Source organism: Mus caroli, unplaced genomic scaffold (assembly GCF_978045245.1).
Source record: "Mus caroli unplaced genomic scaffold, Mus_caroli_1 scaffold_15, whole genome shotgun sequence".
In the NCBI taxonomy this organism is placed as follows: Eukaryota; Metazoa; Chordata; class Mammalia; order Rodentia; family Muridae; genus Mus; species Mus caroli.
This window is the reverse complement of record NW_028227270.1, coordinates 54004215-54056391: the sequence shown is the minus strand read 5'-3', so window position 1 is coordinate 54056391 and position 52177 is coordinate 54004215. Positions and strand designations below refer to the sequence as shown.

General features: G+C 41.4%; 2 protein-coding genes and 2 pseudogenes across 3 annotated transcripts in view; all 4 read left to right on the top strand.

The window, feature by feature from the left end:
• Window positions 1-22882: 22882 nt before the first annotated feature.
• LOC110288895 (uncharacterized) lies at window positions 22883-33513 on the top strand. 2 transcript variants are annotated; one of them, XM_085830985.1, is made up of 6 exons: window positions 22883-23201; window positions 23755-23861; window positions 25690-26219; window positions 26397-26523; window positions 27003-27098; window positions 31713-33513. In XM_085830985.1, the coding sequence occupies exons 4-6, from the start codon at window positions 26400-26402 to the stop codon at window positions 33329-33331; spliced, it is 1839 nt and encodes a 612-aa protein (XP_085687111.1). In that variant the 5' UTR covers window positions 22883-23201; window positions 23755-23861; window positions 25690-26219; window positions 26397-26399; the 3' UTR covers window positions 33332-33513. The 2 variants fall into 2 exon arrangements, with proteins under 2 accessions (XP_085687111.1, XP_085687112.1); XM_085830986.1 differs by lacking the exons at window positions 23755-23861; window positions 25690-26219 and having other exon boundaries at window positions 23130-23201.
• A 5967-nt stretch (window positions 33514-39480) lies between these two features.
• Window positions 39481-39688, top strand: LOC147000905 (small integral membrane protein 10-like protein 3 pseudogene; annotated as a pseudogene).
• Window positions 39689-39744: 56 nt separating this feature from the next.
• LOC110288897 (protein FAM220A-like) lies at window positions 39745-40550 on the top strand (annotated as a pseudogene).
• Window positions 40551-46784: 6234 nt separating this feature from the next.
• The window catches only part of LOC110288896 (uncharacterized), a 10931-nt gene continuing 5538 nt past the window's right edge, over window positions 46785-52177 (top strand). Inside the window, exons 1-3 of the mRNA XM_021155135.3 lie at window positions 46785-46893; window positions 50461-50587; window positions 51077-51172. Coding sequence (XP_021010794.1) covers window positions 46888-46893; window positions 50461-50587; window positions 51077-51172 — 229 coding nt within the window. The 5' untranslated portion in view covers window positions 46785-46887. The remainder of the gene's footprint in view (window positions 46894-50460; window positions 50588-51076; window positions 51173-52177) is intronic.

Sequence of the window (52177 nt, the reverse complement as noted above, 5' to 3'; positions counted from 1 at the left end):
GAGCCATAGATGCAAGCATCACCAAGAGAATACAAGAGATAGAAGAGAGAATCTCAAGTGGAGGAAAATTCCTTAGAAAACATTGACACAACAATCAAAAAAGAATGCAAAATTCAAAAAGACCCAAACTCAAAACATCCAGGTAATCCAGGACACTATGAGAAGACCAAACCTAAGGATAATAGGTATAGATGGGAAGGAAGTCTTCCAACTTTAAGGGCCAGTAAATATCTTCAACAAAATTATAGAAGAAAACTTCCCTAACATAAAGAGAGAGATGCCTATGAACATACAAGAAGCCTACAGAACTCCAAATAGTTTGGACCAGAAGAGAAATTCCCCCATCACATAATAATCAAAACACCAAGTGCACAAAACAAAGAAAGAATATTAAAAGCAGCAAGGGAAAAAGGTCAAGTAATATATAAAGGCCACCTATTAGAATTACATCACACTTCTTACCAGAGACTATGAAAGCAAGAAGATCCTGGACAGACCCTAAGAGAACACAAATGCCAGCCCAGGCTACTATACTCAGCAAAACTCTCAATTACCATAGATGGAGAAACCAAGGTATAACATGACAAAACCAAATTTACACATTATTTTTCCAGGAATCCAGCCCTTCAAATGATAATAAAGGGAAAACACAAACAGCAGGAGGGAAACTACACCCTAAAAAAAGCAAGAAAGTAATCTAATCAACAAACTTAAAATAAGATAGCCACATGGACAATATCCCAACTCTAACAACAAAAATAACAGGAAGCAATAATTACTTTTCCTTAGTATCTCTTAATATTAATGGGCTCAATTCCCCAATAAAAAGACATAGACTAACAGACTGGCTACACAAACAGGACCCAACATTTAGCTTCATACAGGAAACCCACCTCAGTAACAAAGACGGACACTACCTCAGAGTAAAAGGCTGGAAAACTATTTTCCAAGCAAGTGGTCCCAAGAAACAAGCTGGAGTAGCCATTCTAATATCGAATAAAATCGACAGTCATCCTAAAGTTATCAAAAAGGATAAGGAGGGACATTTCATACACATCAGAGGTAAAATTTACCAAGATGAACTCTCAATTCTGAACATCTATGCTCCAAATGCAAGGGCATCCACATTCATTGAAGAAACCTTAGTAAAGCTCAAAACACACATTGCACCACACACAATAATAGTGAGAGACTTCAATACACCACTCTCATCAATGGACAGATCCTGGAAACAGAAACTAGACAGAGACACAGTGAAACTAACAGAAGTTATGAAACAAATGGATTTAACTGATATCGATAGAGCATCTTATCCTAAAACAAAAGGATATATCTTTTTCTCAGCATCTCATTGTACCTTCTCCAAAATCGACCATATAATCAGTCACAAAACAGGCCTCAACAGATACAAAAATACTGAAATAATCCCATTCATTCTAACAGATAATCAGGGAATAAAGCTGATCTTCAATAACAACATAATAATAAAAAGCCCACATACACAAGGAAGCTGAACAACACTCTACTCAAAGATAACTTGGTCAAGGAATAAAGAATGAAATTAAAGACTTTTTAGAGTTTAATGAAAATGAAGCCACAACATGTCCAAACTTATGGGACACAATGAAAGCAGTCCTAAGAGGATAACTCATAGCTCTGAGTGCCTCCAAAAAGAAACTAGAGAGAGCATACACTAGCAGCTTTACAGCACACCTGAAAGCTCTAGAACAAAAGGAAGCAAATTCACACAAAAGGAATAGACAGCAGGAAATAATCAAACTCAGGGCTGAAATCAACCAAGTGGAAACAAAAGGAACTATACAAAGAATCAACCAAACCAGGAGCTGGTTCTTTGAGAAAATCAACAAGATAGATAAACTCTTAGCCAGACTAACTAGAGGGCACAGAGAGAGTATCCTAATTAACAAACTCAGAAATGAAAAGAGAGGTATAATAACAGAATCTGAGGAAATCCAAAAAATTGTCAGATCCTACTACAAAAACCTATACTCAACAAAACTGGAAAACCTGGATGAAATGGACAATTTTCTAGATAAATACCAAGTACCAAAGTTAAATAAGGATCACATTAACAATCAAAACAATCCCATATCCCCTAAAGAAATAGAAGCAGTCATTAATATTATCCCAACCAAAAAAAGCTCAGAACCATATGGGTTCAGTGCAGAGATCTATCGGACCTTCAAAGAGGACCTAATTCCAATACTCCTCAAACTATTACACAAAATAGAAACAGAAGGTACTCTACCCAACTCATTCTATGAAGCCACAAATACTCTAATACCTAAACCACTCAAAGACCCAACAAAGACAGAGAACTTCAGACCAATTTCTCTTATGAATATTGACATTGAAACATTCAATATAATTCTCTCAAACTGAGTCCAAGAACACATCAAAATGTACATCCATCATGATTAAGTATGCTTCATCCCAGGGATGCAAGGATGGTTCAAATAAGGAAATTCATTAACGTGATCCAGTATATAAACAAACCCAAACGCAAAAACCACAACGATCATCTCAATAGATGCTGAGAAAGCATCTGACAAAATCCAACATACATTCTTGATAAAACTCTTGGAAAGATCAGGAATTCAAGGCCCATACCTAAACATAATAAAAGCAATATATAACAAACCAGTAGCCAACATCAAAGTAAATGGAGAGAAACTTGATTCAATTCCACTAAAATCAGGGGATAGACAGGGCGGCCCACTTTCTCCTTACCTATTCAATATAGTAAGTGAAGTCCTAGCCAGAGCAATTAGACAACAAAAGGAGATCAAAGGGATACAATTGAAAGGGAGAAGTCAAAATATCACTCTTTGCAGATGATATGAGTGTATACATAAGTGACCCCAAAAGTTCCACCAGACAACTCCTAAACCTGGTAAACAACTTCAGTGAAATAGCTGGATATAAAATTAACTCAAACAAATCAGTGGCCTTTCTCTACACAACGGATAAACAGGCTGAGAAAGAAATTAGGGAAATAACACCCTTCACAATAATCACAAATAATATAAAATACCTGGGTATGACTCTAACAAAGGAAGTGAAATATCTATATGATAAGAACTTCAAGTCTCTGAAGAAAGAAATCAAAGAAGATCTCAGAAAATGGAAAGATATCCCATGCTCATGGATTGGGAGGTTTAATATAGTCAAATGGCTATCTTGCTGAAAGCAATCTACAGATTCAATGCAGTCCCCATCAAAATTCCAACTCAATTCTTCACCAAGTTTGAAAGGGCAATTTGCAAATTCATCTGGAATAAAAAAAACCTAGGATAGCAAAAACTATTCTCAATAATAAAAGAACCTCTAGTGGAATCACCATGCCTGACCTCAAGCTGTAGTACAGAGCAATTTTGATAAAAACTTCATGGTACTGGTACAGTGACAGACAGGTAGATCAATGGAATAGAATTGAAGACCCAGAAATGAACCCACACACTTATGGTCACTTCATCTTTGACAAAGGAGCTAAAACCATCCACTGGGAAAGAAGATAGCATCCTCCACAAATGATGCTGGGTCCATTGGCAGTTAGCATGTAGAAGAATGCAAATTGATCCATTCTTACCTCCTTGTACAAAGCTCAAGTCAAAGTGGATCAAGGAACTCCAAATAAAACCAGAGACACTGAAACTTATAGAGGAGAAAGTGGGGAAAAGCCTCAAAGATATGGGCACAGGGATATGCCTGAAGAGAACAGCAATGGCTTGTGCTGTAAGATCAAGAATCGACAAATGGGACCTCATAAAATTGCAAAGCTTCTGTAAGGCAAAGGACACTATCAATAAGACAAAAGGGCCACCAACAGATTGGGAAAGGATCTTTACCAATCCTAAATCAGATAGGGGACTAATATGCAATGTATATATGTATATATATAAAGAACTCAAGAAGATGACTCTAGAAAATCAAATAACCCTATTAAAAGTGGGGTACAGAGCTAAACAAAGAATTCTCAACTGAGGAATACCAAACGGCTGAGAAGCACCTGAAAAAATGTTCAACATCCTTAATCATCTGGGAAATGCAAATCAAAACAGCCCTAAGAGTCCACCTCACACCAGTCGGAATGGCTAGGACCAAAAATTTAGGTGACAGCAGATGCTGGCAAGGATGTGGAGAAAGAGGAACACTCCTCCATTTTTGGTGGGATTGCAAGCTGGTACAACCACTCTGGAAATCAGTCTGGCGGTTCCTCAGAAAATTGGACATAGTACTACCAGAAGATTCAACAATACCTCTCCTGGGCTTATACCCAGAAGATGTTCCAACTTGTAATAAGAACACATGCTCCTCCATGTTCATAAGAGCCTTATTTATAATAGCCAGAAGCTGGAAAGAACCCAGATGTCCCTCAACAGAGGAATGGATACAGAAATAGTGGTACATTTACACAATGGAGTACTACTCAGCAATTAAAAACAATGAATTTATGAAATTCTTAGGCAAATGGATGCATCTAGAAGATATCATCCTGGGTGAGGTAACCCAATTACAAAAGAACACACATGATATGCACTCACTGATAAGTGGATATTAACCCAGAAACTTAGACTACCCAAGATACAATTTGCAAAACACATGAAACTCTAGAAGAAGGAAGACCTAAATGTGAATCCTTCATTCCTTCTTAGAATGAGGAACAAAATATCCATGGAAGGAGTTGCAGAGACAAAGTTCAGAGCTGAGATGAGAAAGGACCATCTAGAGACTGCCCCACCCGGGGATCCATCCCATATACAACCACCAAACCCAGACACTATTGCATATGCCAGCAAGATTTTGCTGACAGGACCCTGATATAGCTAGCTATCTCTTGTGTGGCTATGCCAGCACCTGGCAAATACAGAAGTGGTTGCTCACAGTCATCTATTGGATGAAACACAGGACCCCTAAAAAAGGATTTAGAGAAAGCACCAAAGGAGCTAAAGGGGTCGGCAACCCTCTAGGAGGATCAACAATATGAACTAACCAGTACCCCACAGAACTGTGTCTCTAGTTGCATATGTAGCATAGGATGGCCTATTGCCAGGGAACTGTGGAGTGGAGCTTAGACAATGCTAAAATTCACCCCTACACAAAGTGGGAGCACTGAGTGTAACAAGAAATTAAGAAAGTTAAAGCAAAGACATTGGAACATAAATTGTTATAAAGGGTAAGCAGTAATTTGAGGTGAAGGAACATGGAGGATGTTTGAATAAAACACATTATACACGTGTTAAATTCTCTCCCATAAGTATCATTTTAAACCCTGTTGGTTTTGGACACATGTAAACTTGACCTATTTCAACAGTGATTATAACTCATGACTCTGGCTGTAATAAAGTTTACAGAGTCATGAGAAGTCTCCCAGAAGGGCTCAGATGCTGACAACTAAGGAGCCCTTCATCCATGTAACATTGGGGAAGAGAGTGGGATGGTTCCCCATAGATGAGATGCAGCTACACTCATCTTGTATCTTCCACATGACTTTGCCATGAGTAGAAGAGCAAAAGGTTGAACAGTGGCCTCACTGCCCTCCCTCCCCTCCTTCTATGTAATGGTGATCACTGTACTTAGCTTACTGGTTATGCCTCATTCTAAAGTTAGCAAAGGAGTACACCAGTCAAACGAAATTGGTGGGTAAAAAGGTAAAGGGACAACACATCACATACCTTCTATAGTTGACTTCTGTAGAAACAAAGAGGTTACAAATATGTAAACATGGTTACATTAGAGATACAAAGATGAGTAAATGTAAGTTCCAGCTAATTCTCATTCATTTTAATAGCAAAGGAAGGCTGGTGTGTAGAAAGGCTGGCTTCATTTAAAAAAAAATATGAACTAAGATTTGGTCAGCAAGTCCTCTTGAACAAATATTAGGTTTATTGTGTGTCTTAGGGTTTTATTGCTAGGAATAGGCACCATGACCATAGCAACTCTTTTTTTTAAAAAAGATTTATTTATTTTTATTATATATAAGTACACTGTAGCTGTCTTCAGACACTCCAGAAGAGGGAGTCAGATCTCATTACGGATATTTGTGAGCCACCATGTGGTTGCTGGGATTTGAACTTCGGAAGAACAGTCGGGTGCTCTTACCCACTGAGCCATCTCACCAGCCCGACCATAGCAACTCTTATAAAGGAAAACATTTAATTGGGGCTGGCTTGTAGTTTCAGAGGGTTAGCCCATTATCATCATGGCAGGTCACATGGCAGTGTGTAGGCAGATGTGCTGGAAGAACATAGAGTTCTACATCTTGATCAGAAGGCAACCAGGGGACTAGATTCCACACCAGGAGAGCTTCAGCATCTGTATGTCCTCAAAGCGTGGCCTCCACAGTGATACATTTCCTCTAACACGGCCACACCTCTTAATATACATATGTGGGTCATTGTATTATTCATACTTGCAGTTTGTGTACGCCTAATTATGTAACTTTCCTTGGGAATACAGAGGGAGATGTCATTACAAATGGAAATATCCTGAATGAATATACATTTGTTCTACAAGAGAGTCATTTTCAGAGCTACTGTCTGTGTGGGAAATCTCTTCCTTGAGGTGACATGGGTGCAGGGGTGATATCCCTCACTACCTGTGGCAGTCAGGAGAGCTGGCACTGGTGTCATAGCAGTAGGTGAACTGTCCCTACATCTCACAGGCTACAGCACTCAGGAGAGTGGGCTCTGCACCTTACCTGAACTGCACAATAGAGCTGGCCCTGGTGGAAGAGATGTGTGTGAGCTGACCCAAGGGCATGAGAGTAGGGATATGGCATAGCATTATCTTAATAAAAGAAGGATGAATCAAAGTTACACATGGAGTGTAGTGTAATAAGTTAGCACTACTTGCATACATAGTGTTAGTCATCTTAACCTGAAAGATTCCTGGTAAATGTATAGAAAACACAAGACAGGTTTTATGATTTATACTCAATATAGAGTCATTTGTCATGATCCTTATTAAATATATGTTCACAGCATATCATTATGATTATGTCAACGTGCATTGATCAGGCCTTGAACCTGAGTACGTTTATGAGCAGGGTATTAGGAGCTGGTGAAAACTCACGTGGCCTTGTTTTAGGGGGCCAGGCTTTTGTGTCATGTCAGCAGGGTGAGGAAGAACTCACAGACCTGTGTGTATTCTTGTGACTTAAAGTAAACAGAACTGTGATAGAAAGAAGCTTCAGCCTACTGTGAGGCACATCCCTGTCATCTCTGCATTTGTGAGGGGGAGGGGGCAGGACCCTCTGGTCATCCCCTGCTTGATAGCAAAGTCAAGGCCAATGTATTTAATCTCAGCACTTGGGAGGTAGAGGCAGGTGGATTTCTGAGTTTGAGCCCAGCCTGGTCTATGAAGTGAGTTCCAGGACAGCCAGGGCTACACAGAGAAACCATGTCTTGAAAAAAAAAATTCAAGGCCAAGGTAGGCTACCCCAGTCTGTGTCAGAAAACATTTAAACATGCTTGATGGATGTGAGAAATACTCTCTATGGTTCATTTCATGTCTTTCAGTGAGAGCCATGGCAAACCCCTGCACTCAACATAAACTACACATGCTTTCCTTCTGCTGCCCCATTCCAGGTGGGATTCAAATTTTGTTTTCACTAACATGCTCTTGTTAAAGATGTTACATTTTGGTGATTAATTCTTTGGATTTACTATGTGAGGAAGAACTCTCCTCTTTCACTTGCTTAATTATTCTTCCTATTGGTAGCGAATATTCACTCTTTTTGGATAGTTAGTTTGTGTTAGTTCATGCCATGACCTGAGAATGCTTCCTTCTGGTCTTCCCTGAATTCTTCCAGTTGGCTCCTTCCATATCTAGGCAGAGACTCCTTCATTTCCTCATCTCCTTTCTGCAGTTCTTGAATGATGCAGGCTACTGTGGTTTACGTCCATGTGTCTTTTTCTGCATCTTCATCTGGGACACCTTCCTGTGTCCCTGTCCCACAGGTTTAGCTGCTTGCAAATACTTCTTACAGTTAGCTGGAACAAACCCACATCATCCACTGTTCCTCACACGGGTACTGCTGTCTGCAACCAGAAAAGCAAACTGCTAGTGTGGGATGCCGTCCTCTTGCACAGGTATAAGTCCAGGTCCCCTTGGTGTGCAGTTGTCCCTCTGACCTCCCAGGCCTCCTAATGTTAGTATGAGGTAAGGAGTTACTTGTCTTTACAACTCATGCATGAACCTTGCTGTGTTAGACAAGTCCTATCTGGAAACTTCTGAAGGGAGCTGTGGTGGGTGATGGCAGTCAGATCCTGCTGATGTGTGTGATTATATCAGAGGCCATGAAGAGAAAGTACAAAGGATTGGAACAGGAGCCAAACACATATGCAAAGAATCAGCCTGAGGACTGCAGATTCTTATTACATTGCTATTTTGTGTTATTAAAGTATTTTTCATAGTGTCCTCCATAGTCATTATCCTATGTAGTATCCTATGTAGTAACTATGTGAAAGGAGTCTGGTCCCATGCTAATTCTCTCCCAATGATTATAAGAATAAGTAGTAGTTTTGATGAATAACAATTTGCCTCTCTCTAGATCAGACATTATTTGCATTTCCTCCTGTTTGAAAATGAACTTTACAAGTTAAAATTTTCTCTTTAATGATTTTCATTAATTGTATTGGCTAAAATCCCTTCTAAGTTCAAGGACCTACCACCCATCACCCACAGAATCCCCAGCACACTGGCCTAAGGACAACAGACACTTCCCCATGTCCCGCATGCAGAATAGTGGTGGCCTGTGCGAGGTGACATAGGGAGGGATCCTTGCAGTTAATTCTCAATACTGTTTCCCTCCTTCCTGGGGACTTGCCCTTCTCCATGCTGATCATTTTTCCATCTTCTTTGTGATTCCTTAGTTCAGCAGACTCACCTTTCTTAATGCTGTGACCCTTTAGTACAGTTCCTCATCTCGTGGCAAGCCCCATCAAAATGTCTTTCGTTGCAACTTCATAATTGTAATTTTGCTACTGTTATCGTAGTGTAAATAAATATTTTTGGAGACAGGTTTGCCAAAGGGGTTGTCACAGGTTGGGTACCACCGACCTAAGATGAAACAAAGTAGGGTCTGTCCCCCACCCACCCTTCTACCCTTCTGCTTGCTTATAAAGTCAGGAAGCTGCTGTGTTTGACTAGCTACGAAGAAGCTTTCAAGACAGTTGAATTTCTTTTCCCTTGAGAACTTGCTGGGTTTCCTTTCACCAGAATGCTTCATTCTGCCTGTGTCTTTTAGATCTGCTGGCCTCCTCACAGCCACTTAACTATGCACTGTATACAAAAGACTGTTTTCTGGGCAGTCACTCTTTAAAGAACATGCATTTCAGTTGTCCTAAAGCCTTATGACTGATAGCTCTACCCTCCTTCCTGCGCTGAAATCACCTAACACTTCAGACACAAGACTCAGAGGATTGCAGCTGTACCTGACATGAAGGTCTCCCAGCTAAGGACCAGTTATCATAGTGATAGAAGCTGCCTTGGAAGCTTCCAAATGAGAGAAGCAGTAAATGATCCTAGTTAGCTGTTACCTAGTTCTGGGGCAGTAGACCACAGAAACGTCCCATATGGTGTGATATCCCTAAGGTGCCACAGTGCCAATCACATCTTGACATTAGCAGCAGTATAATTGGACTTAAAGGTCGATCAAGTAGACGTACATCATGGATAGAAGCATGGGCTACCACCCATGGCTTGTTAGGTCTTGAATTCTGGAGGACAGCCTAATGCCACCTTACTAAGCCATCATAAGTCTAACTGCATTCTGAAGACTTTTCCTAAGGTATACACATATGTGAAACTCTTAATGCTCCTCAAAGTACTTCTTGCTGCAGCACAGAGAACGTTAAAAAAAACCCGAAACTTACCCAAATGCAGAGAACTATAATCTGTGTCCAGATCCAATAGATGCATGTATACCACACTTTCTACATATAGTCATCAAGGACTGTTTCTGGATAGGGGCAGGTCGATTATGAGAGCCAGAAAATGCATCTATACCACACTTTCTGCATATAGTCATCAAGGACGGTTTCTGGATAGGGGCAGATAAATTATGAGAGCCAGAAGTCCAGGAGGTCTGCTGTGAGATTGTGCAGCTTAGAAAGTAAAGGGAAGCTGCACCCTTCAACATGACTGACTGAGCAATGACAATGGCTCATGGTTCCCTGCAGGGGGAGTCTCCTGGGTAGACAAAGATGTATGGGCACCTAAGAATGGCTGAGAGAGGGGGGAATTAGTCTTTCCGAGGGCTGAGTCCACTAACTATTCAAAGCTAACTCACACACATATAACAAAATACTGCATTAATACATAATTTCCTGATGTTGTCATGAAGTAGTGAAAAAGGAAAAGTAACATATGACTCAATTTATAGGTAATTCTGGGACTTTACTCAAGGAATTATGAAAAGTGGGTCCTGAAATACCAAATTCTTGAAATAATAAACTAGCATCAGCAAATCTATTTCTCTGCTACAGCGCTGATACACGGTGCAAAAATACATGCTTTAGGGAACATTGTTCACAAACATGGCTCTGTACCCACACGAGAATGGGAAGAACGGGAACATGGCTAAGGAAAGAGCAGAGTGATGTCGGGAACATGGGTAAAGAAAGAGCAGAGTGATTGTTCTATTTTAAAATCTCATACAGTATGGTTAGTCCTTTGCATGCTGATGTTCCCTTATGTTCAGAACCTTGAATGTTATTAGTCTGTGAGTTCTTCCTTTACTGTTCTACCCCTTGCCTCCTCCATCTCCTTTCCCTTGTCACTGTGCTTTGTGTCGCTGCTGAATTCTGGACAAATGCAGAAACCTAGACAACAGCCAGAGCCACCTCATTAAAGTCTGTATTTTCATTTCATTTCACATTCACGGCTGTGTATATTTAGTGTTGACAAGAACCTCCTCCCTCACCAGGACTTTCTGCGGATAGAACTGTTTATGTGTGTGGTTTATAATATAAGCATATGGCATTAAATGGATGCTTCTGTGGATGTATTTATTTTACATTTCATCTGTCTTCAATGTATAGAGCCCACATGGGTCCATTGTGAGGTCATATGAGCACCTTTGATGTGTCTGAAGAATATTACTCAGTGATGTGAGAAACATGTCTAGCTCTCTTTCATCCTTACACAGAATCTAGATTTGTGTCCACAGGCACATGATGCCCGTGTAAGGGTTTCTATCACTGTGATAAAGATCATGAGGAAAGTCAACTTGGAGAAGAAAGGGTTCATTTCAGCTGACATCTTCAGGTAACAGATCATCACTGAGGGAATTCAAGTCAGGAACCAGTGCAGAGGCCACACAGGAACGCTGCTTATTGCCTGGTATTCCATGGCTTGCTCAGCCAGCTTTCCTATACCATACAGAAATACCTCCCCGGTGGGTTCCCACCCATACTCTATAGATATCTCATTATCAACACTAATTAGGAAATGCCATAGGCCTGGCTACAGGACAGTGTCATGGAGACATTTTTTCAAATATTCTTCTCCCTCCTCAAATAATGCTAGCTAGTGTCAAGTTGACCGGAGAACTATCCAGCAGAGTTCATCTTGGTATTTAAATGATTTTAGTGGTTTTCATCTATTTAAGCTGTGATATCATTCATTGGTCTTCATTTCAGGAAATGCTGTCATTCAGGGATGTGGCCATTGATTTCTCTCCAGAAGAGTGGGAGTACCTGGACCCTGCTCAGTGGGATCTGTACAGGGATGTGATGTTGGAGAATCACAGCAACCTTGTGTTCCTGGGTGAGCACTGCATCTGTAGAGAATTTGTATCTCACCATCAACATGTAACTTCCTCACTTTGTACAATACAGGACTCATGGGAGTATTTGCTTTTCAACAGAAAGTTTCATATTCTTTAAAAAAAATTAGTCAGGTTGTTGAGCAGCTAAGAACTACTTCATTGATTTTCTCTTTGTGTGTTTAACCTTTCTGTGTTAGAAGTATATATCTTTCACTACCAGAAATTCAAGGGCTGGGCATGGTGGCGCAAGCCTTTAATCCCAGAACTTGGGAGGCAGAGGTAGCTGAATTTCTGAGTTCCGTGAGAGCCAGGGCTACATAGAGAAACCCTGTCTCAAAAAAAAAAAAAAAAAAAAGAAAGAAAGAAAGATGGAAAGAAAGAAAGAAAGAAGGAAAGAAAGAAAGAAAGAAAGAAAGAAGAAAGAAAGAAAGAAGGAAAGAGAGAAAGAAGGAAAGAGAGAAAGAGAGAAAGAAACTCAAGGGCACGAGGCATGGAGTACACTTATTAATTATAATGTTTAACAATTCAGTTTTAATATTTCTCCCTTTAAATGAAACTTACAATCTGGACATTGTATGTTCCAATATGTATTCTAGTAATCTTGTCAGAAACCATTGTAAGGAAATAATTCTCTTTCCTTGTAAACACTGTGCTTGAAGGGTCATATCAGTTCCCTATAAATGAACTCTTATACAATCTCATTTCCTTTTCCTACAAACAGGGCTTGCTGACTCTAAGTCACAGCTGCTGACATTTCTGGAGCAAAGACAAGGCTCTGCCGCTGTGAAGAGACAAGCAGTAAAAGCAGTGTTCCCAGGTTGGTAGGAAAGAGGAGGTCGTAACAACGTGGAGGTGCAAAGATCCAACAGATCCCGTATACCTTGAGACATAATGTCCTTGTCAAGAACGTCTTAGGTCTCTCCCTCTTGTCTTTGCTTCCAGAGAAGGACATGTCTCAGATGTTTGTGGTGGTTTAAGTGTCTTCACCTGTGTGTTTCCTGAGCAGTGAGCTGTGCTTGTATTTACAGTGACTTCCAGGGCTCTTCATTTTGTTGAGTCTCCATTATAAAGTGAGACTCAGGGAAATGCCAATCAGTGGAGGTCAAAGTTAGAGTCATTTACCCACTGCGATTGAGAGAAGGCTCATGCCAGAAAGATCTGTACACCAAAGGGAGGCATGACTGGATCAAACCCACAATTCCATCACACAGAGACAGGCAGGGCCAGATGACTTAACAGATTCAGTTCTGTTGATTGAAACAATTTGGGGTGGGGAGCACTTGGATAAAAGCCATACAACCAGAGCCACATTGAGCAGTTCTTTCTCCACTGATCTTAGGGGAGAGTCAAAACATTGACTTATTATATGAAGTGTATATATACACTTTACTTGTAGTATAGATACAATAATTTAACAGAGGCTATTTTTTTTCATCAAAGATTTACAACTAGTTATTTATCAGGGCCAGACCATTGGACTTAGGAAGAGAAGGATGACAGGACCCTTCATGAATAGAACCCCATCAAACTACACAGCGAGGGTAATGTGATGAATTAACATGCCCTGTGCACATGTAAGTTCTTGACAGTTTCAAGGAAAAGTTTATAGAAAACACAACATGGTCATTATGATTTAGCTAGCATGTAGACTTACCATAATCACTAAGTTCATGGTTATAGCGTATGTCAGAATTTAGTTATGATTTTGGAGTTATGATTAAGAGACTTTAGCACTGTGTCTCTTCTATCCTTTTTAAGGCTGTGCTTTCCGTTAGTTGTTCTTGTTCTACACAGCTTTCTACCATGAGGTAAATAATAGCAGCCTCTCCTGAAACAGTTCACCTCTTAGCTGTTCTCAAGTGCATGGTATCTTTCCCCGGACCATCCTGTTGTTTTCCTTCTAAACTGTCCCAGAGTCAGGGAGACAGTTTAACCCAGGACAGAGGCTGTGGGAGAAATGCTGAGTCAGTTACACTTGAGCTGGAAGTGACTGGGTGTGGCCTCCCTTCCCCCCAGCCTGGAACCTGCCTGCTCAAGGGTGGAGCTACCGGCTCATTCGTCCTGCCACGCCCACTGCTGGAACCTGCCCTTGCTGCCTGGAGGCACACACGTGTTCGTCCTGCTACTGGACCCTGAGTTACTTGGCGGGAAATTGGGTTCCCTCCCCCTTCCTTTATAAACTGAGTGTCTGGAAATATTAAATTGAGTCTTGATCAGAATGTTGTCTTGACTCCATTGTTTCTTCCGCCCCGACTAGTTTCCTCTCTTTTCAGCCTGAACTGCCATTTTCAGTTGAACCGTTCGTGTTGTGGACCGCGGGCGGGCCGCAACAGTTGGCGCCAGAACTGGGACCTGAAGAATGGCAGAGGGATGTTAAGAGAAACGACTGCTGTGTGGAGCTCCACAAGAAAGGAAAGAATCTTCGTATCGGAGGAGCATCGGAGCAACGGACAGGTACACATGCTAGCGCTAGCCTAAAAAATTTCAGTTTTGAAAGTGTTGCTGGGGATGCGGTAGGATACGAACAAGTTTGAAGCAGTGCTGACCCAACACTGGTTCTGCTTGGGGTCAGCAGTTCGTAAATCGGAACTAGATACGGAGACAGGCGGTGTGCCGCAGTTTTTTAGAAAACTGCTTAGGTGGAAGAAAGAAGGGTTCAAAATCATGGATCAGGCGATTGTGTTTAGTTTTCAGGAGTTGCTTAAGGATAAAGGAAATTCATACCGGAGAAGGTATGGGCTAAGCTGAGACAGCGTTAAGCCCGAGCGCTGGTTCACTTAGGTTCAGCAGTGAAGCTTAAGAGGAGCTAGGCACAGGCGGTAGGCCGTGGCTAGAAAAAAGCTACATTGTTAGGTGTGAGAAAGGAAAGGGTTTATTAAAAGGAAATTAATACAGGCGGATTGCCGCAGTTATAAAAACTGCATCATGAGGGAGGAAATTGTCCCAAATAGCAGGAGTACTCTGCCCCATTTTGTGTCTTGTTTATGTCTGGTGCACCAATCTGTTCTCGTGTTCAATTCATGTATGTTCGTGTCCAGTCTGTATGAATGAATGTTCTATGTTTTATGTTGGATAATAAAAATGGTATAAAAAACTTTATCTGCAAGGCCGAGAGCTGCCACGTGTTTCAGCCAAAAACCAGACACGTGGCAGGAGGGCCCCTGATGGAAAAAATGTTCGTTTTAAGAAAAAGCAGCGAGTACACAGCCTCTTAGTTTCGAATCTGATAAATGGTTCATGATTAATGTGTTTGACAATGGTAAAGTGCTTTTTTATTCTATGATTGTAGCTACAAAGATTAATATTCTCTGATTGGTCTAAAATTAACTGCTTCATTTGGTTCTTTATTAAAAATGTGCTCTGCATGTTTTCGCATTCAGCTCATAAGTTGTTGGTTAAAATTAATAATTGTTACATTGCTACAGATGGTTAATGTTAAATTTGATAACTCAAGTTTAGAGTCCTTCCGACACGTGGCCTAAGGCAGCCCTAGAGGCTGAGTCTCTTAAGATATTTCTAGTTTAGATAATGATTAATGTGGTTCCTATCCTAAATAGTAAAATTTAAGATAAGATATAAAGCAATGCCTCTTTATTAAAGCGTTAAAGCTTGCTTTAATAGGTATTCATAGGTATTAATTGATATCCAAACTTCGTAATATGATAGTAATGCTTCTAATATTGATTTTAACAGTGATAAATTGTTTTGAACATAGGTTTTGCTTTCCCAAAGTTGTAGATATTATCCTAACCTTGCACAAAAACTTAAAAATTATGGTTAAAACTGCCATTGTTCCATTGACTGCAGCTTGCAGTTTGATTGCAAATTTAAGATTAATGCTCAGATTAAAAAGTATTTTACCTTTGAGTCAATACAGGGCTCTGGGCAGTCCCAGAGCGGCTTGTGGCCTTTTCTTTTGTTTTGCAAACAATGCCTAAAAAAGTTTTTCCCTGTGTTCAAGAAAATTTCTTTTTAACAGTGTTACAGATCTATTCAGATGTTTAAAATAATGCTTAAATTCAAAGATTTTTGCTTCTAGTAAACTGGTAATCACTAGAAAATTTTGCCTCTATGTATGGCTAATATAGCTTTACATTATGTAAGAAAAATGTTTATTGTTTCTGCTTCTTTACAAGAAGCCAAAAGTTTTAATCTTTCAGTATATATTGTTTCCTACGTGGAAAATATTTTATTAACTAATGCTTCTCAAGGAAAGTTTACCTTAAATCCTTGCTCTCACCCAAAAGATTCAGAGACAGTATCCTTTTGTTATTTGGTGTTTTGATTTGCTGCAAGGGGTTTTGCAAAAAATAAAGAAAGCTTTTATAATTGTTGTTAATTGGTAATTAAAAATTAGTTGTGCCCAAGACAATTCTTTGGCCAGAAAAAACATTATTGTAAAGTCATTTTTCTCATCCTCCCAGCCGATCGTTGGCCACGTGGGCCCAACTAGCTGCTGTGGGGCGGAGTCTTAAGACACACAGTTGCCCCTATTCCAGCACAAATAATCTGGTTGTGTGCTGTAGATGGTGTTTTAAAATGCTGAACAATCAAACCTTAATTTATATATTAATAGTCAATGCTATATCTCTGAGCTCATAATTACTTAAAATTGTTCGTCCCTCAGATACTATTAATTCTCAAATTTACAATTGCTTATACATATTTTTAGTTAATAAATAAATAAATTATGCACGTGTGACTCTTAATAACTTTTCTAGCCTTCTAGTTACAACCGTTCCTTAAGAAAAATGATTGAAAGTGCAATCAGTCACTGCCCCTTTACAGCCAAATATTTAAAATGTTTTGTCCAAAAAGTTATTAATTCAAAAGGTTAGATATTGTAAAATTTTAAACTTTAACCTCTTAAAAGACAAAAGAGAGAAATTGTATCCCCATATATACTATTTAGTGCATTTCCATGCACACTATTTAAAACATACCTTTATTTTCAAAATTTGAAATTAAAATGTCAAATTTAATAAATGCTTTTTAGTATCTTAAAAGGGTCTACTTATTGGCTTATAGATTGATCCTAAAACAGCTACCTTATTAGGAAAGGGAAAAACAGGTTCTCTCCACAGAACTCTACAGAAGCATATTGGTAATTCGTGTGCTGAGCTGACAGGTAAGTTAACACAGTGTCCTGATTAAAAGGACTAAAAGATTAAATTCATGTTTTAGATCCATCCTTACTTGTCATTTTTCCAGTTTAGACTAGCTTCTAGCCTTTTAACTTTATGGCAATAGTACATCAGAGACTGTATATTCAGACTTAGTAAAATTAGTCATTTAATAGAGTCATAATGATTTTTCACTCTTCTTCAGTGTGACCAGCCATTCTAACTCAATCTTAGACTGGTCTAATATTCAGTTCAATTATTAGAGATTCCTATATTCTAAATTACCTAGCAAAGTTAATTCAGAGCATTTTCCCCAAAGTCACCAAAGGCTCACCTTGCCTTTACCTTATTTGTCCTAAACTTTTTACAAACTGACATTAAAGGTCAGTCTGCAGCGAAACGCCACTGGCACCCAGTTACTTCTAATTCTTATGCATTGGTAAAATGGAAGGACGCCCTGACTAATAAATGGAAGGGTCCAGATCCAGTTCTAATCTGGGGAAGAGGCTCGGTTTGTGTTTTTTCACGAGATGAAGATGAAGCACGGTGGCTACCAGAGAGATTAATTCGTCAGGTAAACACAGATTCTGTCTCTCCTCGTAAGTATCATTCTAAAGACTAAAATTCCTCTTGAGCTGGGAGTGGAAGCTCTCAAAAAACACTGTTTCCTCTGAGCCAATTCCCCTACAAGAGGCCGGAGATTAACTTTAGCTTTACAATTTGCATCTAAATAAAGTACCTTGACTTCTCCAAACAGAAAATTTACATTGCTACACTCTCATTGTTTAGAATTCTTCCTTCTCTCAAGCAGGTCAATCTACATTCTCTGGTTCTCCGCCCCGCCCCTACGAGCAAACAGGTGGTTCTGCTAATCTCCCTTCCAGGGACATCCCAGCATGTGGCTTTTCAGTCTAAGATAAGATTTAGATTTACCAGGAGAGCTAGGGAAGTAGAAATTTCATATATATTTACAAAGATTAGTTCTTATTTTGATAGATATAGGCTTAGTCCCTTAGCTGGCCTCTGGCTTTTCACCCTTGCTGTTACTGCAAGGTGTCCTTAGTTCCTCAGGCTACTGGGAATAACAGAGATGAAGAGGAAGGACTTTCAGCTCCTATTTTAACCAAAATTAATGGTGTTAATACTGACATAATTCTTATCTTGGCCTTGCTAAATCTGAGGTTGACAAGTCTCATATAGAGACCTCGCAATAACTCAGAATTGCGATACTGATTCATAATCATATGAATACGGTATGGGTACCGCTTGGCGCAGAAGATTACTGCGGAGGGAAGGTCCAGTTTGACCGTTTCTGAGTTCCCTGTGCGACACACCTGATTTGAAGGAGGTTGGTATCCGACTCCAGCTAAAAACCAAAAATACTTAAGGCTCTGCCTCCCCTCCCCAAAAGATACCAAGAGCCACAGATGTGAGTCGTTACAATGCTCACGGGAGGAATCAGGCTAATGTCCACCCAAGTCAAGGTTAAAGGCCCACTCATCTACGGATGAGAAAATCATTTGATCACCTCTGTTAAGCATTGCCTATTTAAACTTAATTAATAGGGGGGAGAGAGATTGGAGACCTTGCTGTCGTAAGGGCAAGCCCTTCACTGCCTCCCACCCAAAAAATAAAAAAGCCAATTGGCCTTGTACTAGGAGCCAGCCAGTCTTAATCTCTTCTCACTGTTCCCCTGCCTGTCACCCAAAATTGTGGATAATTATCAGTTCAGTGTTATTCTAAAATTGTTTAGTTAAACTCAGCCAGGGTTCCAACGCCCTACTTAAAAGGCAAACAGGTAGCTACCTATTCAGCACTAATTAGCATTATAAAGTCAGAGCCTACAGCCCAGTGCTGGTATTCAGTCAGTGCTTTTAAGACAGTCTCAGCCAGATACAGTTTACCATTAGAATAGTTAGGGAATCCCAGGGAAATAGGTTTTTTCTTTAGCCCTAGGAACTCAGGCAGAACTATTGAACATAGATAATTTTTCTGCCACAGGCCACCCCCTTTTTTATTTTTGTTTTGTTATCTAATGGGGGGAAATGTGGCCTCCCTTCCCCCCAGCCTGGAACCTGCCTGCTCAAGGGTGGAGCTACCGGCTCATTCGTCCTGCCACGCCCACTGCTGGAACCTGCCCTTGCTGCCTGGAGGCACACACGTGTTCGTCCTGCTACTGGACCCTGAGTTACTTGGCGGGAAATTGGGTTCCCTCCCCCTTCCTTTATAAACTGAGTGTCTGGAAATATTAAATTGAGTCTTGATCAGAATGTTGTCTTGACTCCATTGTTTCTTCCGCCCCGACTAGTTTCCTCTCTTTTCAGCCTGAACTGCCATTTTCAGTTGAACCGTTCGTGTTGTGGACCGCGGGCGGGCCGCAACAACTGGGGCATATTCTGTTTCTGGAACTAGGTTTTCAGTGAGCTAAAACAGCATATGACGATTTATAAAATCATTCTCTGTATTCAGAAGGCATTGTTTCTCTGTAAGACTGCACCCAGGCATGTACCTAAGCATGACTTGTTTCAGTACTTCAGGTGTGGGCAGACAGCCTGAGAAACTCAATATGTGTTTTCCTCTTATAAAAAATCCCAATGTTAAGAATTCTGTCCTGATTCTATGAGACATGGATATATTGGCTCCATTGTGGATCAGTGTCTAAGCTTTACATACAAAGTATACCTGTAGCCTTGGAAAGAGACATTTAAAGAGAAAACCCACAAAACCAGGACACCTGAGGGACTTAAAAAGTTCTAGAGATGAAAGAAGGGTATCAGGGCTTGCTGGAGCAGAAACAAAGGCCAACTTCAGCCATAAGACAGTGGAGTCCCAAACACACACACACACACACACACACACACACACACATACACACTCCTCAGAGGAATAAGGTTTGCAAACCTTGTATAAAGGACCCAACCTCACTTTCATCTCCAATCACCCAAAACAAGCAGGGAAGCTAGAGGACTCTTCCCACCAAAAAACTGGCTTCAACCCTTGTCCACAGTGAGCTTGAGTCCTTGACCTACAGGCTGGCTAGACTCCTGTCATGCGTGGGTCCCTGCCTCTTCCCACTCTGGAGGCCCTGACCTGGTAGCTACCTCAGTAGCCTATGTTCTGCAGTAGAGGTGACCCTGACACTACTTTGCTCTAATAGTATATGAATGGGTCAGAGAGATTATATAGCTCAGTCCCAGCAGCCAAAGGATCCCTTTGGGCAAGTGTGGCAGGGAGTTACTAGGTTTAGACTTTTGACAAGACCATAAGGGGGAACATGGTGCTGGGCATGAGTGCATTGAGAAGCGGACATGGACTTTAGGAGGACCACTAAAGCAACCTCAGCAAGGACGTTGGCATCTCTCTTGGAGCTCAGACAGGAGAACAGAGGAACTCTACAGCTTCCAGGTGCCTTAGTTCTAAAGTGAGCTCAGACAGTGGCCCTGAGGAACAAGTGTAAGAAACAGAACAATAGCTGAGACAGCATACATCAGGTGGATTTTTCAGTCATTCACTGCAGCATCCACAGAAATGACATAATACATGGATTTGCCTGAACTCAGCATCTTTAGTTTAGATGTTAGAAGGAGATGCAGGGAAGGATTCCCTGTCAGCAGTTTGTCTACTTACTAGAATCTTTACCAGACAAAATACATCTTTACTTACCTCCTTGGAGGACCAGAAGCACTAGGTGAGGTTTTGGTGACAGCAAATCCATTTGTCATTTCAGGACACTTTGGCCCCGACTTGATCTGGTGTATAAAGCCAAACCCACAATTGCATCATACCAGGGCAGCCCAGCTCCTGAAACTTCAAGTGTCAATTCCCTTGGGTAAAACAATTGAAACAGTGGATCTTCCAAAGCTCCAGGTTTGGAGGCCGCATGACAACATTTTATCCTCACTATTGGTTGCTTGGGTGACCAGTTAGATAAAACTCAGGCAGAATGGAGTCCCTTTGGCTCCTTTGGTCCCTTGGGAGTCTTTGCAATGTTTGCACACATCTGAACATCTGTGCACGTTCCTGCAGACCTAAGTATGAAATCATTGTGAGAGACTAACATTACACTTAAGTGCATCTCAAATCACTTACCCTCATGCTAATGAAACTCATCCCAAGAGCTCTTCGTGAAGGATGAAGAATTTCTCAAATGTTTTCCTATCACATACTCAATAATAAGGATTTAAAATGCATGCCTTTTGTGGATACAGAATTCAAAGATTAAACCATGCCACAGGGATTGTGTGTTTAATACCTTATCAATAAATTTTCACAATTTTGTGGATTCAAGATTTTTTTCCTTTGTTCTTTGATCTTCTGTACTGATGTTTCTAAGCGTGCATTGCCTATCATCACTTGGTATGCTCACCCTATATATTTCGATGGATAAGTAAAATACATTGATTGAACTCTTAAGTCTATGCTTATGTAGTCTTAGAGGCTACTTTGGGTCTGTGTTCCACAGTGGAGTAGACTCCACTGCAGCTGATGTTTTAGTACCCGCCTTTAGTTCACAGGATCTAAGGAATGGGCAAGGCTTTGACTCCATGTGATCCCCTGGTTGTTTTGTGAGCAGCCCCATGTACACTGATTTCTGAGGGCTCTCAGAAGGAAATCCTAGTTGCAGGATATCTCAACTATTGCGGTGAGGGTGGATACCACTTTAAAATGTTTGTGCTCTGTACACTCTTGTTTCTACAGTAAAACTCAAAGCCTTGTGCATTTATGTCTCACCTGCATACAACAAGTTGGAGAAATGACTGGATGTGTGACCTGCTTTTATTACAGACACCTTTCTACCAACAGATCAACAGTAGTAGTCTCTGTTGGACATAGGAAGCCTGTTAGCTGGTTTTAATCAATGCCTCCATGGGCTTCTTGTTGATCTTCTTTCCAATGTCTGAGAGTCCGGGGCATTAACTCGGGACAAGAGATTTAGAGGAACCTTAGATACACACGTGCTTGGGTGTGGCGTGGGGATGTCAAATTTTAACTTCAGAGTCAACCTCCTCAGCCTGCTCAAACAGCATGTGTTCCTGTATGTGTAATATTAGCAATGCCCTGGAGGAATTGTTTCTCCATATTCAAAAAGTAGAAACACAAACAACAGTATACAAGGTTGTTGGGGCAGAAACCAAGCCAGCATTGTATCCCAAGTCCATTTGTCAAAAGCCACTGAGGAGCTAGGAGCATAGTCAGGAACGCCAAGGCTGGTTTCAAACATTTTATAAAGTTAGTTTTCCTTCCCACGTTGGTTAGTGTATTGCTTTGTTTATTTAACGAACAACTAAGTCAACGTCCCCCCCCCCCCCAGGAAGTAGTAATATTAAAATTACTACTAGAAATGACTTATAAGCCAAATGTTTCTGTCAAAGGCTTGACTCATATCCATACATCTCCGATGTGGTTCTGAAAGAGGAAAAACTGAACTCTTCCTGAACTCTTCAACTCAAAGTCCTCTTACCCCTCCCATCTGGAGATTGTTCCCGGAACCCCTGAACTTTTCCTGAACTCTTCACCCCTGAGCCCGATCCCCTCCCAAATGAAAACTGTTCCAAGAACATTTTTTAGATAATGGTCTCCTGGAACAAACCCAGTCCAACCCCTCCCAACTGAAGACTGTGCCAGGAACATTCTTGAGATAAGGGTTTAAACATTGCCAAAATATAGGACACGACCCCTTGGTTATGGAAAGCCCCTTGGAAGAACTCTTGGCAAAACCCCTTGGTGACGTAAATTTGTACTTTCCCTGCCCTGCTCCCCCCCTTGGCTGTTTTCTATAAAAGCCTGAGAAAAACTTGGGCCGGGGTCGAATCTCCTCTATACCGTGCTTGGTTGTATGAGTTTCGACCCCAGAGCTCTGGTACATGTGCCCCTTGCTGTTGCTTTATTAAATCTTCCTTCCTATATTCAGAGTTCGGTCTCAGTGTCTTCTTGGGTTCGCGGCTGTCCCGAGACTTGAGTGAGGGTCTCCCTTCGGGGGTCTTTCAGTTCTGGGGTCGAAAACCAATCTCATTACCCATAGCTTTTCTGCAGATAAGGCTTCCTCCTTGCACCTTCCACTGTGTGTTACCATCCAGATAACTCTCCAAACAGTAGACTTCACCCACCCTGGGTTTCCGGATTTCCTTCGCACAGACTTCTGGGAGATGTAGTCCGCACCACTGTGACCACTGGGAGCCTTCCAGGAAATCCCCTTCTGAGTTCAGGTCTGTACGCGTGCTTCTTCCTTAAAGTTGGGCGGAAATCGTTTGCGGCTATCTATTCCAGTTGTCTCTGACAAGAAGGTTGGTCCAGGGAGCAGCGTAGCCTGGGGCTCTGTGCTGGGTTTGCGTCAAGGAGGTTGGTTCAGGAAGCAGCGTGGAGTCGGGTTCCGCGCCGGGAGCAGGGCTCTGTCTTGGAGGGAGCGCTTCTGGGCTGGGTGGGAGGGCGGAAGCAGCTGCCAGGACTTGCTGTGCAGAACTGGCTGGGATCGCTGAGGCTGCAGTTTTGGAGTGAGGGGACTGGCGGTTTGGGATTGTGTCCTGAGTGAAGGTTTCCTTTAGGACACCGCGAGCAGCCCGAGTCTGCCTTGGTTCTCTGGTACACTGGAGCAGCTTGGTAGTGGGGGAATAGATTGCAAACTAATGCTGATGAGCTGACTGCCTGCTCCTGAGACAGTGCCGGAGCTCACAGACCTGCATTGCTGGAAGCGCGCGTCCCTGGCTGCCCCACTCTCACCTGGATGCTGCCAGAGTCCTTTGTGTCTTTAGAGTAAAAGGGTTTCTGGTCCCCGTGTACTCTGTAGCCAGCCTATAGCAATGGCCTTGAGGTCTGACTGTGTTCATTTTTCTCTGCCAGTAAAGAATTAAGAGAGGGCCAGGCGTGGTGGCGCACACCTTTAATCCCAGCACTCCGGAGGCAGAGGCAGGCGGATTTCCGAGTTCGAGGCCAGCCTGGTCTACAAAGTGAGTTCCAGGACAGCCAGGGCTATACAGAGAAACCCTGTCTCGAAAAACCAAAAAAAAAAAAAAAAAAAAAAAAGAGAGAGAGAGAGGAAAAATCCGAGGTACGACAGCTGTCGTGTTGGGGAATTCTGGGACACAGCCAACAGATCTGTCTGAATGCACGGAAAATCTTGGACTAGGGTTGAAGAAACACATGCAGTGGACACACAGGCAGGAATGTCTACAAGGCAGAGTGGGATCAAAAGGAGCTCACACCGTGTTTCACCTTGAGGGCTATGTTTTCTAAACTTGACAGGACATCCATCCCTACTTTACAGTTGAGAATTTTTTTAAAAATATTTATTTATTTATTATATGTAAGTACACTGTAGCTGTCTTCAGACACTCCAGAAGAGGGTATCAGATTTCATTACAGATGGTTGTGAGCCACCGTGTGGTTGCTGGGATTTGAACTCAGGACCTTTGGAAGAGCAGTCAGTGCTCTTAACAGCTGAGCCATTTCACCAGCCCCGAGAGTTTTTAAAAAAGAGAGAGTGTCCACTTGGCCCGCAATGGTTCCGGTCAACATGACATTATCAGGGCTTGGACTTGTTGAGGAAGTTTATGGACATTGTTTATATTTCTGCCATTGTTTCTGTTATCTTGTAGCTTTGCTTCCCAGGGTAATATGAGGTATTAAAGGGCGGTGAAAAATAAACTCGAGGCTGCTGTGGTATTGACCAGCAGTCCTCCCAAGTCTATTTCTTGGCTCTGCATCTTTCTGCCTCTCCTGTCTTTAATCCTCACTCCACACTCAGAGACTCTTTGACTCTTGGCCCAACCTAGGAGTTGCTGCTTTGTGATCTGTGCTGTATGTATTTTAAGCACTGTGTACTATAGACAGGCTGGTAGGGAATGGGGAAGCTGTATTGTTTGGAACCTGATCAGGAATCCAGCCCTCTCTTTGCTCTCATGTTGACTTCCCACCAACGTCCTGCTAATCTTTAGATCTGCCCGACTCTGAAAATATATCTCTGTCACTGTCAGGAGATGCAAGAGTTCTTAAAACATCTGTGCTGTCCTTTCTGTTGCTCTAGACTTCCTCTAGGATGGGCTTCCACTGAGTGGAATGTAACCATCGAGCTCCCAGTTATTGGAAGAATATGTAGTAATTGTTAATGGGTGGAAGTGTTCCTGCCTCAGGTCAGACATTATTTGCATTTCTTCCCCATAGAAAGTGAATTTTGCAAGTCTCTGATTCCCCTGCAATGTTTGCTGTTAATTGTATTGGCTAAAACCCACACAAAACAGTATCCTGTTTACAGGTCCCCGGACCTCCATCCCCAGGGTCTCACAGGAGATTGTACTCAGGACAGCAGACACTCACCCATGCAGAATGGAGGAAGCCAGTGGTGGCCAACATAGGGAGTGTGCCCCACAGTTAATTCTCCATTGTGAGCATGCTCTGATTCTCTCACAGAGAGTCGTTTTTGTCTTTGCTCTGCTCTGGGCTCCTGACATTCTCCATATTGCTGGTTTTCCCGTGGACTTGGTGATGAAAACATTAAAAAAAGTGTAATCTGCTTTTTCATACTTGTAAAGGCAGGATCTTTCTCTACTAGCTGTACAGGAAGTTTTAAGACCTTTCAATTTATTTTTCCCTTGAGAAACTCCTATTCACCAAAGTGCTTCATTATGCCAGTTCATTTTGGAGATGTTCTGGTCTCTTCATCGCTGCTGAATTCTGCTCATTAGACAAAAGACTATTTTTGGTGCAGTCATTCTTTAAAGAGGATATATTTAAGTTGTCCTATAAAGTCTTGTGACAATAGCTATTCCTCCTCCCAAGGGTGGAAACACCTTGCACTTCAGACACAAGACTCAGGAGATTGCAGCTGGATCTGACATGAAGATCTGAAGAGGGACGAGTTGTCCATACGGATTGAAGGTGCTTTCCCAGGTTCCAAGGGAGAGAAGAAAAAAAAAAAATAGCTCTGCTTAGCTCTTACCCCAGTGGGCCACAGCAATGACCTGTATGTCATTACAGCCCTAAAGATGTCACAGTGCACTCAATATCTTGACATATACAGAAGCTGTTCAATGGGACTTAAAGCCTCATCAATTGAAGTTACATCATGCTTAGAAGCTGCCGCAGGTGACTTGTTAGGTTGAAACCTTAGAGGGGAACATACTAATGACATTTTACTAAAGCATCCTAAGCACTCACTGCATTCTGATTGCTTTTCCTTAGACCTACACATCAGTGTGCAGCTCTTACTGTTCAAAGCGCTTCTGGCTGCATCAGAGAGAGCTTTGCAGAAAACTGAAACTTACCAAAGTGCAGAGGACTATGTGTGATCTTGTGATCTGACCCAATAGGTATGTCTGCAATTTCTGCACATAATAGCCAGGGAACATTTCTGGAGCAGTTTGAGTATGAGGAGCAGTTTGAGTATGAGGACCCGATGTCCTTGTCAAAACCAGATGTTTGCTGTGAGTTTATTAATGGTTTTAATTAATTACAGGTGTGATATTATTCATTGGTCTTTATTTCAGGAAATGTTGTCCTTCTGGGATGTAGCCATTGATTTCTCTCCAGAAGAGTGGGATTGCCTGGAGCCTGCTCAGTGGGATCTGTACAGGGATGTGATGCTGGAGAATTACAGCCACCTTGTGTTCCTGGGTGAGCTTTGTATCTGTAGAGAATTCCTATCTCACCCCTACCATCAACATGTAGCTTTCCCGCTTTGTACAATATCTCGTGGAAGTATTTCAACAACGAGTTTCATACCCATCATTTGAAGAAAAATTAGGGAGTTTGCTGTACAGCTAAGATACATGTCATTGTTTTTCCTCTCTGTATTTGAAATGTCTGTGTTGGAAGCATGCCTCCTTTACTCTTGTGAGACTGTTAGAAATGCACCGGCATCAGGCCTAGACCACACTTGTTAATGAAATTGTTTCTCAATTCACTTTAATGTTTTCCCTCTAAAGAAACTCAGAATCAGGATATTGTACATTGCTTTCTGTATTTTACTGTCCATGACAGAAATCCTTTAAGGAACTAATTGCAGTTATTTATTGTATCATTTCTTTTCTTATGTACTGAAAGAGAGAGTAAAAGAACACTTAAGCAATCTTAACTTCTTGTCCTCCAAACAGGTCTTGCTGTCTCTAAGCCATTCCTCGTGACATTTCTGGAGCAAAGACAAGGGCCTTGGGATATGAAGAGACAAGGAATGGCCACTGTGTACCCAGGTATGTAGGAAAGTGGGAGTCAGGGGACAGAGTTCAAGTCCAAAGATCCAACAACCAGCCAGGCTTTCCCGTGTGCCTTGAAATATGTATTATGACCATCATTCTTTAGGTCTCTCCTTCACATCTCTCAGACACTTATGGTGGCTTAAGTCTCTTAGGATTTATATTTTGCAAACAGTGACCCCTGTGTATGTATTTACAGGGACTTCCAAGGCTTTTCTTGTTGCTGAGTTTCTATTGTAGTGTAACACTCAGGGAAATGCAACTGAGTATTGGTCAGACCGGGAGTCACTTTTTTGATGGTGTTAAGGCAGACTTGTTCCAGATATCTCTCATACTGAAGTGAGCATGTCTTGGTTAATAAAATCAATGATACGTTCCCATGACACAGAGGCAGGCAGAAGCAGGGCGCTCAACAATTTTAGTTCTGTTGATTAGGACAAATTGGGCTGGGGAGCTGTTGGATAAACTCAGACTAACAGGAGTTCCTTTGGACAGTTCATTTCTCACTGATCTTAGGTAGCATCTGTCGAATATTGTCTCACAGTCTGCTGAGGACTGCTTATAGAATCAGACTTAGCTCCAGGGCAGGGATTAGCTTTGTTAGGAGGAGGAGAAATGAAAGCAACGGACAGGTCACGGACATTTGAACTTGCATGTAGTTTTCATACCATTGGATGGCAGGTGTTGGCAAGTCCTGTTCCCCATGCTTCCTTATCCTGTGATGAGGCTAGCATGCATTTCCTCTGATAGGTCTGTGTCCCATTGGACAGTGTGCTAATAGTAATTGAGTTCTTCTACCCTGGATGTGTCCTGTCATGCAAGCTAGGTGGTGTGTTAGCCTTCTTCACTCAGGCGTTCAGTTTTGTTAACCAGTTTATAAACCACACCGGATTTTGAATATTATGCCATACTGAGTAAACTGTAAGGTGACTTTAAATTTGTTTGAGCTCCCTGTTTTAGGCTAAACGTTGACATGTACAGAGGACTGTATAATGGTATCCATGACTGTATAATGGACCGTTGGTATTAGTCACTTACTCCAGTTTTGTGTCTATGAATGAATTACATTTGAATTCAGCATGAATCCAAACACAATTTGGGCACATTGACTGTCACTCATTAAATGGATCATCATTACCAATTATGTCTTAATTATATTTGCTGTGGCACTACACTGAATTAGTGACTCTCATCAGATTAAAATTTTAATAAATGAAAGTAATTATCTCTATTAAAAATTTCAGCCTCAAAAATTACAATTGTTAGGACTGGTTAAATGGCTCAGTGATTAAGGTCACTGCTTCTCTTCCCGAGGAAGAGTTCAGTTGCCAGCACCCACATGGCAGCTCACAACTGTTTGTAACTTCAAATCCAGGGGATCTGACACCATCACACAGACATACATGCAGACATGCATTGAGGCAAAACACCCATACACGTGAAATAAAAATTAAATCAATAAAAAAAATTACAGTTTCTGAACTGCAAACCTCTTATCTCTAAGTAAAGTTGAACGTAAATACATCCTGGAGGAGCTGGGGACTTCACTGTCCTGATCTCTTTATGGTGCCCCTTTCCACAGTCCAGGTCAGTCCTCCAGACAGTCTATGTGCTTTGTTTTATTTCATTAGGAAATAATACAGAAAAGACAATAGTATGTATGGCCTTTCCAAGAATAAAAAGGCATACAAGTAATTATCATTTCTTAACATGACACCATTTTTGACATACTTAAAGTTTAAGAAAGTTAGCGAAGACATAGTGACTAGATCAACATCTTTAAGTCAGAGTGTTTTATAACCTGAATAGAATTTTATAATGTAGGAACATAAATAAATTTTGACTACTAAGTGTATTTTCTTTTAGTCTCTTTTATTATAATGCCTGGGTTCCATAGTCAGACGGAGTGTGACCTAGCCTCATGGTTTTGTACTTTTGTCCCCCTCTTTATTTATATGATGAGTATTATCTTAAGTAATTTTAATCTTTTCATTAAAGGTATAATTTCAAATGTGGATTTTTTGAATCTTCTTAAAATAGTTACACTGACCTACACAGAGAAACGTTATATGCCAGCAAGAGGTTTAGAGATGTCAGTAGACTTGGAAGAGAGGCATCTTTAGTGAACAAAGATGGGAAGGAGAGTATAGCAGTTCAGTCTGTAACTGACTGAAGAGTCAATTGACTGACCTGGCCTATTATGCCCATTTTTGAAGGAATGCTAACATTGAACAAGCCCAGCTGTGATTGTATTTAGCAGGCACAGCTAGACTTATGAAGACGGTAGCTGTTCAGCTTAGTAGATACAGTGCAACATCAACTGAATAAAAGAATGTTTCAAGCAAACTACACAGCGAGGGTAATTTGATGAATGAATTTGACCTGTGCACATACTGGTAACCTATTGTGCCTTGACAGTTTCCAGGGGAAACATCATAGAAAACCCAAGATTGTTTTTATCGTTTAGATAGCAGGTAGACTTTCCATAGTCACTACGTTGATGATTATAGCACCTGTCAGAATTTAGTTATGATTTTGGAGTTATGATCAAGACACTTCAGCATCTTTAATCTAATTTAAAGCTGGGCATTCCATTAGTTGTTCTTATTTTACACAGCTTTCTTCCATGACATAATTACTAGCAGCCTCTTCTGGAAACAGTTCACTTCTTAGCTGTTCTCAAATGCATGGTATCTTTCCCCAGACTGTCCTTATGTTGTCCTTCTACCTGTGACAGAGTCAGGGAGCCAGTCTGACCCTGGACAGACACTGTGGGAGAAACTTGAGTCAGTTATACTTGAGCCTGGATTCGGTGGGGCTTATCCTATCCCTGGAACCAGGTTTTCATTGAGCTAAAAGCCAGACAGAAAATACCTTCTTGGAGGACCAGAAGGACTAGGTTGCATTTTGGTGTGAGAAATGACATCGGTCATTCCAGTACCCTCTGGCCCTCATTTAATTGGTTTTAAAAGCTGACTCACAGTTGCATGATACCAGAGGCCGGCCAGTGTCCTTAAATTTCAAACGTTTTCATTCTATCTATTCAGACCATTCAAATAGTGGATCTTCCCAAGCTCCAGGTTTGGAGGCCTCACAACAACATTTTCTCAGCAGTATTGCTTAGCTTGGGTGAGCTGTCGGATAAAAATCAGGCCAAATGGAGTCACACTGGGCAGTAACAGTCTTTGCACACAACTGAAATTTTGTGTACTTTACTGCCGACCCAGGTATGAAATCATTGTGAGAAACTAACAGCACACTTAAGGTGTCTCAAATCATTTACGCTCATGCTAGTGAAACTGATGCCAAGAGCTCTTTGTGAAGGATGAAAAGTTTCTAAAATTTTTTCCTATCACATAGTCAATAATAAGAATTTAACATGCATGCCTTCTGTGGATACAGAATACAGATAATTTGAAGATTAAACTATGCCACTAGGAGTGTGTGTTTAATACCTCCTCAATAATTTTCAGAATTTTGTGGATCCAAGATTTTTTTCCTTTGTCCTTTGGTCTTGTGTATCGTTGTTTCTGAGTGGGGGTTGCCGATCATCAATGGTATGCTCACCCTATATATTTTGGTGTATTTTTTAAAATACATTGATAGAACACTTAAGGAAAGTGTAAGATAAAAATACCTATAATCTTTGCTTCTGTGAAATTTCCCTTTATGGATAACCACGGCTCTGCCCTTGTCATGCCTTGTTCATTGTCTCTCTCCACTCAGTGCTCAATGGTTATTTAATCTTATAAATTAATTAGTTTTAGAAATAGGTGATTTTATTGCCAGGACTGGTGTCCTCAGCTTCCATTAATACCAGCACTTGAATCGTGGTAGCAGGTAGATCTCTGAGTTCAAAGCCAGCCTCATATATGTACCAATTTCCAGTACAGGCAGTTCTACAAAGAAACCCTGTCACAAAAATATCCGAGACCACCCAAACAATATAACTAATAGATAATTGAGATACCTATTCATTGACACATACGTCGCTCCAGCAAAATTTCTGTTACTCATGGGTGAGCTTGATATTTATTATTCTGTCTTGATATCTCTCAAGTATATATTTTCCATTCATCAGTATAAATCATAAAATACTGTCCCAAATCCTTAGGTTATGCGATTTAATCTTGATGTGGACAGTGTACTTGTTATGCAACATATCTTTTGTACCTTCCAAAATAAATCTTTTTACTTAGGATAAAAGTATGTTCATCCAATCTCACACAATCATAATTAACTTTTTCTTTGTTTAGGCTTGGCTACTTTATAATTTCATGGATGTGTGGCCTCATAATATCTATATTGCTTGAAAGGCTTACTTCTGGTAGTAAAATGACCTTACAACTTATTTAGGCATTTACCTTTGAATAATATGCGATTGTTTCTATGTTCTGTTTGATTGTGCTCTTTCTCCAGTAAAAATACACATTGTTTCCACCTACTGTATTTGTGAATTTTCCTCAGTGCCACAGGCATTGAAATATACTGTGGATTTTAATTTATGGTTTAATATATATATGAGTTAATGTCTTCATTCTTAAAAATAAGCTTTATAATTAAAAAGAATATTGCTTAACTTTTGTTCGTATCTCATCTTTGACTCCACAGGAATAATACCCAATGATCCTAACAACTGCAGCAAACTGACTAATTGTAAATCACTCCTTATTACACAAAGAAGAATTCATATAGGGGAGAAACCCTACAAGTGTGGAGAATGTGGTAAGGCCCTTAGTTCTCATAAAACACTTTCTATACACCAGAGACTTCACACTGGAGACAAACCTTACAAGTGTGAAGAGTGTCATAAAGCCTTCAGTACTCGCTCATCACTTTTTATACACATGAAAAATCATACTGATGAAAAAATCTACAAGTGTGAAGACTGTGGCAGAACATTTTACTATCCTTCAATGCTGAAGCAACATCAGAGAATTCATTCTGGAGAGAAACCCTACAAGTGTGAAGAGTGTGGGAAATGCTTTAGCTTTCCCTCATTCCTTAAGCAACATCAAAGACTTCATTGTAGAAAAAATGCCTTCAAGTATGAACAAGGTGTCAAAAGATTTCCCCCTCCTCTACCCCTTCAGGAACATGAGCAAATCCGTACTGAAGAGAAACCCTACAAGTGTGGAGAATGCTATAAAGCTTTTCGTTATCACTCAGCCCTTAGGATACACAAGACAGTTCATACTGGAGAGAAACCTTACAAGTGTGAAGAGTGTGGCAAATGTTTTTCCTCATCTTCCTTCCTTAAAAACCATCAAATACTTCACTCTGAAGACAACCCCTACAAGTGTGGAGAATGTTATAAAGCCTTTTGTAATCACTCAGCCCTTAGGATTCACAAGGCAGTTCATACTGGAGAGAGACCTTACAAGTGTGAAGAGTGTGGCAAATGCTATTCCTTCGCTTCCTGCCTTAAAAGACATCAAATACTTCACTCTAAATGCAACCCCTACAAGTGTGAAAAGTGTGGCAAATGTTTTTCCTCATCTTCCTGCCTTAAAAGACATCAAATACCTCACTCTGAAGACAAACCCTACAAGTGTGAAGAATGTTATAAAGCCTTTCGTAATCATTCAGCCCTTAGGATACACAAGACAGTTCATACTGGAGAGAAACCTTACAAGTGTGAAGAGTGTGGCAAATGTTTTTCCTCATCTTCCTTCCTTAAAAACCATCAAATACTTCACTCTGAAGACAACCCCTACAAGTGTGGAGAATGTTATAAAGCCTTTCGTAGTCACTCAGCCCTTAGGATTCACAAGACAGTTCATACTGGAGAGAGACCTTACAAGTGTGAAGACTGTGGCAAATGCTATTCCTCACGTTGCTACCTTAAAATACATCAAATACGTCACTCTAAGTACATCCCCTACAAGTGTGAAGAGTGTGGCAAATGTCTTTCCTCATCTTCCTGCCTTAAAAGACATCAAATACTTCACTCTGAAGACAAACCCTACAAGTGTGAAAAGTGTGGCAAATGTCTTTCCTCATCTTCCTGCCTTAAAAGACATCAAATACTTCACTCTGAAGACAAACCCTACAAGTGTGAAAAATGTGACAAAAGGTTTTCATGCTCAGGCAGTCTTCAGGAGCATCAAACAATTCATACCGGAGAGAAACCATACACGTGTGAAAATTGTCACAAAGCCTTTCGTTATCGCTCATCCCTTAGGAAACATAAGACAGTTCATACCAGAGAGAAATCCACACATATGTGACCAGTGTCCTAGGGGCTTTTCCTCATCCTCATGCCTTGTACAACATCAAGCAATTCACTCTGAAGACAATCCATACTAGTGTGTGGAATGTGGCAAAGCCTTTGTTAATGTTTATAGCCTGACTCAACACATGACAGTTCATGCTGGAGAGAAATCCTATAAAGGTCTCTTATCATTATCAATTGGTTCTGAATTTATTGTATGGTCATCTTCTAAATTTAGAATTTATTAATACATAAATCTGATTGGTTATTTATGAGCTTCTAGAGTCTTGTTCCTACCAGGTAAATGGATGTTGTTATGGTTGACCACAGAGTGGACAGTCAGGCAGTGGGGAGGCTGGGGCTAGCCAGAGAGTTGCCAGTGGCAGGAGAGTGGGAAGCCTGTTCGTCCAGTCCTTGACAGAGAGTTGACAGGCAGAGAGCACCTGGAGCACAGAGAGTTGGCAGTTTCTTTTTTAATATTTTCCTCAACAGTCTTTAAAAGTTTATACTTCTTCAGTCCTTAAAAAACATAAACTAATTCATGCTGAATAAAACCTTGTATGGTGTGCGGTAAAAACCATTCCTAATTCTTCAAACCGTATCCAAATCAATCCATAGGGTAGACTATTAAGTGAATTAGTTTGGAATGTCAACACCACCATCTTACTCCAAGGAGCACAAATTTTGAGAATGTCATCAGAGAACAGTAGAGACTTCTCTTTACTATAACCTCCCAACCAGTGTGTTCTATAGTGTGCTTGAATATGGCATGGGTTGTTGCATTTCTTTCTTCTGTACCTACAGATATAAAACAAAACTGTTATTATTTCATAACGTGGGTCTTAGATCTGGGCCATTGTGTAGTTACTGTTGTTTTCCTCAGTGGGGCCACACAAGCTCCCCCAATAATGTTTCTCCTGGGCATGTAAAAAGCTCGATAAACTCAGATGTCTCACTTTTTGTAAAATGATCTGCATTGGTTCTCACCTCGGTTGAATGGGCGTTAGTGTTTCTCTCTCCAGGAAAATCTAACAGAACACACTGAAGTCATAATTAGTTTCAGAATGAAGGATCTTTATTCACTTTGATTACAGAGCAATGTTTCTCATCTTATTCCAACTTTCATGTCATAGAAACTTGACAGCGATTTGAAATATGGACTCCCCAAGATATAAGATACAATTTGCTAAACGCATGAAACTCAAGAAGAATGAAGACCAAAGTGTGGACACTGTGCACCTTCTTAGAATTGGGAACAAAACACCCAGGGAAGGAGTTACAGAGACAAAGTTCGTAGCTGTGATGAAAGGATGGACCATTTAGAGACTGCTGTATCCAGGGATCCATCCCATAATCAGCTTCTAAACGCTGACACCATTGCATACACTAGCAAGATTTTGCTGAAAGGACCCAAATATAGCTGTCTCTTGTGAGACGATGCCGGGGCCTAGCAAACACAGGAGTGGATGTTCACAGTCAGCTATTGGATGTATCACAGGGCTCCCAATGGAGAAGCTAGAGAAAGTACCCAAGGAGCTAAAGGGATCTGCAACCCTATTGTTGGAACAACATGATGTACTAACCAGAACCCCGGAGCTCTTGTCTCTAGCTGCATATGTATCGAAAGATGGCCTAGTCGGCCATCAATGGAAAGAGAGGCCCATTGGACTTGCAAACTTTATATGCCCCAATATAGGGGAATGCCAGGGCCAAAAGAATGGGAATGGGTGGGTAGGGAAGTGGGGGGAGCTATGGGGGACTTTTGGGATAGCATTGGAAATGTAATTGAGGAAAATATGTAATAAAAATATTAAAAAAAAAAAGAAATGCTAAGCTCAGAGAATCATAAGTGTATACACATGAAAAATTAATCATAGGTTGACTCAAAGGGTCAAAAAATAAACAATTCAAGTTGAAAAAAAAAAGAAAGAAGAAAAAGAAAAAAAATGAAATATGGACTCAAGCCACATGCACTTACTTACTCTGTAGAAGGGATGCATTTGATTGGTGAATATCTGATGTCAGTTGTGAAACATAGTGCAGTTCTTATTTTATTATTGATACAGATCCTAAAAAGTCATCTCAAACTTGAGTTTATTAATTTGGGTAAACAGTTATATTATGGGCAATTAAAACCTAAAAGTTAACAATTAATTTTTAAGCGACTAAATGTCTCTAGTATACTTAAAATTGTAGTTTTATTCATGCTAAGTACAAGTGAAATTTATTTATGGAGAGAAGTTAGGATGGAGAGGCCAATTTATATCTCTCAATCTTTAGTCTTCTGTCTACGCTATTGAAGTACATCTTAAAACACATACCTCAATACAAGATTAAAATTAACTTAGTGTATTTAGTAAAACATAAAATTTAAAATCAACTGTAATTATATTTTTAAAAATCTTGGTCTGAGAAATAGAGTATTGGAACTAAAGGCTTTAAATCTACAATATCCTTAGATGGCAGAACAACCCCAGGCTCAAGAGTAGCACTCCTCTTGGACAGGAAATAGGCCCTATCAGAGTAAAGTGCACACTAGCCACATACCATGACATGCTAAGGATGTAAGGAAAAAGGCTTTGTTCAAGTCAGGTGTTCTTGTCTGTTGTGCTACATCTGATCTTACAACTGGGCTCTGATGAATTAACTGGTTGTTAATTTTTTCAAATATTAGGTTGCCTCAAGAAAAATGAGTCCAAGGGTCCAGTTCCTGCCCCTTCATAAAATTCAAGGATTTGAAAAGAACTAATAGACCTGGGGAATAAGGTGACTTAAGCCAGGCCAGGTGATCCTGACACTTTACCTCATAGCCTCTGGAGCCTCCTCAGGGAAGGAAATTGTATCTCCCATCTTCTGAAAAAGAAAATTGTCTTTGCTGATTCAGGATTTATATGGACACAAAGGATCCCTTCTGAAAACTGTCCATTGTGCAGGGGTACGGTGAAAAACCAAACAACAACAAAAAATCAACCAAACAAAATTCAACCCTTGGTTGTGCATCTCATGTGATGTGAGTGCAGCCCTTTGACCTTAAAAACTCTACCCCCACTTCCTTCCCTATTAAGATCCTTCCTGAGTGGAAGCCCAAGCTTGCTCATGAATATTCTTAAATGGCTTAATAATAAGGAAAAGTTGTAACTCTCACATGGGCTATTTCATTTGTCAGTTCTCAAGTCAAGATAGAATTCTCATTTGATGAACAGTGGCTGTTCATTTATACCCGCAGGTGGTACCAACTTAGAAGCTTGCTGTCTGCTGGCTACCTTTCATATGGCACAATCTAGGTATGCTACCATGGAAGTACCTGAATAAACAGTCTTTTTTTTTTTTTCAGAATTATATATATTTTTAAATTTTTAATATTTTTATTACATATTTTCCTCAATTACATTTCCAATGCTATCCCAAAAGTCCCCCATACCGCCCACCACTTCCCTACCCACCCATTCCCATTCTTTTGGCCCTGGCATTCCCCTATATTGGGGCATATAAAGTTTGCAAGTCCAATGGGCCTCTCTTTCCAGTGATGGCCGACTAGGCCATCTTTCAATACATATGCAGCTAGAGACAAGAGCTCCGGGGTACTGGTTAGTTCATCATGTTGTTCCAACTATAGGGTTGCAGATCCCTTTAGCTCCTTGGGTACTTTCTCTAGCTTCTCCATTGGGAGCCCTGTGATACATCCAATAGCTGACTGTGAACATCCACTCCTGTGTTTGCTAGGCCCCGGCATCGTCTCACAAGAGACAGCTATATTTGGGTCCTTTCAGCAAAATCTTGCTAGTGTATGCAATGGTGTCAGCGTTTAGAAGCTGATTATGGGATGGATCCCTGGATACGGCAGTCTCTAGATGGTCCATCCTTTCATCACAGCTCGAAACTTTGTCTCTGTAACTCCTTCCATGGGTGTTTTGTTCCCAATTCTAAGAAGGGTCATATTGTCCACATTTTGGTCTTCATTCTTCTTGAGTTTCATGCGTTTAGCAAATTGTATCTTATATCTTGGGTATCCTAAGTTTTGGGCTAATATCCACTTATCAGTGAATACATATTGTGTGAGTTCCTTTGTGATTGTGTTACCTCACTCAAGATGGTGCCCTCCAGGTCCATCCATTTGGCTAGGAATTTCATAAATTCATTCTTTTTAATAGCTGAGTAGTACTCCATTGTGTAAATGTACCATAATTTCTGTATCCATTCCTCTGTTGAGGGACATCTGGGTTCTTTCCAGCTTCTGGCTATTATAAATAGGGCTGCTATGAACATAGTGGAGCATGTGTCCTTCTTACCGGTTGGGACATCTTCTGGATATATGCCCAGGAGAGGTATTGCTGGATCCTCCGGTAGTACTATGTCCAATTTTCTGAGGAACCGCCAGACTGATTTCCAGAGTGGTTGTACAAGCTTGCAATCCCACCAACAATGGAGGAGTGTTCCTCTTTCTCCACATCCTCGCCAGCATCTGCTGTCACCTGAATTTTTGATCTTAGCCATTCTGACTGGTGTGAGGTGGAATCTCAGGGTTGTTTTGATTTGCATTTCCCTGATGATTAAGGATGTTGAACATTTTTTCAGGTGCTTCTCTGCCATTCGGTATTCCTCAGGTGAGAATTCTTTGTTCAGTTCTGAGCCCCATTTTTTAATGGGGTTATTTGACTTTCTGGAGTCCACCTTCTTGAGTTCTTTATATATATTGGATATTAGTCCCTGAATAAACAGTCTTACTCAGCAGTGAACACAGGGAGTAGAATAAATGGTCAGGCAAATTGAAGTGCCGGTGGAGCAATAGGGATAGCAAAGTTATGGGAGTGACCAAATATTTTCTGGTTGAATTTAAAGCTCATTCCATGGACAGTAACTAATAACTGGTGATGTTAATCAGATGATAAAGCTGGATATATCTAGGTGCTATGCCCTAGGGAGAACCTATTCCTTTTTTTCTTATGGGTGAAACCAGTAACTAAATGACCCCAAGCTCTTATCATTGTACCCACAGACTCAGGCACCTTCTACCACCCAACAGAAAATTTAATTGTGTGGTAGATGGAGAATAATCCAGTGACTCACAGTTGGTCAAAGTGTGGAGGACACTGATCCAGATGTGATACCTTTATCAAACCACTAATGCTGAAACTCAGGGATCTCTTAGGGAGAAATGGTAGAAAGGTGGTGAGAGCCGGGTATAGTTATATCTACAGTAAAACCATATTTGCTAGAAATGTCAGGACCATTTCAATCAGGATCACACTGTGACTAATATTCCTTGGACAATCGTGCAGAAGCTAAAACCAGCTATGCAACAAGCATGGTTTCTAAGAGCCTCATAATATCTCACCCTGTGTGGAGGAGCTATGGCTCTTGAGGGAGACAGTCATTCTGAGAGGATTCCTTTATACAGTCGATTGACCTCCACTGATGTGTTCATAAAAAGAGATAAGTTCTATGGAGGTGTGGTGAGGTATGGAGGATGAGGTTGTTTCAGCAGGCCCATGCAGAGGCATCTCTTCCCCATGAGGGACTAGGCAGAGGATGGTATAGTATACAATAGAGTTTATTCAGGGCACGGGGAGGGGAGTTAAGAGGGTAAGTAGAGGCAGAGAAAGGCAAAAGAGAGAGACAGAGACAATGAAAAGAGTAGCGAAGTAGAGACCAGCCATGAGCATGTGGAGAGGGGGGAAGGGAATGGAGAGAGAGAGGAAAGGGATGAAGGGACAGAGAAGGAACAAGAAGGCAAGAGAATAAGGAGGGGGCAAGCAGCCCCTTTTAAAGTGGGTCAGGCTTACCTGGCTATTGCCAGGTAACTGTGGTGGGGAGTTTACCTAGCTATTGGCAGGGAACTGTGGGGTGGAGCTTAGACAATGCTAAAATTCACCCCTACACAAAGAGGGAGCACTGAGTGGTAACAAGAAATTAAGAAAGTTAAAGCAAAGACATTGGAGCATAAATTGTTATAAAGGGTAAGCAGTGGGAGTCTCCTCAGGAAAGTGATGTGCATACTTGGCTCCCCGGGGCCCTGCCCTCCTGCCTGCCTAGGTATGGTCTCCATTGCTCCCTCAGATGGCTGAACAATGAGCAGTGGGCCCTGGGTAGGAGGCCTGGGGCTATGGGGCTCTGAAAGGGAGGGAAGGCAGGCGGGCGGGCAGTGGGGGCTTGGCGGATCTCTATATGGCTAAGGCTCTGTTGCCTCTGGCTGTCCGGCTGTCGCGCTCAGCTGTCCGCTCCTATGGAGTCTTCTGCAAGGGGCTGACCTGCAGGCTGCTCCTCTTCTTTGACTTAACTGGCTTGGCGGCTGCGCATCAACTTTCCCTACCTCTACATCTTGGCTTCCATGATACTCAACGTATGCCTGCAGGTTCACATTGAGATCCACTGAAAGCCATCCTTGACTGATAGGCCTCACCCGACTCACTGCATCAGAGGGCACAGAGCATGAAGGCTGGGAGAGGGACCCTGGGTGTCTGCCTGGCCAAGCAGTCCCAAGGAGGTGACCCGTACAAACTAGCATGTGGCCTTAAGGAAAGAAGTCAGAAGAGGAACCCCAGAGCATCAGTTGTGCCTTCTTGGACAGACCTGCCTATAGCAGATAGCCATAGAAAGTCACTGGCCATGGCGGTGGCAGCCTCAGACATGAAGCATGGTCAGAGCAAGGCCAGCCTCCTGAGTCATGGTGGCTTCAAAGTGCTTCAGTCTCTGAAAGAATTAATGGGGAGAAGTTCAGCTCCAGCAGCCTCCCTCGGCAAGGCTGTGGCTCTGTCCCCTGCTCCTTCAGAAGAACAACTAGCCGGGATGTCCTGTGGCATTGGGGATGCACTAGGAAGTGCCTGGCCAGGAAAAGAGCCCAGAGCCACTGACAACCGTGGACAATACCTCAAAGGAGAGTCCTGGGTGTCAGGACAGCCAGGCCATCCAAAACTGAGGGAAGTGGGATTCCTAAGAGGTGACCCACTAAGTGCTGTCCCCAAGGGGCTAGGCACCTGGTCAGAACTGTCTCACCGATACTCTGAGCTGTGCCAGCTGCCGTATGCTTACCCCTATTATAAAGTTCTCCCAGAAGATGAGCTGAGATGTGTGTCCCTTGACCGTTTCAATCCCGTGCTTTCAGAGGAAACAGTAAAAGGTGAGAAAGCTCTCAAGTACTTCAGATGGTCTGCAGATAGTCATGGGGTCACTGACTCTGCAATCTTCCAGATTAGCAAGTCTCTGATGCCATAGTTAAGGTTCAAGCAGAACAATAAAAATAGCAGATTAATTTTAAAGGTTGTCTTACAGTTTCTTTTGCATTAAGTCTGGTGTATGCTGCAGCCATTCAGTTCGTGCTGTTTCCTGTGAACCAGACACACCTCGGTGGTTGATGCAGAAGGACGTTTTTCCGAGCATACTCTCAATCCTTTCGGAAAGATGCTCAGAACTGGGAACCCCCCCCCCGGGAAAATGATTGATCTACCCCATATAAGATCAGACAGGAACCTTTAGCACAGAGTTCTAAATCATGGAGACCCATCCTTAAGGACAAGCATTCGGATGCTACCTGCCTCAGCTCACCTCTGGCCATCTGATGGAAGTGGAGGTCTGTAGGCTATGCCCTCCACTTCTTGTAAGCCTTGCTTTGGTCATGAAGAGTCTTGCTTACCATTTCTGCACTGTACTGACTCGGTGACCTGCAGCCAGAGGTCCCTTCTCACATGTCCCCCTCTTTCCGCCTGAGTTGCAGTTTTTAATGGAGGCACTTTGGAGAAGTTGCAATATTTAATTGAGGATAATTTAAAATTACAGAAGAGTTTGAGGCTTTCCTGCTGACAGAACATAGATGGCAAATGAAGCAATGAAGCATTTTCCTTTACACCGGCCCAGGACTTGTGATTTCTTTTACATTAAGATTTTTTTCCAAAGTGACTTTCGCTTTGTGGTTTGTTGATAACTTCAATAAAGGTCATTTAAAGGGTGGACATTTTAAAGCCTCCCTACCCAAGACAGAGTTTAAAACAGCCATGGGAGAATGGGGAACCTGACTGTATATGTCATTTATATTGTGTCCTAAATTACTATGCCATGGGCTATTTAAGTGTTTTGGGAAAGTCTGTTCTTTAGCACAAAAAAGTGGGGGTAAGTATTAATTTGAGGTGAAGGAACATGGAGGATGTTTAAATAAAACACATTATACATGTGTTAGATTCTCCCCCAATAAGTATCATTTTAAACCCTGTTGGTTTTGGACACATGTAAACTTGACCTATTTCAACAGTGATTATAGCTCATGATTCTGGCTGTAATAAAGTTTACAAAGTGGTGAGAAGTCTCCCAGAAGGGTTCAGATGCTGACAACTAAGGAGCCGTTCATCCGTTTAACATTGGGGAAGAGAGTAGAATGGTTCCCCATAGATGAGATGCAGCTACACTCATCTTGTATCTTCCACATGGCTTTGCCATGAGTAGAAGAGCAAAAGGTTGAACAGTGGCCTCACTGCCCTCCCTCCCCTCCTTCTATGTAATGGTGATCACTGTACTTAGCTTACTGGTTATGCCTCATTCTAAAGTTAGCAAAGGAGTACACCAGTCAAACGAGATTGGTGGGTAAAAAGGTAAAGGGACAACACATCACATACCTTCTATAGTTGACTTCTGTAGAAACAAAGAGGTTACAAATATGTAAACATGGTTACATTAGAGATACAAAGATGAGTAAATGTAAGTTCCAGCTAATTCTCATTCATTTTAATAGCAAAGGAAGGCTGGTGTGTAGAAAGGCTGGCTTCATTTTAAAAAAAAATATGAACTAAGATTTGGTCAGCAAGTCCTCTTGAACAAATATTAGGTTTATTGTGTGTCTTAGGGTTTTATTGCTAGGAAGAGGCACCATGACCATAGCAACTCTTATAAAGGATAACATTTAATTGCACTGGCTTGTAGTTTCAGAGGGTTAGCCCATTATCATCATGGCAGGTCACATGGCAGTGTGTAGGCAGATGTGCTGGAAGAACATAGAGTTCTACATCTTGATCAGAAGGCAACCAGGGGGCTAGATTCCACACCACGTGTGCTTGAACATCTGTATGTCCTCAAAGCCTGACCTCCACAGTGATACATTTCCTCTAACATGGCCATACCTCCTAGTATGTATATCTGGGTCATTGTATTCTCCATATCTGCAGTTTTTGTAGACCTACCTAGGTAAGTTTTCTCGGGAATACAGAGGGAGATGTCATTACAAATGGAAATATCCTTTATGAATATACATTCGTTCTACAAGAGTCATTTTTCAGAGCTACTGTCTGTGTGGGAAGTCTCTTCCTTGAGGTGACATGGGTGCAGGCGTGATATCCCTCACTACCTGTGGCAGTCAGGAGAGCTGGCACTGGTGTCATGGCAGTAGGTGAACTGGCCCTACATCTCACAGGCTGCAGCACTCAGGAGAGTGGGCTCTGCACCTTACCTGAACTGCACAATAGAGCTGGCCCTGGTGGAAGAGATGTGTGTGAGCTGACCCAAGGGCATGAGAGTGGGGATATGGTATAGCATTATCTTAATAAAAGAAGGATGAATCCAAGTTATACATGGAGAGTAGTGTAAAAAGTTAGCACTACTTGCATACATACTGATAGTCATCTTAGCCTGAAAGATTCCTGGTAAATGTATAGAAAACACAAGACAGTTTTTATAATTTATACTCCATATAGAGTCATTTGTCATGATCCTTATTAAATATATGTTCACAGCATATCGCAGAATTTGTCAGAGGTGGCCCTGGTAATGGTGGAATTTTATGGAGAGTTTCAGACAGAAGACATCTCTTATCCTCATTTTGAATCACTTGCAGATTACTTTATATCAAGATTTAAATCATAGTTAACTTTGTTCGACAAAGGCAGCCTCTTAGTTGTTCTTGAACACACAGTGTCTTCTTAGGCTTTTATTTTTTAATTTATTTTTCCTCAAAGAGAGTATTGTAAGAGAGGAGGCAGCATATTCTGAGTGAGCATGGAAACTGAAAGAGGCATGCAGTCCTACTGTGACTACCCTGGGAGTTAGAACACGTTAATGAACACATGGAACTTCTGCTACACCTACTAAGATACAAATGGAACTACCAACCCTAGTCAACTCTTGATTCATGATTGTCAGTGACAGGTTTTGTGTCCCTCCATTTTTGATAGAGTAGTTATGGTTAAGGAAATGATTATTTCTGTCTTTAAACAAAGAAGAAACTGACATGATGTTATAGATCTACAGGTGAAGATACAGTCTCATGTATAACAGTGATACATACACAAATATCCAACTGAGAGGATAGCCACAAAAAATTATTGTTAGTGGGGAAAGTGGGAAACTTCAGTGTGGCTACTACATGATATTTTTGGAAGTAACAAAATAAATAATGTATAAACAGTAGAGAGAAATTGAGACTGGAAACAAGGTGTCTAGGGACAGAAAGCAGAGGCTGATATTGAAAACTGCTTGTCCTACAAGTCTTAAAACATGGCTTATGAACAACAGAATCCATGTAAGTGTGGAAGGAGAGTAGAGGGCTGGGCAGTGTTCAAGTGAACATGAATGGAGCCAGGATAAGATGGAACTTAGATATTTAAGAACTACCTCATGTCCAGATTGATCTGTGGGGAACACAGACTACCATCCACCAGGTTCATCTCAAGACTGTGTTCCAAAGCAATATAAGACATGGAAGATAATTATATCTGAAACTCACTTCCAGACACCAATATCTGATAAGGTCACTCAAGTGTCGATGATTTTCAGACTCAGGAACCTAGAATTATTGACTGTTCACGTGATGAGTTCATTTATCATGCAGGAGAAATTTTCTCTTAATGTTTCTTATGAGATTTTTTTCTGGTAGATCATCAAGGAAAGAAGATCGTCTCTACATATGTGTGTCTCTACACTTTAGCAGTAGTCCTTCCATGGTAAAGGCAGTGCTGAACAGAAGCATTCATTGGTCCCTCACTCATGAATTTGCTTTTGACTTGACCAACATCAGTTTCCATTCCAAGGAAACATCACATTTTGGAGGTGGGCTTCATTAGCCTTAAGAAAGTAAGCTTGTAAGTAGGCATGGGGAATTCAGAGTTCTTTACAAGACTCACAGGAGTCTCACTGATGAAGCTGATATAAACAGTAAGGACTATAGAGGGTGAGAACCCTGTTATCACTGCAGCATCCTACAAGACAAGAGTCGTCTGCAGGCATGCAACTTTCCTGAGTTCTTACCCAGAATCCAGTCACATGTTGCTGCCTTGAGCCACCTGTATTCCTGTGCTAATCTCTCAATCAAATGCCTGTCAGCAAAACTAGTAAACTCTTGATTCATGATAGAGTCTTGGGTGGAATCTTTCCTATGTCTGTCATTACACCCTGGTCTGAGGTGAGCAGACTCTCCTGTTCTTCACTGGAAAAATCACAGAATGGAGTGTCTTATTAATTGTGGTGGAAAACACATAAAGCAGTTTGATTTCCTGCTTGTGGTTTAAGAGCTGAGAAGTCATTCCACTTCAGGGAGCATGGCAGCAAGCAGGCAGTCATGGTCCTGCGCAGGAGCAGACAGCTTACATTTTGATCCACACTGGAGCACATACAGATAACTGGAAATTGCATGCTATTGTGTAACGAAAAAGCCTAGTGACATTTTCTTGTGACAAGGTCACACCTCCCACTCCTTCACAAATATTTCCCACCAACTGAGACCCAAGCATCAATTGTATGAGGCTGTAGGGTACTATTCTCATTCAAGGACCTCAGTGACTCTAAAGTTATAGACATTTGTGAGATGTCCTATACTTGTTATAGAGATGGGCAATCCTGGTACTTTGTCCAGAGCCAACATTAAATCTCCTCTGTGACAAGAGCACATCCATGGAAGTCTCTGCCTTGTGGAAGTGGAATTTCATTTGAAATTTTGATTTCATTGGAAAACCCATTGTGGGGACTTCATGCTCATAACTACACTTTCAGGAAAGTTCTCCAGGTTCAGAACACAGAGACAAAGGAAATCTCTTGGGGCCTGATACTAACCCTAGATGAAAGCAGAACTGGACAGCACTTATATGTTGTACTGGTTGTGGAGGCTCTGAGGTGCATCCTGTAGGTCAGCATGGAGCTTTGCAGCCATGCTAAGAGAAATGCTTCACCATGCAACTGGTAGGGTGTATACTGTCCTTCCTAATATCTTGGTGGGATCACACTTCATAAAACATGCAGGTGACAGCTAAGTGGACTTGGAACCCCACCATAGTCTCATGTTAGAAACATAGCAACATCTAGAAAGGGGATGTCTGTGCTTTAGAACACATAGATGAAGTTTAGGTTGACACTGTTCTTTGACATCCAAATGATTCAGCAACCACAGACCCAATGCATATGATGATGTAGGGGTTAGGTTTTCACAGCACATTTCTCTCTAACTTGTTCTTATCCTTCCCTGCCAGGTCACTATTCCCCCCTTTGGAAAAGGCAGGTTTCCACTGGTCCATGGTAGGTTGAAGGAGTAATCTTGTAAGCACTTTGAAATAAGCAATTGATTGAATTACAACATCAAGAGACTTTGGGCTTTGACTGTCTTGGGACTATTAAAGTCTATGGGCATGTTTAGAAGTGAATTGTCTTTCTTAGAAACAGATGAAAGTGAAACTCTCAGAGGCTTCCAGGTTAGAGAGTATGGTGTTTTTTTTTTAAGGTATTTGATTGTCAAATTCCAATAAACTTATTTGATATTTCTGATTTGTTTTTGAAATAATCATCCTCTGTCCTGATTTTGAGAAACTGAGGTAAGTTCAGGGCAGATGCTTTGACTTTCAAAATATTGTCACATAGGAACACTTGTAGATCAGAGAAGGGAAAGGAAATTGAGTAAGAAAGATCAGACCTCTGCAGAGAGAATTCTAACAATGGATAATGGGCCAGTGGCCAGTACACATACCAGTGTGATCTCAGGAGCTGTGTCCTCCCAAGTGTAATCTGAGCAGGGGAAGTAACAACAACATCAACAACGGCCAAACATACCCAGTGGCTTATGTGTACCTGTGTTTGTGAACAACCATTGGAGACCGTTAAAATTGTAGTACAGCTCCCACTAAAAAGGAATTTCTTAAATATATATTAACATTTTAAAGTTTTAACTTTGTTAAATGATCTATACGCTCGTGTCCCTGACCAACTAACCACAGTATATACATCCTAATATTTACACAAAAACTGTTTTTCATGATGTGGAATCTGATCCATGTATGTCTCATGCAGAGTGTCAGTACAAAGGAACAAGTATTATTTATTTGCAATACTGAGTATTAAGACAGAGTCTACATTAGAGTCGAGCGCTTTAACGTAGGCCAAGTAGCATAGTAAAGAAAACAGAGAGAAGGCTACAAATCTAAAACCAGGGAAAGACCACATTCAGTTCCAGGAATAGCTTCGCATAGACTTCTGGGATATGTAGTCCATGCAACTGTGCCATCGCGAGGAGCCATCCAGGCAATCCCACTTTAGCTTTCCTTTTGTACATTGTGTCTTCCTCAAAGTTTTTGCGAGAGTCCTGAACGGCTGTACACGCCTGTTGTCTCTGTCATGGAGGTTGGTTCATGAAACAGCACAGCCTGGGGCTTTGTGAAAGCATCGGGCTGGGAAAAGGCAGGGAGAGTGGGTGTGGGGAAGGTGGGGACTGAGCGGATCTGGGCTTGGAGGGAGAGCGGAAGAAGCTGCTGGGATTTGTTGTGCTGATCTGGCTGGGTCACGTGAGGTTGCTGTTCTGGACCAGGAATTTGGCGACTGGGATTGTGTCCGGGGTGAGGGTTTTCATAGGCCACCACAGGGTGTCTTGGACATAGGAACAGACTGGTAGCAGGGGTCAGGATTGCAAGCTAGTGATGGTGAGATGACTCCTTGCACCTGAAGCAGTGCTGGGAACTCTTTGACAGCTTTGCTGGGAAGCATGTTCCCCTAGCTGCCCCATTCTCAGGTGGATGCTGTCAGACGCCTCAGTCAGTACCTTTACAGAAAATGGGGTACCTGGCCCCCCTATCCTCTGTACCTGGCCTCTTTCTACGGTCCTGATTATGTTCATTTTCTCTGTCAGTTAAGGAAGAGAGAATAAAAATCCAAGTCCCAACAGGTCATAGATGGGAAAATCTGGAACACAGCAGAGAGATCTGCCAGAATGGGAGATCACAGAGAGTCTGACTATGGGTGAGGAAACACATGTAGTGGATACACAGAGGGAAGTCGGCAAAGCAGGGGAACCTGCCACCTGGTTTCACCTTGAGGGCTGGGTTTCCTTAAACCGTGGATAGGTTTCCTGTCCATAAAATAGGGTTGAATAATTGTAAATAAGACACAATGTCTGCTTGGCACACTATGATTATGTCAACGTGCCTTGATCAGGCCTTGAACCTGAGAACACTTATGAACAGGGTATTAGGAGCTGGTGAAAATCTCGCGTGGCCTTGTTTTAGGGGGCCAGGCTTTTGTGTCAGGTCAGCAGGGTGAGGAAGAACTCACAGACCTGTGTGTATTCTTGTGACTTAAACAGACCTGTGATAGAAAGACACTTGAGCCTACTGTGAGGCACATTCCTGTCATCTCTGTATTTGTGAGGGGGAGGGGCAGGACCCTCTGGTCATCCCCTGCTTGATAGCAAATTCAAGGCCAATGTAGGCTACCTCAGTCTGTGTCAGAAAACATTTAATCATGCTTGATGGAAGTGAGAAATACTCACTATGATTCATTCCATGTCTTCCAGTGAGAGCCATGGCAAACCCCTGCAATCAATACTTTGGTGTCTTACAAAGTACACATGCTTCCCTTCTGCTGACCCATTCCATGTGGGATTCAAGCTTTGTTTTCACTAACATGCTCATGTTAAAGACGGTGCATTTGGGTGATTAATTGTTTGGATTTACTGTGTGAGGAAGAACTCTCCTCTTTCCCTTGCTTGATTATGCAAGTGAATTATTGACAGTGAATGTTCACTCCTTTTGGATAGTTAGTTTGTGTTAGATTCTGCCAAGACCTGAGGATGCTTTCTTCTGGTCTTCCCTGAATTCTTCCAGTTTGCTCCTTCCATATCTAGGCAGAGACTCCATCATTTCTTCATTGCCTTTCTGCAGTTCTTGAATGATGCAGGCTACTGTAGTTTATGTCCCTGTGTCATTTTCTGCCTCTTTTTCTGGGATACCTTCCTGTGTCCCTGTCCCAGAGGTTTAGCTGCTTGCAAATGCTTCTTACAGTTACCTGGAACAAACCCATGTCCTCCACTGTCCCTCACATGGGTACTGCTGTCTGCAACCAGTAAAGCAAACTGCTAGTGTGGGATGCCGTCCTCTTGCACAGGTTTAAGTCCAGGTCCCCTTGGTGTGCAGTTGTCCCTCTGATCTCCCAGGCCTCTTAATGTTAGTATGAGGGAAGGAGTTACTTGTGTTTACAACTCATGCATGAACCTTGCTGTGTTAGACATGTCATATCTGGAAAACTGGAGAGGAGGTGTGTTTGGTGATGACAGTCAGATCGATCCTGCTGATGTACATGCATATGTCAGAGGCCAGGAAGAGAAGTTACATGATTTGAACAGTTGTCAAACACATATACAAGTAATAAACCTGAGCAGTGCAGATCCTCATTACATTGTCATTTTCTGTTATGAAACTCTCTGTCTTCACAGAGTCCTCCATAGTCTTTTTCAAGTAAGGTGACATATAATGAGTTAAAAGCTGTGTCTGCTTGCCTGATCAATTCTTTCATATTCTCTATTCCATCCTTCTATTCTTTCAAGGATTGAAGGAAATATATGTTATCAAAGTGCAAGTCCCTAGTCTTTACTGAATACACTCCACCTACTGGTGCTTTAAGAAGACACATAAACGATATGCAGACTACTAAAATCCAAAAATACATCTAGAGGCCTAATGTATGGATCAAATGTGTTATTTATTTAAAAAATAAATTATCATTATATAATCTATGTTTTTCAGAGGAAACTAAAAGATGATTACATTTGGTCTTTCATATTTTTCACATTTTATTCCATTTCCTGAGTTGTATGATTTCAAGACATGGTGGCTCCATTGTGAGCATGCTCTGTTTCTCTCACAGAGAGTTGTTTTCATCTTTGCTCTGCTCTGGGCTCCTGCCATTCTCTACATTGCTGGTTTTCCCGCGGACTTGGTGATCCTGTGGTTGAAAAGGGTGTAATCCGTTTGTTCTCACTTACTTGTAGAGACAGGACTCTTCTCTACCAGCTTTAAGGAAGGTTTCAAAACAGTTCAATTTCTTTTCCCTTGAGAAACTTCTGTTCACCAAAGTGCTTCATTCTGCTGGTGTTTTGGAGATGTTCTGGCCTCTTCATTGCTGTTGAACTCTGCTCAATAGACAAAAGTCTATTTTCTGTGCAGTCATTATTTAAAGAGGATATATTTTAGTTGTCCTATAAAGTCTTGTGACAGTAGCTATTCCCTCCTCCCAAGGGTGGAAACACCTTGCACTTCAGACACAAGACTCAGGGGATTGCAGCTGGATTTGACATGAAGATCTGAAGAGGGACGAGTTGTCCATACAGATTGAAGGTGCTTTGCCAGGTTCCAAGGGAGAGAAGAAAAAAAAATAGCTCTGCTTAGCTCTTACACCAGTGGGCCACAGCAATGTCCTGTATGTCATTAAATGCCTAAAGATGCCACAGTGCCACTCAATATCTGACATATGCAGAAGCTGTCCAATGGGACTTAAAGCCTCATCAATAGACGCTTAGAAGCTGCCGCAGGTGACTTGTTAGGTTGAAACCTTAGAGGGGAACATACTAATGACATTTTACTAAAGCATCCTAAGCACTCACTGCATTCTGATTGCTTTTCCTTAGACCTACACATCAGTGTGCAGCTCTTACTGTTCAAAGCGCTTCTGGCTGCATCAGAGAGAGCTTTGCAGAAAACTGAAACTTACCAAAGAGCAGTTGACTATGTATGATCTTGTGATCTGACCCAATAGGTATGTCTGCAATTTCTGCACATAATAGCCAGGGAATATTTCTGGAGCAGGAGCAGTTTGAGTATGAGGACCAGAGGTCCATGTCAAAACCAGAGGTTTGCTGTGAGTTTATTAATGGTTTTAATTAATTACAGGTGTGATATTATTCATTGGTCTTTATTTCAGGAAATGTTGTCCTTTTGGGATGTAGCCATTGATTTCTCTCCAGAAGAGTGGGAATGCCTGGAGCCTGCTCAGTGGGATCTGTACAGGGATGTGATGCTGGAGAATTTCAGCCACCTTGTGTTCCTGGGTGAGCATTGTATCTATAGAGAATTCCTATCTCACCCCTACCATCAACATGTAGCTTTCCCGCTTTGTACAATATCTCGTGGAAGTATTTCAACAACGAGTTTCATATACATCATTTGAAGAAAAATTAGGGAGTTTGCTGTACAGCTAAGAAACATGTCATTGATTTTCCTCTCTGTATTTGAAATGTCTGTGTTGGAAGCATGCCTCCTTTGCTCTTGTGGGACTCTTAGAAATGCACCGGCATCAGGCGTGGACCACACTTGTTAATGAAATTGTTTCTCAATTCACTTTAATGTTTCTCTCTAAAGAAACTCAGAATCAGGATATTGTACATTGCTTTCTGTATTTTACTGTCCATGTCAGAAACCCTTTAAAGAACTAATTGTCTGCAGTTATTTATTGTATCATGTCTTTCCTTATAAACACTGTACTGAAAGAGAGAGTAAAAGAACACTTAAGCAATCTTAACCTCTTGTTCTCCAAACAGGTCTTGCTGTCTCTAAGCCATTCCTCGTGACATTTCTGGAGCAAAGACAAGGGCCTTGGGATATGAAGAGACAAGCAGCAGCCACTGTGTACCCAGGTATGTAGGAAAGTGGGAGTCAGGGGACAGAGTTCAAGTCCAAAGATCCAACAACCAGCCAGGCTTTCCCGTGTGCCTTGAAATATGTATTATGACCATCATTCTTTAAGTCTCTCCTTCACATCTCTCTGACATTTATGGTGGTTTAAGTCTCTTAGGATGTATATTTTGCAAACAGTGTGCCCTGTGCATGTAGTTACAGGGACTTCCAAGGTTTTTCTTGTTGCTGAGTCTCTATTGTAGTGTAACACTCAGGGAAATGCAACTGAGTATTGGTTAGACTGGGAGTCATTTATTTGCTGGTGTTAAGGCAGACTTGTGCCAGAAAGCTCTCGTACTGAAGTGAGCATGTCTTTGGTTAATAAAATCAATGACACGTTCCCATGACACAGAGGCCGGCAGAAGCAGGGCATTCAACAGTTTCAGTTCTTTTGATTAGGACAAATTGAGATGGGGAGTAGTTGGATAAAAGTCAGACTAACAGGAGTCACTTTGGATAGTTCATTTTTCTGATCTTAGGGAAGAATCAAAGCATTGACTTAGTCTACTTGTTGTATTGAGCCAATAGGTACAATAATTTAACTGAGGCTAATTTGCTTATTCAGCCAAGTTTTAACACTAAATTATTTCCAGGGTCAGGTCATTAGACCTAGGAAGAGGAGGCTGAGAGATCTTTTAAATCTATTAGGTGTTCATAAATGGATTCTCAACAATCCAGTTAGGGAACCGTTGGCTGTGTGCCTGTTTCATGATTCTGTTTTATAAAGGAAAATATTTATATTGTATACAAGGACTAAGGCTTATTTGGATATATACACAGTCATAAATAAGTTTTTAAAATATTTTTAATTAGGTATTTTCTTCATTTACATTTCAAATGCTATATCAAAAGTCCTCCATACCCTCCCAACCCCACCCTTCCCCACCCACTCCCACTTCTTGGCCCTGGTGTTCCCCTGTACAGAGTTATATAAAGTTTGTAAGACCAAGGTGCCTCTCCTCCCA

Coding starts and splice junctions, on each gene's coding strand:
- LOC110288895 (XM_085830985.1), top strand. CDS start 26,400: ATGTTGTCCTTCTGGGATGTAGCCATTGATTTCTCTCCAGAAGAGTGG. Junction 26,524..27,002: donor CAGCCACCTTGTGTTCCTGG/GTGAGCTTTGTA, acceptor TCCTCCAAACAG/GTCTTGCTGTCTCTAAGCCA. Junction 27,099..31,712: donor AATGGCCACTGTGTACCCAG/GTATGTAGGAAA, acceptor TTGACTCCACAG/GAATAATACCCAATGATCCT.